General features: G+C 45.8%; 1 protein-coding gene across 1 annotated transcript; it reads left to right on the forward strand.

Annotated features, from left to right (window-relative positions):
* The first annotated feature begins 5,596 nt into the window (after positions 1-5,596).
* LOC116911285 (putative ATP-dependent RNA helicase Pl10) lies at positions 5,597-9,027 on the forward strand. The gene has a single exon (XM_032915192.1). The coding sequence runs from the start codon at positions 6,014-6,016 to the stop codon at positions 7,991-7,993; it is 1,980 nt and encodes a 659-aa protein (XP_032771083.1). The 5' UTR covers positions 5,597-6,013; the 3' UTR covers positions 7,994-9,027.
* The last annotated feature ends 63,062 nt before the right edge of the window (positions 9,028-72,089 follow it).

Below are 72,089 nucleotides of genomic sequence, written 5' to 3' on the forward strand. Positions count from 1 at the left end.
CAGCTCCATCCACAAGAAACAACCAGGCTCTGCCAATCAGCCTGAGCAGTTCTTTAGTGTGTTTCTATGACGTAATGACAGGCGATGACCAACGAAGAAGGCAAATCAGTGCCACAGCATCCTTAATGAAGACCAGCATCAGCAAAGCCCAGTGAAGATCAGCAAAGAGTGGCAAGGAGAATCAATGCTGGGGTGTCGAAAAACTGTCTGCTGGGCTGTACTCACGCCACTGTCTGCTGGGCTGTACTCACACCACTGTCTGCTGGGCTGTACTCACACCACTGTCTGCTGGGCTGTACTCACACCACTGTCTGCTGGGCTGTACTCACACCACTGTCTGCTGGGCTGTACTCACACCACTGTCTGCTGGGCTGTACTCACACCACTGTCTGCTGGGCTGTACTCACACCACTGTCTGCTGGGCTGTACTCACACCAGTGTCTGCTGGGATGTACTCATACCACTGTCTGCTGGGATGTACTCACACCACTGTCTGCTGGGCTGTATTCACATTACTGTCTGCTGGGCTATACTCACAGCACTGTCTGCTGGGCTATACTCACACTCTTTCCAAAGAGCCTGTGTCTTCTCAAGTGTCCGCTCCAGCAAAACATCATGTGTCCTTTTCCCAGGCAGCTTCCAGAAAAAAACACCATGTGTCTGTTCTCAGCAAAACATCCTCTCATAAGGCAGTTTCCATGTCTTACAGCACAACTGAGTCTCCAAAGAAACCAGAAATTTCCACTTCACATATTCCTACTAGAATTTTCCCACAAGTCTGATTTGGATGCGTATGTGATGTAATGTATGTAGTGTAATGTAGTGAGTAATGCAGACCCCACTAGCAGAGGGACTTTGCTGTTGGTTCATGGTAGGAAACAATGTGTATATGTGTCTGTCCCATTACTATGCTAAAGTTTTGAGCAGTTCCTGGCATGTGATCGTTTTTATCCTTAAACAAGTCACTCATGTGCCTTCTGTATGACAAATCACAGAGACTGGTATTTAATGTAAACTGACCTTGTGTTACTTTACATAAACCCCACTTAGCAAATGACCTATTACACTGCAGTGCCTAAGCAACCCAAACTTTATCAGAGATTTAAGAATATGTCATCATCATCATCAACAACAATAACAACAACAAACAAGCAAACAAACAACCAGAAAACCAGAGCTTGGCAAAGCCTGTGACTTCTTAGACCCCCAGCTACTTCCTTCTTGCACCAGACATCTATTTTCTAGATGAGAATTCCTACTCGGGTCCTTGTCACCGCATCTCATGCACTGGAGCACACTCTCCTTATGGGATTCTTCTGTTCAGTTCTTTAGGTATTTGTACAGCATAGGCAACAATCTTCAGGGAACCACATCTTAAATGTCCCTATGCACACACACACACACACACACACACACACACACACACCCACCAGTGTATATATAATCTATATATAATATAGAATGGTATGTAATCTTATTTATATATCATCCTTATATATGTATAACCTTATATATTGTCCTATTATATAATCTTACATGTAATCCTATATTGTATACCTGATTATCTCTATATTATATACTAAATCGTGGACATTCACAAAGGACATTCCATACATAAGGACTCCACTGTGTGTGTGTGCGTGTGCACAAGCCCACACAATATACACATCTAGACACCTTACATATAGTCTACAGGAGTTTGAACCATTAACATAAAAGGGGATGGTATGGGGTTACAGAATGAAAGACTTTGTTAGTTATGCAAACTACTGTCAATTGGCTCACCTGAGAATAATTTTTAGATCTTCATGTTTTTTTCTTTCTCTGCTTAGATATGAAGCTTAGATATGTATATGTAACTGTACATAGATGTGCCACATGTGCCACATGTGCTACCAGAGGACCTAGGAAACCCTATAACTGGAGTTACAGGAGGTTGTGAACCCCCATGTGGGTGCTAAGAATTGAACCCAGGTCCTGTGTAAGAACAGCTCTTAACCCTTGAGCTATCTCTCCAGCCCTTAGATCTAAATTTGTGACAAGTAAATTTTTTCTTAAAGAATTCTTTCACAAATTCCCTCAATTCTCTTCCTGTGTTTCATGGTTCTGAATTCAGTGAAAATTGTTTTCCCCACTTTGTGTGGAAACAAGGGAAGAAGAGTGGAATGGAGAGAACTGGATTACAAAGAGAGAGAACTGTTCTCAGCATCCTGCTGTGCCTTCCAAACTCTGGGTACTGTGAGAAACACACACACCCTATGCAGATGTAGTCCTCATGATAAATCACTTTTTAATCAGTCATAATTTTGCATTAAGTGCTGAATAAGTGCCCTTTGTTTCATACTTAAGCTGTCAGTGGTGAACATCAGGAGGGCAGACTAGTGCCTATCATTAAGCAGAGAAAAATCAATACCATTTTTAATTAAAGGAAGGCACAGCCGGGCTTGAAGACAAGCAAATCTCCTTGTCAGAGCACCTCCCCTTAAACTTCAGAAGTTCAGTTCAGAAGTTGAGAGCCAAATGTAGGGAGTGACTCCAATTCCTTAGGGGTGGGTGTGGGTAGGCGGTAGGGGTGGGGGCGGATCCAGACAGGGAAGCAAATGAAGCAGAGGAGAAAATCAGGCCAGGTGCATGCTTTATACTTTGTCCTAGAGAAGACCTTAAGGTAGATCCTGGCTTATACTATAGAGGTAAGGTTTTTTGTTTTTGTTTTTGTTTTTTTTTTTCATTTGTAGATTAAGAAAGAGTTGAAGCCAAACCCATTTTATTATCTTATCTCTCACATTTTATTATGGTTTAAAACCCAGAACATGGTATGTTTTTATGATTCCTTCCTTTCGGATTGTATTTTCCAGCTTGGGTTTTTCTTATTTGTAGTGCAAGAGTCCAGCAAGATGAACTCAGGTTGTTTTATAACCTAATGATGGAAATTCCACTCCATCTCTTATATATTCAAAGGGAGGGGCATAGCAAAACATGGAATTGCTGAAGAGAGAGAGAAAAGAGAAGAGAAGAGAGAGAGAGAAAGAGCTATTCTTGAAAGCTATCTACCTGAAATTCAACACCAGCATTTATTTGGAGGGAGACTTTAAAAATTAGAGTAGGATCAATATAAGGCAAAACATTTACCCAAATCCCTGACCATGACATAAATATGAGCCTAGGAGTATCAGAAAGACTAGAAAGGAAGCTCTTTAACTAGTGAAGGTTCCCAGCACTAATGTTAGTAGAGATTCAAGGACATTCAGAAATAAGTTACTCATCTCACCTAGTTACCTCAAAGACCCTCTTCTCTCCCTAAGTTCAAAGTTTTTTTAAGCAGTATACCCAGTTCCTAGTTGTTACTATTTCCTTCTTGTAACAGCTCTGCTCCAGCTGCCAGGAAAGGGTTCCCCAAAGCAAGTGTAACATTTCTGCTCTGGCAGAAGATTTCCCAGCCAAAGCAAGGCTGGAGCAGAAGTGTTACAGCTCTGCTCCAGAAGTATCCTGGCAATCAGGAATCAAAGAAGGAAGACTGCAGTCACACCACACAACAAACCTCACAGACTTATTGGGAGGAAAACCTCAGGAGGGTGGATGACTCTGCTTGGGAGAGCAGCGGCACGGAACTGAGCAGAAGGCAGTGGGGTCTCTTGGGCAAGGGGGCAGCTTTCAAGGATAGAGATTTCCAAGGTGAGGATTGGTTGGATTTCAATTCTTGACCTTAAGAGAGTTCAGGGATTGGCGGGCGGGGGTGGGGGTGGGGGTGGGGGTGGGGGTGGGACATCCTATCAGGGACTGTTGGGTTTTTGTGCTCAGGAGTAGGTGAGTTTCTGGAATAAGCTCGTGGATTTTGGTGGGATTCTGTTTCTGGGCCCTGGTCTCCCGGTTGAGGTTAAGTCAGGGTCAGGGTGTTTTACGTTTTGGCCCTTTATCCTACACTTCTTATGGTGAACAGTTTTGACTAAATCTGGTTTAGTAGCCCATGCTGGTGTCAGTTGAAGTCTCTGTGTTCTCAGTAACTTTAAACATACATTTTAAAATAGCATAAAGATACAAAGGACCTAACGGTTCATGTAATTCAGAGGTTCAAAGGTCAGACAGACTTGAGAGTTAATGAGATCAAGGAATCACTTTTTTGTCTAAGTTTTTGATCTCTGCTCTCCTGGGTATACTGGCTTCATTTTTTTTCAGCTGTCCATTGTGGTGTTAAAGATCTGAAAAGAAACCATGAAAACAAACATCCTTCGTCTACTCTTTTCTGTTCCCCATACATCATATTCAATATATAGTGTCATATTAGTTATTTTTGCCTAAATTCTAACTAGGGCAGAAGCAAGATGTACAAGTCTATTATGAAATAAACCAATAATGATCTTTTCTGTTGCAGTTATTAAACCGCTTTAAAAGTGTGTGTGTGTGTGTGTGTGTGTGTGTGTGTGTGTGTGTGTGTGTGTGTGTGTGTGTGCGCGCGCTTGCTTGCTTGCTTGCTTGCTTTTTTTGTATGTGCACTGCTTGGGTACAGGTGTCATAAGGGGGCATCACATTCCTCTGGAGCTAACATTATCAGCAGTTGTGAGCCACCTGATGTGGGTGCTGGGAAACTAAGTCTCCCTCTCCAAGAGCTGCAACTGCTCTTAAGCACTGAGCCATCTTTCCAAATCATAAAAACCTTGCACAAAACCGAGTAGCCCACATTTCAAACATACCATTCCTTAGACCTCCAAGGGAACCCATGGTCAAATCTACATCTTTTAAACAGTATTTGGCCCAAATCACCCATTTGGAGTTATTTCGCGATACACCAGCCCTCTCTCCTTGCCCCATACCAAGCAGGATGCCCAGGGTGTCTCGTTTATGCAGAGCAGGAGTCCCCCAGCAATCTGCACACCAGGGAGATGCAAAACTGGCATCAGGAGTAGGGCCCACTTCAAGTCGCTGATCTGGGGTGAATCCCACTCAGGTTGGATCTGAGGACTTAAGGGCTCTGAATACCCGGCCCTACAAGATGCAGGGCAGCTGGCTTCTGTGTGTCATTTACTCTGTGGAACCAGTGTTACCACTGGTACGTCAGCGCCCTTTCCATGGTTTCCAAGCGGGGTCTGGGCAATTCTGGGGAGCCCCCCTCCACCTGGTCAACAGGTTCGAGCTTTCTGTCCTTACTTGGTCTTAAGGAAAACACGTTCTTCACGCCCATTTGCCTCCCCCAACCCCACCCTGGCTTCCAACCGCCCCTTTCCCTTACCCCACCCCCCATTCAGAACACTGTATTCAAGCAACCGTTTCCTACTGCACAAAATGGCCACTCCACGGGACACCTGTGGCCACGTGACCCGCTGCCCTCTTGGTTTTGGGCCTCTTTCCGCCTAACTCCGATTTCAGAAAGGCTGCGCCCGAAGAAAGCAAGGGCTAACCAAACCGGAGAACTCCCACAGCCTGGAAACTACGGGAAAAGGTGGAGCGCAGGAGAGAGCGGAAGGACAAAACCCAAAACAGAACAAAAACACAAACGCCACAGTGAGCAGCCGGAGAGCCAAGGGGCCTACAACAACTTTCAAGGCCTCACTGCTAGAGGGCAGAGTTCTCGCGAGATCTTGAGAGCTTCCAAAGCACGGGTAATCGCGGAGAAGAGGGGAGGGTGAAGTTCAAGCGAAAACAGGACAGCGGTCGATCAGTGTTCTGGACTCCGGGCTGCCGTGCACATCCAACTCCATTATGAACTCAATCGATCGCTGTTCCACCACCGCTGTAAGTCTGAGAGGGCGGCGGGCCCTGTGACCGCATCGCGGGCGATGGCGCTCCGGGCCTGACCAGGAAGTCTCGCGAGATTAGAAATCGGCGCACAGGAGCGGGGGCAGAAGCCATAGCGTTAGCTGGAGAGAGGCCGTGAGAGGGACCAGAGGCCGGTGGCGCCAGCAGAGCGGACTTTGGGGAATCAGGTCGCCCACCAGAAGCACCGTTCTCCCCCAGAGGACCTCTGGTGAAACCATAGCTCAGCAGAGGTAAACCCCTGAGTTCTCCGTACTCTTCAGGGATGAGTCATGTGGCAGAGGAAGATGAGCTCGGGCTGGACCAGCAGTTGGCTGGCCTAGACCTGACGTCTCCAGACAGCCAGAGCGGGACAAGCACAGCCAGCAAAGGGCGCTACATCCCTCCTCACCTGCGGAACAGGGAGGCTACGAAAGCGTCCTACGACAAAGACAGCTCACGGTGGAGTAAAGACAAGGATGCCTACAGCAGCTTTGGTTCCCGCAGTGACACGAGAGCCAAATCGAGTTTCTTCAGCGACCGCGGAAGTGGCTCCAGGGGAAGGTTTGATGACCGCGGGCGGAGTGACTATGAGGGCGTTGGCAGCCGTGGAGGTAGAAGTGGCTTTGGCAAATTTGAGCGGGGCGGGAACAGTCGCTGGTGTGACAAAGCAGACGAGGATGACTGGTCTAAACCACTCCCACCAAGCGAACGCTTGGAACAGGAGCTCTTTTCTGGAGGTAATACTGGGATTAATTTTGAGAAATATGATGACATTCCAGTTGAAGCGACAGGGAATAACTGCCCTCCACATATTGAAAGTTTCAGCGACGTCGAGATGGGAGAAATTATTATGGGAAACATCGAGCTCACTCGTTATACACGCCCAACTCCGGTACAAAAGCATGCTATTCCTATTATCAAGGAGAAAAGAGACTTGATGGCTTGTGCTCAAACAGGGTCTGGAAAAACGGCAGCTTTTCTTCTACCTATCTTGAGTCAGATCTATACGGATGGTCCAGGTGAGGCTTTGAGGGCCATGAAGGAGAATGGAAAGTATGGGCGTCGCAAACAGTATCCGATCTCCTTGGTTTTGGCTCCGACCAGAGAATTGGCAGTGCAGATCTATGAGGAGGCCAGGAAATTCTCATACCGATCTCGAGTTCGACCTTGTGTGGTTTATGGTGGAGCTGATATTGGGCAGCAGATTCGAGACTTGGAACGTGGCTGTCACTTGTTAGTAGCTACTCCAGGACGGCTGGTGGACATGATGGAGAGAGGAAAGATCGGACTGGACTTCTGCAAATACTTGGTGTTAGACGAAGCGGATCGAATGTTGGACATGGGCTTTGAGCCTCAGATACGAAGAATAGTTGAACAAGACACCATGCCTCCAAAAGGTGTCCGTCACACTATGATGTTTAGCGCTACTTTTCCTAAGGAAATACAGATGCTGGCTCGGGATTTCTTGGATGAATATATCTTTCTGGCCGTAGGAAGAGTCGGATCTACTTCTGAGAACATCACACAGAAAGTTGTGTGGGTGGAAGAAGCAGACAAGCGGTCATTTCTGCTTGACCTCCTGAATGCGACAGGCAAGGATTCCCTGATATTGGTGTTCGTGGAAACCAAAAAGGGTGCAGATTCTCTGGAGGATTTCTTATACCATGAAGGATATGCTTGTACCAGTATTCATGGAGACCGATCTCAGCGAGATAGGGAAGAGGCCCTTCACCAATTCCGATCAGGAAAAAGTCCAATTCTCGTGGCTACAGCAGTAGCAGCAAGAGGACTGGATATTTCCAATGTGAAACATGTCATCAATTTCGACTTGCCTAGTGACATCGAAGAATATGTGCATCGAATTGGCCGTACAGGTCGTGTTGGAAACCTTGGCCTTGCCACCTCATTCTTCAACGAGAGGAACATAAATATTACCAAAGATTTATTGGATCTTCTTGTTGAAGCAAAACAAGAAGTGCCATCTTGGCTAGAAAACATGGCTTTTGAACATCATTACAAGGGTGGCAGTCGTGGACGGTCCAAGAGCAGATTTAGTGGAGGATTTGGTGCTAGAGACTATCGACAAAGTAGCGGTGCCAGCAGTTCCAGCTTCAGCAGTGGCCGTGCTAGCAACAGTCGCAGTGGTGGAGGCAGCCATGGCAGCAGCAGAGGGTTTGGTGGAGGTAGCTATGGAGGCTTTTACAATAGTGATGGATATGGAGGAAATTATAGCTCCCAGGGGGTTGACTGGTGGGGTAACTGAGCCAGCTTTGCCATAGGTCACTCTATCAAATACAGAAACCACCACATGCAACTTTGCCAGACTATACCTTGTATAGCTTCAAGAACTCACAGCACATTGCCGCCTGTGATTCCCCTCTGAATACGTTTTAAGGGAGCTTAAAGTGAGAAGAAGAAAGGGACAATCCAGAAGCCCCGTTCAGAAGGTGGTTTAAAGACTTGATTGTTGTAGTTTGGATTAACTCTCCTCTTACTCCCCCATCCTACTCTGCATTTATAACTTCATGAGTAAGGATCATTTGTTTGTTAATGTGCTGTACCTTACTTTAGACAACTTTTATTCTGATGTCCCGTTGGCTCAGTAATGCTTAAGATATCAAATTTTTTTAACAAAATAAATTTTCTGAACTTGGGCTAAGAAAACAAAGAAAGGGACAGGTATTTATTATGGGAATGGGACTGTCCTTAAGTATTCCTTAGGTACTCTGAGAAAGGCAGGGGTGAGGCCCAGGATGAAGGATGGCATTTCGGAAATGTATAACAGCCCAGGGGTTCAAGAGTAGTTATGGTTGAAATACCTGTTTAAGTGTACAGTTCTAGTTGCTAAACTTAGCACGACCAGGAAATGCAATGGCATTTTTATTTTCCTGTGTACTTTAATCCTTTGTTAGTAGTCATCCTCAGTGAAATGTAGTGGCAGCCTTTGGGAGTCACTAGTCAGTATTCATGCTTAGTACCGTGACATAGAGGATCTAAACAGCTCCAAATAAATGGTATCAAGAAACCATAGAAGAAATGGTCTATATTCTTTAATGCAAGCAGGTTTTGAAAAACCATGGATATTGAGTAGAGAATTACTTTTTCTTATGATGGGAGGTGTGAAGATAGCCAAGGATGTGATATTTGAAACTAAAGAATACAGAGAAATAGTTCCTCAACTTGAGTAGGCATTGATGGAATTTCCATGTATAATGACGGAACAGTAAACAAATGTGTACTTGTTCTCATTCGCTACCCATTTGTTGTAGAACGTCATCAATAAACCACTACATCTCACATGGGATCATGGTTTTTTGTTTTTGTTTTTGTTTTTTTGAGACAGGTTCTCATGTTACCCAAGGATAGTTTCTAACTAGTTATGTATCTGAAACTGGCCCTGAAATTCCTCCTGTCTCCCAAGTGCATATACCACCACACTTGGTGAGATGAATTTTTAAAATCACATTGTTTATATAGTCACCTTCTCCAATATTTTTCTCAGGTCTTGTATGTCCTAGTACATCCTATCAATTTACTGTCTCTGGAATACCTAGATAATAATTACTTGACTGCTATGGAATAGATACCTACCATCATTGGTCAATGAGTGGGTTACATCGTTTATATAAGCTCAGAAACATGTAGATTATATATACATATATATTGTATGCATGTATATATAGTTTAAATACAAATAGGTAGATATGCTATAGATTGACTCACAAAAATTTTTCCTGTAAGAAAAATAATTGTCACAGCCAATCCATTATTTTATCAGTGGTCCAACCCAAGAATTCTAAACAGATTGACTCTGACCCTCAAATTATAATTGCCCATAAAATTAACAAAAATTCTTGGTGGCCTCTGTCAATACTAGCTCTAGTCATCCACAAGCCCTCATGTCTCCTTTCGTTTACTCCTTTCCACTTATCTCTACTATAACTTCCTGAGTTCTACTTTGTGGCCCTATTCATACACCACTCTGATCAAAGTTCAGTTTTCTCCACGAAACTAGCTTTAAAAGTTGTAGTCCCAACAGTCAAGATAAAAAATGTGTTGTTTATGCCTGTTTTCTTGAAGTTGCAGTTCTCATTTTGTTTTTAAGGTTTTTTAAAAAAGTATTATTATTCTATATTCCCTTTCCAGTTGTCCTTTGCAACTGCACAGAGTTCATAGTCTCTGTGGATTAGATGGCATTCCACAATGTTAAACTTCAAGTACTAGTCATTTCAGACCATACCAGTAATGATTTCCTAGTATTTTAAATCTTTAAGCCCAGTTTGACTGTACTCTGGAAGCTTGAAAAGCACAGGAAAAGATATGAAGACCCCTGACTGCTTTCTCACCTGACAGGAAGCTCTTTGGGAGCAAGAGCCAGGTTATCCAGGACAATGACAAAACCTAAAAAGTCAGTGTCCCATATACCCAAGCATCCCTCTCCTTTCCCCATTATTAATATATTACCATGATTTGCTAAGTTCACGAATGAGTCACTGGTCATACTTTGCTATTGGCTAATGTCCACACTGGTTACTGTCCCATTGGCTTTATCCTAGTGTCTATTCCGGCCCAGTCTAGGACACTATTTATTCAGCAAGTCACCTGAGTTCCTCCCGACTGTGACAGTCTCTCAGACGTTTCTCATTTCTGCTGACCTTGACAGGGTCTTTTGGAGTGCTGGTTAGGTACTTTGTTCTACAATTTAAAGTAGCTGGATTTTTTCCCCTTATGATTAGACTAGGGCCGTAGGTCTTTAGGGCATGATCCCAGAGGTAAAGTGTCATTTTTATCATGCCAAGGACACACACCAAAATTCTGAAGTATCAGACTTGATAAGGACCTGGATGGACTGGCTGAGGTTGTAGGGCCTGGCAGGGTTACTCACTCCACTGTGTGTACTTGAATTTTTTTTCCCCTTAACTTTTTTTTTTTTTTGAGACACGGTCTTACCAGTCTGGCCTTGAACTTTCAGCCATCCCCACTCAGACTCAGAACTAGGAGTGCTGGTGTATTTCATCACATCTGCCTTCTTTTCATATTGCCCTTCTAGAAATCCATCACCCTGTGTAGCCCACCTTTAAGGCATGGAGAGTTTATGCTTCTTCCCTTTTCTTCCTTTGCCAGGTGATTTTATCTAAATATGGAACAATGGATGGGAAGGGATTTCATGTATGTTCTAAGTTACAGCGTTCTTGCTCAAAAGTTGTAAGAAATCCATGAAAGGATTTTTTTTAAATATGGAGATGGTTGTTTTTAAATGTAGAATTGTTAATAACTCTCCTGCAGCCGCCTGCATCTCTCTCCTCCTTTTCTTTCCCCATACACACAACCTCTTTTCTCCCATTTGTTTACCCCGATAATTGTAGTTGGTTCAGGAGCCTGCCTGGCCCAAGGCCCATCTGGAATTCCATGCAACCCATTCACTTACAAATCAATTCTTAGAAACTGACCGTTAACTTTGTGCAGTTGCTAAGGGCAGCTAGAAGAGAGAAACTTTAAAAGCTTAAAAATACTAAGGCAAAGCGCTGGTCCCTGGAACTATTTTAGCTGGCTTTTAATCCCTTTTGTTTATATCCACATCCTGTTGCTTCCTGGACTCAAATGAGTGAGTGCCTCTTTATTTTCCGGTGTGTGTTATTTCAACTTCAATTGTATTTTTTTTAGCTTTTTGATGCAGTGGCAGATACCCATGAGAAAGCATTTATAAAGAGGAAAAGTTTATTTTGGCTCATAGCTTAATTTTTATTTTGTGATTACTTGACCTTTTTGCTTCGGATCTGTGGCAATAAACCACATTATGTCAGGAGCCTGGCGGGGCCCTGGGGGGGGGGAGCTGTTCACCCCATGATGGCTGAGAAACAGCGAGGAAGCCTGGGTTCCCAATATTCCTTCTGTTCTAGTTTCGTTTCTGCTACTGTGATGAAATATCTTATCCAAAGCAACTTAGTAAAGAAAGGAGTTTCCTTCAGTTTACATCATCATAGGGAAGTGAAGGCAGGACTTGAGCCTGCCACAGCACATCCAGGGTTGAGCAGACATAAATGAAAGCTCACTTGCTTGTCCTCAAGTCCATTTCTCCGCTTAGACACAGTTCAGAGTTCCTGCCAGGGAATGGTGTCACAGTGGACTGGGTACTTTCATATCTGTTAACTTGAAGCGTTCCCAAAGCAGACGTGCCCTAGGACTAATTTAATGCAGACAACCCCTATTGACCATCTTCCCACGTCATTTAGGTTGGGTCAAGATGCCAATGCTAATCATCACACACTACTGGGCCCTATCACTTCCCAGTAGTGCAACAGCCTAAGTAGTGCAGCCAACACGTCAATACATTCAAGATCAAAATAACAGCAGCCAGTAACTCCCTCAGCTCTTGCCCAATGTGCGTTGAGTTCTATCACAGCGTGTTCTGCCATCATGCCTTTCTGTAGTCTAATTCTCAGAACACATCACTTGCAATTGTAGTTTCCTTTTCTTGTGTAAAAGAATTACTTAGATCACTTATTTGACGCTTACATTGTCCCTTCTAAATGTTTGTTACTCTCTATAGAAGGTATTGGCATGAGGTCCAGAAGTAGTGTGTGTGTGTGTGTGTGTGTGTGTGTGTGTGTGTGTGTGTTTTAAACAATTCTAAGGGATTCATGAGATTCAGACATAAGAAGCAAGGCTCTAAAAGTCAAGCGAGTCTCGACAGCATGCTAGTGTCATTTTCCTTCCTCCCAGTCCTGTGTGCATAGCTATCATAAAACAAGACATTGACCTGGGAACTGAAAAGCAAAAGGCCTAACATGAATGTGGATAGATGTCATAAATTTATGCCTTGGGTCAACACAATTTACTCCTGCCTCCTCCTCTGGGACTCCCTTGCCCCCTAGTCTGGCTTCAGACAATGAATTTCCAGGGAGTTTTTGCCTTTTGATCGCCCCAGTGATCTAATGCAGTTGACCACTGGCAGAAGCGCTGTGAGGTGCAGAATAAACTAATGAAGGTAATTTGATTTGCGCTCCTCACCCACCCTTAAGATCTGCATGTCTTTATTGTATTAGTTTTCTAATGAGATTCCACAGCCCGCTCTCCTTAGGGAGACTGGAGCACTGGGCTGTGGGAGGGGCTCATCTCAGGAGGGTCCTCCCCATTTACATCCCTTCTTTAATGGGAATGGACCTGCCTGCCCTTGACTCACAGGGTGATCATATTCCCTTCCCGGCTCTGATGGACAGGAAGTCGGGGAGTAGCTTCTGCAGCAGGGAAGTGGGCTTCTGTCACTTTCAGGGGAAGAAAGTAGGCTCAAAGGTCAGTGCTTGGCTGAAAGGTTCACAGCACACCAAGCCGACTCCCCACTCTAATCATCCTGAGATAATGGCAGCTTCCCGTGTGCCTCATTCTCAAGTACGAACTCACGTATGCTCACATTCACCAGAATGACTCGTAGCATCGAAACACCATCCACTGACGGGGCTGTCCAAAGCCCGCATACTCGTCTGTCGCACTGATGTGGTACTCTGAGTTTGAGAAGCCTGCCTGGCCAGGTGCCACCTGAGCAGGACATATTTGGGGGAAGCCTACCCGCCTCTTCTTACCCTATGTCCTTAACTCCCACCCCACCCCACACCCACTCCCCCATCTTAGCCCTTTAAGCCTTTTCCCAAAGGCCCAGTCTTCTGTGTCTTGTCCCTGTGTGTGTCTATAAGGATTGTTGCCACCCCACTGACTTTCTGTCTTACTATTTTCCACAGTGAAATATTTATGTCTCCCAAATGACATTGTACGCCTAGAGTGCAATGTGAAATTATTGTTTTCACCTCACAAGCTGCTTTTGCTTTCCAAGGTGTCTGTGGCAGCATACGCCTTTGAGCCAAACACTTGGGAGGTAGAGGCAGGCAGATGTCTGTGAGTTCAAAGCCCTCCAGTGAGTTCCAGGACAGCCAAGGAGGGTCTCTATAGAGAGACACTGTCTCAAATAAACAAACAAGCAGAAAGGTTGCTTTTAAGACTGGTCAAACATCGTTGCTAAATGCAGTGCATTTTTTCACTTACACAGTTTAATGAATTATCTTAAAATCCACGTTGATGGGGGCACAAGCACATGTAGTTCACAAGTTTACTCCCACAATTAAAAAGGGCTCGGGGACGCTTTTAGACAATGGAAGAAGCCTGCATGCTGTCCTCAGAACCAGCCAAGCCCGAGTCCCTGAAATCACGGAGGAAAGGGGAGGCCAGTGATTGGCATTCTGACGACTTTTCTAGGGGGAAAAAGGTAGTTTCTATCTAATCTAAGGTCTTTAAGAGGAATCTATCAGCTTTGGTTTGGCTCTCAGTGGACAGGTGTCTGTATCACGGAAGCACCATACATAATTCACCACCGGAGAGCCCCAGAACTTAGCAAGAAAACTAAATTACCTGTCACTTGTAGAAAAGGTGTTCCCCGCAGGTCAAGGTTGAAAGCTCTGGAGGACCCCAGCAAGGAAGAGCCCATCCATTCCTATTGAAATGTCAGGCCTGCTTCTCTGCGGCTGGCAGGCTTACTGTTTACGCCTTAAATTTGCCTACTTGTATTGCAGGGGCCAATTAACACTCTCCCATTCTGTCACCAGACTGGAAAGAGAGCAGGGTTGATTGAATAATCTGAGGCCATTTGGTGGATGATTCTTCAGTGGGGACTGGAAGAACCAGGCTGTCTTCCTGGAGGGGTAGACCAGGACTGGGAGTTCTGCGAGGAGGGTGAGCCACCATAGCTTACACAGAATACAAAAGCATTCGATCACAACAATTAGGGATAGAACCCCGAGTCCAGTCCCAGGCAGACCTGGATAGAGGAGCACAGTGCATGAGAGGCAGTGCCACCTGGCTGGCAGTGAGCTACTAGTTTGCCTTTCTACTTGAGGGGCTGATGGCGAATTGGCAATAGAATGTGAAGGTGGCTAGTGTGTGTGTGTGTGTGTGTGTGTGTGTGTGTGTGTGTGCGCGCGCGCATGTGTGAGAGAGGGGGGAGAGGAGGAGGAGGAAAAGAATTAGAATATTGCCTTTGAAAGTGATTTCTAAGGTTTTTTGTTTTTTTTTTTTAAAGTGGCTAGTTTGGTTTTGGTTTTCACTATTTTATAATGGCCTATATTTTGGAAGCAAATTTTTGTCAAGAATTGCATAGTATATATTTGCCATTTTAAAATATTTATTTATTTTATAATGAGTTCTCTGTCTGCATGTATACCTGCATGCCATAAGAGGTCATCAGATCCCATCGCAGACGGTTGTGAGCCACGTTGTGGTTGCTGGGAATTGAACTCAAGACCTGTGGAAGAGCAGCCAGTGCTCCATCTCCTCAGCCTTTACATTTGCCATTTTTAATAAAATGAAGCACCGCCTACTTCAGGTTTCTGAGTGTGGATAGAGAAGGATGCTTCACTCCGTGGGAAGCTCACCAACCTTAGCGCAGCCATCAACATGCTCAGATTAGCAAGGCTCGGTGCCGGGTTAGCATGGACGGGGAGCTGGGAGGAGCGAAAGCTCAGCTGCAGATGTTTCCAAAGACTCGAGGCAAACTCCAGGGCGACTGCGTCAGTCACCAGGTGCTGCTCGATAATTGATTCCCGGATGGAGAACTCTGCAGAGTTGGAAAACTCCTCAGTGTTTAAGTTCACATGGCCCGAGTGAGTTGGAATGTGACTGAAATATCAGCTACATGCTGATGACCCCCAAGTTTGTGTCACTGCCTGAGCGTTTTCCTGAATCCAGAACTCATATCAAACTGTCCGTGTGAGGATGGAGGGAAAGGATGGCTTGGTTAGTAAAGTGTTTACCTCACAAGCTAAGGAACTGAATAGATTCCTCAGGACTCATAAGGTGGGTAATCCTTGTAATCTCATTGGGGAATTCTGGAGCTTTCTGGCCAATAAGCCTAGTGTGCTTGGAGAATTCAAGACCAGTGAGAGGCTGTTCAAAAAAAAAAAAAAATGGCTGGCTGTGTTTGGATAATACCACTCACGCTTGCTCTCTCTCTCTCTCTCTCTCTCTCTCTCTCTCTCTCTCTCTCTCTCTCTCTGTGTGTGTGTGTGTGTGTGTGTGTGTCTGTGGCGCCACCACCTTGCTGTTCTCTGGTCACACAAGATAGTATGATTCTGGCAGAGATGGCAAGCGTGTACTGTCCCCTGCCATGAGTAGTTCTGGATGTGTCTATCCTCAGCAGACACCTGGTACTCACCCCTCTTGTCTTTCCCTCTTCTCTAGACCTGTTACCCCACTTTCAGTGTCCGGGAGACTTTTATTGGGTTGCTACAAGTGACCAATGTCACCCTCTGTCTCTTTGAATATTTTACTCAAATATTCTCTGACTCGTCCTCCCTCCACACCCCCTCACACACTCACACACACACACACACACACACACACACACACACACACACACACACACACACACACACACACAGCACCAGAATGCAAACTCCCTGCAAATGGCTGGACTGCCAGGACGACCAGGGCCTGGAACACATAATGCTCTGTAGCTGCGGACAGGAAAAACACTTATTCCCGAAACAATGTAAAACTGAGACTTGATGACTTCTTGAATTTATAGTCTTTTTAGAAATATACTTTACAAGACGTTAATCGTCCCTAAGATGTATTTTGTTTTTGGTGCGCAGTTGTGTGGATTTTGTAAATGCGATGGACCATGTAACTCCTCCCTCAATTGAGGTAGACAACGTCCCTCCCCCAGAAGGTCGTGTCACCCTTCACTGACCTCTGACCACTGGATGCCATCGGTTTGTTTCAGCCTTGCCTCGTCCAGGAGGAACCGCACGGCCACATTCATTGTGTTTCTGTGGCCTTTGTTAGTGAGTGGAGCAGATTTTAGGCGCAGCTCTGTTGTGTGTATTAAGATTCTGTCTTGCTCAGTGCTGGGTAGAGTCGCACTATGTGGCTGCTTGGTCTTTTAAAACATAAAGACCACAGACCTCTTTAATAGACAAACTTTATTTTAGAAAAGACAAAGAAGACGAAATTTGCAGAGGATGCGGCTTTAGGAACTGTGAAGTGTAGTTATTTACCTTTTAATTACCGTCACAGCGATCTATCTTAGACCACTCTACTCTGACGGGGGAATCCTGGATGTGCTGGGTTCAACGAAAAGCTTAGGTAACTCACTGGGAAAATAGATGCTAATCTTTAGACAATAATCGACAGGCTTTCTTTTTCAGCAACAACTTTTATCCTTGCAATCAAGACGGCTGCTGCTTTAAGGAACGAGAGCCTTCATACAGCTCATGAAGTAATAGATCATATATAAATAGGCTGTTTGCTCTCTGTGCAGATGCCGTCATTACTAACTACTTTCGGGCTCTTTGAGAGCTAAATAATTCTGTAATGCATCATTGAACATTTAGTTGCTTCATAGCAGATGGTTTCAGGGGCCCATCTGCTCACAGCCATGTTTTCAACAAGCCCCTTCACCTTCAGCAAAGAGGTTTGGAAGCAGCAGGATATTCTTTCTCCACTCCAGGTGCTTATTCTACGTCCCATGTTGAGGGAAAAAGCCTGCAGTCTCTCTCCCAGCCTGGGAAGGTAGATACTAGACTGTGGAGGAGAACTGACGTAAAAGCAAACTTAGGAAAAGAGCTCCTGAGTGTCAAGAAATTCTAAATATACCTGAAGGGTGTGTGCCTGTGTGTGTGTGTGTGTGTGTGTGTGTGTGTGTGTGTATGTTAATGTGTGTCTCTGTGTATATGTAAATGTGTGTGAAAGTCTTTGTGTTTGTCTGTTTCTGTGTGTACATGCAAATATCTGTGTGTGTGTGTGTGTGTGTCTGTGTGTCTGTGTGTCTATGTAAATGTGTGTGAAGGTCTCTGTGTCTGTGTGCGCATTTGAATATCTGTGTGTGTGAATGTTTTTGTGTGTGTTTGTGTGTATATGTAAATGTGTGTGAAAGTCTTTGTGTGTCTGTGTTTCTGTATGTGCATGTGAATCTCTGTGTGTGAATGTTTGTGTGTGTGTCTGTGTGTATATGTAAATGTGTGTGAAAGTCTCTGTATCTGTGTTTCTGTGTGCGCATGCTAATCTCTGTGTTTGTGTGTCTGTGTGAATGTCTGCGTGTGTGTGATTGACTGCTTTGCCTCTCTAGGCTGTGTTTAAATACTAAATATATTCTGCAGTCCACTCTATTAGTTATCCCTGCCCTGTTGTTTTCAGAAGCATAGCCAGTTTCTAGCTGGCTTTCTGGGATAAAGAATATATTCTCCTTGCCTTTGAGGACATGGGGGAGGGGAGTCCCCGAGGCAAGGTCAGGGTGAACATACGAAGTACACGAGGGCACTGCAGCTGGAACCGTGTGGGTAAGAGCAAACTGAATACCGTATCTGAATGCTGAGGGGATACTTGAGGTGTTTTGGGAACAGGGCTAGTTCTATCCCACAAATCCCAAATGCCCCATTACCTATGTGATCATGGAAATCTGCAGTCACTGCAGGGGGAGCAGAACGGGACTTGTGGTGAATAAGACATGCTTGGCGGCCGCCCTGGAAAATGGAGAATTTCCTCTTCCACACAGGAAGACAAGGAAGGCAAAGTTGGCGAAGAGGAAGCAGAGAACCGAGAAGAGGGCGTTTCCAAAGGATCACGAGACAATGGTAATTTATTTGGATCAAGCCAGTGGCCACCCTGAGCACAGATTCAGCACCTCACGGTGTAATTATCTTGCCAGTAAGCACTGCTCTTGAGGGAGCTGCTCACCTCACGAGCGGAGGGAAGAACGAGGAGGAGCCTGCTGGTCGGAGACCACAGCTGTTCTCCCTGAAGAGGCGCTCAGAGATGCACGCTCCCCCACTCACAGACTCTAGTTCACTTTTCTAAAAGGCACCCGTGGATTCAGACTAAGACACTGAAGGCAAATTGTAATACTGTCGTGTGTCAGAGAGTGGTGTCGAGGGGTTTTTATGTATGCATGTATGTATGTATGTATGTATGTATGTATGTATACATGTACGTTGGTGTGGGGGGGAGTGTTGAGGTCAAAGGTCAACAGAAAGAGCTTTTCTTAGTCTCCATGTTACTTTTTGAGGCAGGGTCCCTCTCTGAACCTTGAGATCACTGATTCTTCTGGGGGTGGGCCACCCAGTAGGCTCTGAGGATCTGTCTGTCTCTGCCCTCTCATTCAGCCTCACAGGGCATCCACTTCTCAAGTCATCATGCACGCACGCAAGCAGCACATGAAACTATCAATTGAGCCATGTCCCAGCTATCCCCCAAGTCCTCTTCAAGGACATTTAATTGTCCACTATGCTCTTTTTATAAGAATACAAAAACACCGTTCGGAGGCCATGGCTTACTCAAGTGTGCCGCTCACACTATGTGTTCAGCACCGGTGTTCGTAGCATCACATATGACCTCATTTCTTTGTAGCAGGCATTTAATAAGTTCCTACTGATTACCCAGAATTGGACCAGGCTGGTGATAGTTAACCACTCTTTAGGTTCTCCCTAGATGTTCTTTGTTAAATGAGTTATCTCCCACCAAGCCCCAATGTGAAGGAGCGGCCCGCCTCAGAAGGCCCAGAGCACACCTTGCTGCCGATGGCATCGGTGCCATCTTGGCGCTCCTGCCAGGAACAGCCACTGGCATTGACAGAACCATCACTTCTGCTGTCAAAACAGAAATGCTAATTCCACGTTTGCTGTGCTCCAGAGCACTTTAGAATCTGACTTTCTCTCCTGGGAATGAACCGCATAGTTAAGTCTAGTCCACACCACCCACTCTGTGAGGAACCCAAATTAAGTCCTGATCCTTGTCTCCAGGTAGTCTATTCTAATGAGGAAAGAGAGAATCGTGGGACACAAACAAGGACAATCGGGGAATGTGCCACTAAGGACGGAGAACATTCCGGTCCAGGACTCAGGAACAGAGAAGGGAATCAGTCAGAAAAGCAGTCATCTTCCTGTCAAGGACCCAACTCAAAGTTCTTTAAATTGGGGGGAAAATGGAGAGACAATGAGGCTTGAGGATTGGAGTGACTTTAAGGGATTTGAGATGATTTTTCTGTACTGGAATCACACTTGGGAACTCATTCACAGTAGCTGAGCCTTCTACCACCGAGGTACAACTTATATCACCAGCCAGTGACTAATGTCCTCTTGAAAGACCTTTATCTATCTATCTTTCCTTCCATCTATCCATCCATCCATCCATCCATCCATCCATCCATCCATCCATCCATCCATCCATTTATTTATTTGATGTCTGTGAATGTTGACCTGTGTTCCTCCACATAAGTGCATGTTATGTTCCCCCATGTAAGTGCAGGTACACATGGTGACCAGAAGGGGGCGACAGAGTCTCCTAGAGCTGAAGTTACAGGCAGTTGTGAGACTACATGGGTAGCTTAGATAGGGAGGGGTGTGTATGGAAGTCAGCAGGATCTATTCTGTCTTAGGCAGCTCAACAAAGCAGAACTGAGTGCAGCTGGAATTGGCAGAGAGCCAAGCTTCTTCACGGAGCAGTAGAGGCTCTAGTGTAAGGAGTGCTTGCTCCACTGTCTTACAGCTGAAAAAAAAATAACCAACCAGAACTCACACTTGATTTGGAAGCTACTGATATTGCTTCCAAACTGAAAGTACTTGGTGTTTTTTAAGCAAACATGGTAGCTCATGCCTATAATTTCAGCAGTCTTGGGGCTGAGGCAGGAGAATTGCTATTAGTCCAGCCTATGCTACAGAGTTAGAACGACAGAAGATTCTGGAGCAGGAGGCGCTTTGAGGTTTTTAAATGAGGTAATGGCAGAATAGTTTCAATCTTCCCAGAAGTTTTAGTTCAGAAAAACACATTTTGTTGGTTAGTCTTTGGTCACCTTGATACAAGCTAGAATCATCTGTGAAGAGAGTACCTCAGTTGAGAAAATGTCCCCATCATATTGGCCTGTGGGTTTTTTTCTTGGTTGATGATTAATGTGGGAGGGCCCAGCCCGCTGTGGGAGGTGTCACTCATGGGAAGGTGGTCTTGGGTGGTACAAGCAAGCAGCCTGAGCAGAGTCAGGAGGAGCAGGCTAGTGAGAGCAGCACCTTCCATGGTTCTGCTGGATCCTGAGTTCTTGCCCCGACTTCCCTTGGTGATGAACGCTACTTAAGAGATGTAAACCAAATAAACCCTTTCCTCTCCAAGTTGCTCTTGGTGTTTATCACAGTAATAGGAAGCAAACTAAGATTCATTCACATTTTAGTCAGAAGCAGCAGCAACTTCCAAATGTAGACTTAGAAACTCAAGACATTTACCTTGAGTTGTTTTGGGGGGCTGGGGATCGAACCAGGACCTTGCGCTTCCTAGGCAAGCGCTCTACCACTGAGCCAAATCCCCAACCCCTTACCTTGAGTTTTTTCAAGGATACTGGACAGTCGGGTAAATTACAGGAACAATGAACGACCTGACTTTGGACATTTTTTTCTCCTTATATTACTTGTTGGACTGCAGGGTAGTTAAGTTGGAAAGATCATGTTAAGAAACACCAAAGCAAGTGTATTTTCTCTTTTTAAAATTTTATGTCTCTGTAGTGGTGGGGGTGCCACCTGGCACGGGGCGGGGCATCAGGGGACAACCATAGACTTGTTCTTTACCCACTGAGCCATCTCCCCTGCCTCTGGATCAATATCTTTAAGCCAGTATGACTGGCTTCAAGTGGAGCCTTGGACAGGAAACTCCTACATGAAGCCTCCAAAGAGGAAGCGATGCTGTTGATTTGGGTGGCAGAGCCCAGCCTCCACGGATCCAATGCCATCTCCTTCCTCACAGCTGCCCAGCAACCTGGGCCTCACTCAGTCATTTGCCAGCTTCCTTTTTTCCCGTTTTCTTTTCCTTTTTTGTTTTGTTTTGTTTTTTCTTTTTTTCGGAGCTGGAGACCGAACCCAGGGCCTTGTGTTTGCTAGGCAAGCGCTCTACCACTGAGCTAAATCCCCAACCTTCTTTTCCTTTTTTTACCTTTAAGTTTGCATGTATGTTTATGTATGATGTGAGTCTGGGTACATGGACACGTGTCATGCACATGGAAGCCTGACAACAACCTTTTGGAATCCACTGATCCTTCCAAGACGTGAATTAAAGCCAGCATGGTAAACACTTCTTCTACCTGCCAAGCCATCTTGCTAGTCTCTCTTTATTTTGAATATCACATTAAAAAATCTGATCTATAAAATTAATTTATTTGTACAGTGTGTTTTAAATGTGTATGCAACACCCACTGTTTAAACCAAGCTAGTTATTATAATTACGTCATATACTTTAAACATTTCTCTTTTTTTGAGACAGGATTTCTCTGCAGAGCCCTGGCTATCCTAGAACTCACTCTGTAGACCAGGCTACCCTTGAACTCAGAGATCTTCCAGCCTCTGCCTCTTGAGAGCTGGGATCGAATATGTGCACCACCATCACGGAGCCAGCTTGCTTTAAACATTTTTAATATAATATTTTCTCTTTAATTTTCATACATATATCTTGTAGACTGAGCAAGCCCTCTCTCCCCTCCTGTATATCCTTTCTGTGTCCTGGACATTTCCTTCCTACTTCCATTTTATGTGTGCAACGGGAGCTTATTTAACTATGTCCAATCTAGGACACACAGGTAAGAGAAAATGTGTGTATACCACACCTCCTAATACACACATCTCTGTGTGCACACATGACTTCAAACATGACTTCACTCCTCTCTATGGCTCAAAATCTCATTTTGGCGTGTTTTGTGTGTGTTGTGTGTGTGTGTGTGTGTGTGTGTGTGTGAGAGAGAGAGAGGGAGAGAGAGAGAGAGAGAGAGAGAGAGAGAGAGAGAGAGAGAGAAACACTTAAAATCTACTCTGTTAGCAATTTTTAAGTGTCTAACATATTGTTAACTCCAGGCATCATGCTGGAGTCTAAGCTCTTTAAAACTTTTCCCTTTTTTGTTGGTTGCCTTTTGATTGTTATTTTGTTTGAGCAGGGCCTCTTTACACTGCTCGCCTGTCCTGGAACTCATTCTGTGGACCAGGCTGGCCTCAAACTCACAGAGGTGTCTGCCTCTGCCTCCTGAGCGCTGGGACTAAAGGCTCTTTCAAGCTTAGCCTTCCTGTTTGAGATCCTGTGTCCTTCACTGCTCTCTCACCAATAAGCCCCATTTCTGCTCTTTGCTTCACTGAAGTCGCCATGTAGAGCCGAGGTCATAGGTCATAAGGCCTTTGTCTCTGTGCCACGCTGTGTGTGTGGAACGAAATGGCATAGATGATGTCAAATTTTGGGAGCGACCACGTTCTGTTTTTCTATGTCAGCTTTTACATTTCCTTTGTGCATGTTAATAGAAGACTTCGTCTTGCAAGTATCCCCAACAGTCTCACAAGTTACCTCTTTCACGCGGTTGATTTGCATAACTTAGAAAATGTGTCAAAACCACTGTGAGCATGCTAAAACTGATCCACTTTCTATCAAGTTTGTGCAAAATGATACACATATTTGTATTTTCAGACTGTGGGTATCGAAAAGGAGGACAGGAAACATCCTTTTTCCTTATGACTAGAAAGAAGCTAGTTAATAAAAGGCCACAGTCCCTAAACCTTAGTGTAAAGGATACGTGTGTCCTGCGTTGCTTAGATAACAAAACAACAGAAACGCGTCGTGGTGTGGTGTGAGGCTGGCCGTTAAAGTCAAGTGTCTTCAGGTTGACCCCCCTGAGCACCAGGATGGAAGATTTGCCCCGAGCCCCTCTCCCTGCCTCTGATGAAGGGATGTCTCCCTTCCCTGAGCTCTTTTCCTTAGTTTTTAGACAGGCAGGCTCTCTCCCTGAACCTGGAGATCACCCTTTGGGATAGGTGGCCATCAAGATTTCTTAATCCTTAAATCTTAAATCTTGTGTTCCCAAAATCTATGAACTATGAAGAATGCTAATCCATGGGGAACTGTCTTAAGTGATTCAGGAGCAGGGCTGCTTTGCAAGGGAGATCCTACAATCTTACTGCCAGCACCATTGTAACTGCTCTCTGACCCCTGGGGTTTGACCACAACCTCCAGCCCAGGGGAGGAAAGGGTCATCCACTGTCTTTGCAAAGCTGAGGACTACCCAGGGAGAGTGGAGAGCTGTTCAAATATTCCATCCCCAAACCCTGGCTAAAGGACACAGGGGCTGGATCTGTTGCTGTCTGTGCCGAGAGAGGGCGCTGGTTTCACCTCGTCTGGAAGTCTCCACGCACCTGTGGCTGTATCTCCCTTACAGAGAGAGTCAAATAAGCCATTTTTTTCCTTTTAAATAACCAGGTAGTTAACCTGTTATAGATTTACTTGAAATGTTCAAATAATTCTCACCCCCTCCCCTGCTCCTTTAATTGGGTGAAGATAGATAATGTATTGCATGCTGTAAAGACACGAGGGACAAAGATAGCGGGACTTAAGGACAACCATTTTTCAAGGTCACTGCCCAGGATTTCTCTGTTAGAAATTGTGACTTTGTGGGGACCATCCTAAAAACACTTGTTTTCTAGAAAACCCAAGTTGGACTTGAAGCACCCACACTGGATAAATCACAACCACCTCTAACAACAGCCCTTGGCACATCTGGCTGCTTTTCTGCCTTCCGGGGTGCCTGAATACACTTAGCACGCACACATCCAGACATGCATAAATAAAATTAAATCTAAAACATCGAAACAAAGCGGCTACTTGGGCCAGTGAGATGGCTCGGCAGGTGAGGGCATTTGTAACTGAGTCTGGCGATTTGATCTGAAGAACCCACATGGGGTCAGAGGGGTAGAGAAAGAACCGAGTCCTGCAAGTTGTCCCGTGACCTACACACACACACACACACACACACACACACACACACACACACAGAGGGACATACACAGTTTATGAATAAATATATTTTGGGATACGGACACAGTTTATGAATAAATATATTTTGAAAAACAGCACCACCCCAGTCTCCAGTTATTAATGTGAAAACCCTTTACAGAGAGGTTTTCCAGTGATTTACAGAAAGAGATCTAATTATATTTATGCCTCATTGATAATTTTGTAACTTCCTTAGGACACATCGGCAACATAGTTGAAGGTTACTTGTGAGAAAATACACCCTTTGAACAAAAGCGGCACTATCGGCAAATGACTGACTACATTCATAAAATGACTAAATTATAGTGATTAAATCAGGAGCAATTGAAGCAGCTGCTTACAGTAGAGCACTGAGCTTTCTCTCGTGTGTGGTTGGTGATACTAGCTGCTCATTTTAGCACCGGGCTCAGCATTTGACTGTCTAAAAATTAACATCATGTTGCCGCCTTCCAATAAAACTCGTGAAAAACACACACAGCTGGGTTAAAACAACATGCTCCTCATTGAAAACAGAATTCGACTGTCACGTGCGTGTGAGCATCCCAGAGCAGGAAAAACCAGTTGCCCCTCAAGACAGCACTGCCAGATGGCCGTGGTGGCTGAGAGCTTGAATACCTTCCGGGGAGATGTGGAGACACTCGCTTTGGATAGTCCAGCTGTTGGCTCACCCTGTCTCTTTGTTCAGAGGCACAGTCTGAGGAACGTAACCTCAGAATGCTAACGGAGGATCTCTCCCCGCACCTCCTGCCTGGTCCCTGTAGCATTCCGTTTGTCCACACCGCAGAGCCAACAAGCTCTGACATCGCCGCTTTCCTTCCTAACGTAGCCAGTCTCTTGACATTAGCCAGAAGGACTCAGAGTCATTTTCAGTCTGCCGTGCCCCCGGTCCAGAGCAGCTGGAGAGGGTGACACGATCGAGGGGCCTGCTAATCCTAACGGCCCTCGGGTCCTTCTTCTAAGAGATACAGCAAGCAAACATGCCAAGTGCTATCTGTGGACAGGTAGTGTCATTGTTCTGAAAGAGCACTTACAGCGCTGTGTAATGAATTCTGAGCGCGCAAACAAGTCGAAAAAGCACCCGTGGCAAGAACAGTTGCCACTCCCGATCACTGTCCGGTTCTGAGCAACTTGCAGGGGAGGGCGGGTCCGGCTCCTGCTCTGCAAATGTGTGCGGACAGGGTGATGGAACAATACAAGACACATCATCTTAATTATTGCGGACCGAGAGACGTGAGACCGGCACAGGGCGGGAACAGAAGAGAGCCACTTTGCAGTTCTGTGGGGCCCAGGTCTCTTTCCAGATGCCCAGACAAGAACGGCTTTGCTGATGATAAATACAATTCTTAGGTGAGGTATACAGGAAGCTGCACCCCAGAGCGCACAATTAAATGTACCCGAAAGTCTCTGGATCCAGCTCATCCACTGAGGCAGCAATAAAAAATTCTATTTCAATGAAATTGTGCATTTTTCATTATTAAAAGTATGAGTTCTCTTCTTAAATGTTGATTACACAGCTATTGTCAGAACGGTTATATTTTTCAACACATGTCTCAAATAAAACGTGAGACAGATGAATTCTGACTTCTTGGCCAAATGCAGTGTGTGTGACTGACTCTCTAATTGCCACTTGAGGTATAATTTAACGTTCTGGCTGGTGTGGCCTCCGTTGGGTGAAAAAGTACAATTTTCTTCCTTTCTAGTTTATTTACAAAATATTGAAACACTTAAGATTAAAAAAGTGCTGATTTGTAAAGATCATAAATTAAATGTGAATTGGTAGGTAACATAAGCCCTAAAGAGCTAATATTATATTGATAAAAAATCTTGGTTTTAAATTTTTATGAAAATATATAATTATCACCAATTTTTTAAATAATTCAAAAATTGCAATATTCCTTTCTTAGAAAGTAGTTTTATCTTTACGGGGTGGGTAGTAGAAATTTTTATTCTTGTTTCATGGTTACTAAAGTACCTTTTTAACCATTGAATGTGATTGTAGGAGAGACTTACCGAGGTCATAAAGCATGTCCGTGTCGAGGTAACATTATTTTTATGGTACCAAGTTTGAAGCATACTTTATCATTTTTTCCTGTCCCTTGGTGCCCGCCCTCTTTGTACAGAATAGAATTTTTAAAGGGCCGCACTCTTACCCAACCCATTATTACAGTTTCTTAAACTAGCAACGGCATCTACTTGAAAGAACAAATGTCTGGGACTGTGTACGATTTTCAGACTTGAAAAGGAAGGAACATATTTTAAGTCTGGAGTCTTCTTAGAAGCAGGATTTTCCCCCTGTGGTCGTGAAGGCTGGAAACCAACGCGTGGGCGGCGGAGGGGAGTGGGAGGGCCCACGAGCGGTTTCCATTTATTTTTGTTACCTGTGAAAGGCTGCTCACCTCTGCTAACCATCGCTCTGGAGCTTAAATAGCTTGGCCCACAGCCCTGGAAACCCCATAACCTCAATTTTTAAACGGTATGCTTCCTGGATCTACTTGGGCTGTGACATTATTCCTTCTGCCTTCCAAGTTAAGAAAATTACTTTTAGCAGGTCATAGTCAAGGCGGGATTATTACATAATTGGAAGAAGCGTGTCCCATTTTTTCAGGAGGCAGACAGCATTACGGAGGTGTGTGGGGATGTTTTCTTTCTTCTCCCGGCGTTTACACCGGGGCCCTGTGTTCCTTTTGGATAAAGACAAGACTTCTCAGCACCTATTTCGCTTCCAATTTAATGAAGTTGTTAAAGTGACTAGACTGACAGGTTAATTATCCTTTATAAAAGGGGGACAAATTGAACTGTGTCTTTCCATCATTTTTTGATATATCCGGAAGCTCCAGAGGTGCCCAGACGTGGCTCTGGTGAATAGAACAGCTAATCCACTCTGCAATTCTTCCCTGACCCTGCTCTCCCCACCGGGGCCTCGCTATATTGCGGTTGGTTTTTGTTTCACATTCAACAGATCCCACTTTATTATAAATTCAGAAGGATTTTTTTTTTCTCCCTCCCTCTCTCCATATGTTGGCTGACAGCTCCGGTGAAATAACTGATGGCTAAATTTAAACTCTGATGAAAATTAACCCAAGTGTTAAATGCAAACAGGAACTGCCTGGAAGAGAAAAGAGTTATCATGGTAGACGCCAAACACTGGGAAATGTGTGTAAATTAATGGAGCCTCGCTGGTGACAAGCCGTCAGGCAGTTTGATGGCTCTTGCTAGCATTTTAGTCCCACTGAAGTTGGCCAGAGGGCAGAATGGACAAGTCCAGCTTTTCAAAAAGACCGCGGGAAGCTTGACAGTAACGCTAACTAGATCATCGAAAGTTCATGGTCAAATAAGAGGGTTTTTTTTTTTTTTTTTTTTTTTTTTTGCAAAGCTTTGCACTACACAGAGTTTGCAGACAGCCAGGCAGGAGAGCAACGGGTAAGGCATCAAATCACAAAAATGATCAAGGGAAGAGACGGAAATGATTTCCAAGACCAAACGGGCTGATTTTAAAGTTCATAACGAGAATTGGCTTTGTTAAGCATCATAAGTATTTGGCTGAGAACATTTCTCCTCAGAACATTCACAGAAATGGCACTCGTACTTCTCAACTTTTTCAGATTAAAATATGCAAAATATGCCCTTTTACCAAAGCTCATTGAAAAGAAACAGGAGTCTAATCCAATGTGACTTTCTTTACTGTTGTGACATATAAATATATCACACACACACATACATACATACATATATATGTGTGTGTGTGTGTGTGTGTGTGTGTGTGTGTGTGTGTGTCAGTGAGAATAATTTAAGGAAGAAGAATTCAATGTTCAATATTCCATCCTTTTCCTTTGAGGAAAGCACTATCTTGCTTGATGAAGACATATCATTTAATAATGTGTAATTATGATGCAACATTAGTTGTAACAGGCTGAGGAGGCAGGGGTCCTGCATTCAGTCTGGTCTCAGTCTGTCAACAGCACTGTGACCATGAACGAGTGAGCCAGGCTCAGTTTATCCATCTGTTAAATGGGAGGGATAGTAATGAGACCCAGAGGTACAAGAAACTCCTATGGTTTACCTTGAACATGTCGGAGATGGACCCTTAGCACAGAATGTGAGACCCAGAGTCCCAAGGGTTCCGTGTCCATCCTGTGATGCTGGCATGGGGCGGGAGCTTGGAGAAGGAGGGAAGAATCAGCCGGCTCCTTCCCAGGTGACTGAAAAGTCAGAAAGATAGTGAGTAGTTGATGAGCTCTTTACAAGCTGTGATATCCTACGCGGCTATTAATCTATCCTGTGGTTTATCCCCACATTACCCGCCATCCAGCTTCCTCCATTTGGTGTGTCTTCCTTCTGCAGCCTTCAGTAGGCTGTGATTAGAGGCAGAGACTTGAGAAGATCGGGGTTTCGAAGGGTCAGCATGTCAGAAAAACAGCCAAATGTGCTAAGTCCCTAAAGCTGGGAATGACATGGCATGGGGTTTATTCCGTGAATGGGTGACAGGTATCTAGAGCCTCCCTGTTCCTTTTGCTTGGCAGAGTGCTGAACAAGATGGCTACACCTGCTCATTAGACAGGCTGCCTCCAGATTCAGCAGAAGTCCTGGGTCTCTGGGGCCTCCCCTCTCCTGCTCCGGCGGGTGCAGGAAGGTATTCAGGGTGTCAAGAGAGGCCTTCGGGTTCTTTGGCCAGTAGTGGAGGTCTTCATATCAAGGTTATTTACACTGACATCCAACCTCTTCCTGTTTCCAGTGTCACCTCCAAGTGACTTCTGCTGAGCAATGACAGAGAATTCTGACACCCAAGCCACTTCTTTTTATAAAGATTTGTTTTTATGCATATGTGTGCATCCTGTGTGTACTCAGGTCACGGCAAAGGCCAGAAGAGGGCGCCAAGACCTCTGGAACTGGAGTTACAGGAGGTCGTGAGCCACAACACTTGGGTGATGAGGACTGAACTTGGGTCCTCTGGAAGAACATCGGGTGCTCTTAATGGCGGAGCTGACTCTCCAGCCCCTGGGCTACTGTTTTTGTTTGTGGCTTCTTCTCTCTCTGGTTGCATGAATCCCTGTGGGCCTATCAGCTGCTCAGAGAAAGCTTGCTGCTCCCCTGGGGTCTGGCAAGGGTAACGGGAAGGTCACATGCTCTTCCAGAACAGAAAGATAGTGCACCCAAACTCCGCAAGGAAAGAATAAAGCCATAGCTAGCCACTGTATTTACTTGGTAATCCGCCTGTCGGGATGAATTGAAGAGAGACTCAGTATGAAAAAGGGCTCTGCCAAACTATATCTTTTATGTATTTATCAGGGTGAAACGTTTGCTACTTCTCTGTTCTACCCTACAAACAGTTCTGCATGATGTCACCTCATGTCCACTTCAGCATCGCTCTAAGGCAATCGATCTCCTTCCGGATATGTAAAGAATTGATGTCTGGGCACGTCTCCCAGAACGTGTGTGTGTGTGTGTGTGTGTGTGTGTGTGTGTGTGTGTGTGTGTGTGTGTGTGTGTGTGTGTGTGTGTGTGTGTTTCCTTTATTCAGATGCTCTCATAACATGCAGCTCCCGGCTGTGTCCAGGGAGCACAGTCTTCTGTGTCTTCTTTCCACAAAGTGGCTGGAAAAACTTCTTTGGTGTTTATATTTTATTTAGTTTTAAAACCTTTTTATTCAATGTGAATTTTGTGCATTTTTATTGGTTATTTTAGTTATTTACATTTCAAATGTTATCCCCTTCCCAATTTCCGTTCTGGAAAGCCCCTATCCCATTCACTTCCCCCCTGGTTTTATGAGAGTGCTCCCCAACAACCCACTCCTGCCTCACTGCCCTAACATTCCCTTACACTGGGGCATTGAGCCTTCACAGGACCAAGGGCCTCAGCTCCCATTGATGCCAGATAAGGCCATCCTTTGCTACATACCCAGCTGGAGCTATGGGTTTCCCTTGTGTACTCTTTGGTTGGTGGTTTAGTCCCTGGGAGCTTTCGTGGGTCTGGTTGGTTGACATTGTTGTTCTTCCTATGAGGCTGCAAATCCCTTCAGCTCCTACAGTCCTTGCCCTAACTTTCCCATTGGGGTCCCCACGCTCAGTCCAATGTTTGGCTGTGAACATCCGTATCTGTATTTGTCAGGCTCTGGCAGAGCCTCTCAGGGGACAGCTCTACCAGGCTCCTGTCAGTAAGCACTTTTTGGCATCAGCAATAGTGACTGGGTTTGGTGACAGCAGGTGGGATGGATCCCCAGGTGGGGCAGGCTCTGCATGGCCTTTCCTTCAGTCTCTGCTCCACTCTTTGTCCCTGCATTTCCTTTAGACAGGAGCAATTCTGGGTTAATATTTTTGAGGTGGGCAGGTAGCCCCATCCCTCCCCTGGGGGCTGTGCTATCCACTGGATATGGTCTCTACAGGTCCTCTCTCCCCTTTGTTGGGTATTTTGGCTAAAGTCCTCCCTTTTGGGTCCTGGGAACCTCTTGGGTCCCTGGCATCAGGGACTTTCTAGTGACTATCCTCAGCCCCCCCCCCACTGCTACACACCTACTTTCAAACTCCTGACCCTCTGTACTTCTCCCCCATTTCCTCCCACATCTAAACTGCCTCCCCCTTCCCTGCCCCTCCTTTCTCCATCCCAGATCCCTTTACTTCCCAGAGATTTTTCTCTTCCCTCTACTGAGTACTACTGTAGCATCCACAATTTGGTGTGATCTCCTTTCTTCTCGAGTTTCATATACAATTCACAGACCATATTTTATTTCTTATAAGGTCTCACTGTAGCCCAGGACAGCCTCTAAGTCACCCCACGACCAAGACTGATTTTTGAACCCCTCCATCGTCCTGCCTCAATTTCTCCCAATGCAGCTAACCGAACCCCGTGCTTTCGGTTTACTTTCTTCAGAGTTTCCCTTACGTCCTGCTCTACTTGGAGAGCTTTGCACGCCATTGTCCCACACCCAGGAAGGGATGAGGACCTTTGTAGTCAAGCAGAGACAGGACCAGGTGCAGGGAAACCCTGGTGAGATGGCTCAGGAGTGACTGAAAGCTGTTGACACCTGACAGCCCTTCAGTGGCCTCTGCCAGCAGAGGAGGATGGGGGTTTCATCCTCAGCGGAGATCCCTACATAGCAGCTTGCATTAATTGGTCTTCTTGATGGCTCTCACGGCAGGGGAGGCTGGAGATTGGCAAGGCTACCTTGCTGCCTGCCTGGCTGGAGTGGAGGTCCCAGGGTTGCTGGGGTACAGAAGGGTCCTGAGCTTTGTGGAGCTAGCTGCTGACTCAGCGTTCACTGGCAGGGTGACATCAGGGCCTGGGACCTTCTGTGAGCCAAAACCCAGCACCAGCAAAGAGGTCTTGTTAAAATCACAGCGGTGATTCATTGGCAAGTAGGGGAGGGCAACAACCAAGAAAGAAAATAACATTGTATGACTTACATTGTTTGTCTTGAAGATTTTTTTCCTTCTTGGTTGTTCTTTAAAAGCATATTTTGCTTGTGACAAACTTCAGAGCTGGCATTATTCCTATTCCCAACTTTCAGCCAGAATCATTAGTTCAAATCCTCCCTCTTTACTTGGACACATTATGTAGAATATTTAATGGATGAACTGTGTCCATTTCTCTGTACCTCTCAAAAGGTCCTTATCTGCTGATTGTCTGCAATATAAATACCCAGTCTACATGCACGCAAGCTCCTGTGGTCTCTATACACAGGTGTGATAAATTTAGTGTCCTTCTATAGACCTCTGCTGCCTGAGGGACTCCCAGACATCCAGCACTAACCACAAGTCATGGGCTTTAAAAGTACACAGGTCCAGTATTGTTGTGTGGTCAAGGGATTGGAAGGCTGCCTGCCTAAGGGCTGTGACTGCTGACCATTCAGTCTCCGGTGAAGGGATTTGCTGGTAGCCTAGCATCATATAAATGTGTGTTTATCTCTTCGTAGGCTTAAATGAATACATCTGCACGTACACACCACCCTAGACCACAGCTTGGAAGAGGTGTAGACTCGCTTCTAACCAATCAGGATTGCTTTTTACTCCAAACAATAAGTAGTTAAATAAATAAATATGAAGCCACTTAGTGTAAAAGGTTACAGACTTCGGTTTTTCAGGGCTTCCTTACTCCATATGACTAATCGCCCACAGAAGTGTGCATCACTCTCCGTATGATCTGTGCATCTGAAGGGCAATTCGTGCAGGCATATATCTGTGTTTTGGAAGAGAAAACTGAAAGGCAGAGCCCTGAGCAAGCCCTGCAGTGTCTTAGGCCGTGTCCCCTTTCCTCAGGATCAGGAAAACACATATTCCACCTTGGCCTTGACAGAGGATTCAGACAAGATGGGGTTTTAGAATAGACCTAAGACGGGCTGTTTAGAAACAACTTGGCATATTTTGGATGGATATTAAGAGAAGAAGCCCAGTCCCCACTGGGACTGTTGGGTCGGCAGTATGTCCATCTGAGGCCTGTGGTAGCCACCATGTCCCTTGTGACAACCCCGCTGGTGAGGGATTCCAAAGCAGAGGTGGCTTAACTGGCTTTGATTATATCCCACCTTGCTGGGAGCAAAATAATCCAACTCTTGATTTGAGTCACAGGGGCTCAAATATTCTCTTTTTAATCCAGCTAGGAAAAACTTACTGAAGGAACTATCCATTACTCTATACTACCTCATACCAAATCTTTTTCACTTAGCAGAGTACCACATTTAAAACCAACACAAGCATGTTTCCACAAGCCACTAGAAAGATGTCTAAAATATCTACTTGTGGCTTACAAGACTCTGAACAGTTAGTGAATCCATTCATGTCTCACAGCGACCCCTGGGGTAAATATTGCTCACAGTTTGAAGAAATCAGAGGTTCAGAGAAATAAATACGTCAGCCCAAATCACAATAAGTAACGGTGATGAGGCATGAACGTGGGTTCTAAAGCCTATAGTTACTTCTTGAAGACAGTCTTGGTTTAATTGAAGAGGGGTAAGCAAAAATAATCTTACGAGAAAGCAAGCATTTGTTTTTATGTGGTGGTTCTAGAGGCATGCATATCTATTTTTTCCTATGTTGTGAATGTATAGATGTGATTGCATGTATACATGTTTTCCCTCAACTCTATGTGTGCTCTCAGAAAGTGGCTACCAAGCCCAGCTCACTAAGGCTCTGCAAACACTCCTTTTCCAGGGCCGGGGAGTTTGCTGAGTGGGTAGGAACACTTGCTACCCAAGCATAAGGATGGGGCTAGGATTCCAAGCGCCCACACACACCTGTAACCCATTGTCGGGAGCTGGGGTCAGATGCTGGTGGCATTGTTGAGGCTCACAGGCCATCCAGCCCAGCCAGGCAAATATTTACCATGCTCCATGGATCAATAAGGCCAAGAGTGATAGAGCAGGATATTCCATCACCTCCTCCATCACCTCCTCCTCCATCTCCTCCATCACCTCCTCCATCACCTCCTCCATCACCTCCTCCATCTCCTCCTCCATCTTCTCCTCCATCATCCCCTCCATCACCTCCTCCATCACCTCCTCCATCTCCTCCTCCATCTCCTCCTCCATCATCACCTCCTCCATCTCCTCCTCCATCATCCTCTCCATTATCTCTTCCATCACCTCCTCCATCATCTCCTTTGGCCTTTGCTTGGTAGCACATGTTGGCAACATTTGTGCACAGGTATACATGTATTACACATGTATCCTTACACACACACACACACACTCAAGCACTAGAGTTGAATGTGAAAATGAAAGGTCTAAACCAGACTACTAAGAGGGCCATGCATTCTTCCTGAGGCAGTAGGCAGTTGTTTAACCTTCGGGACACTCTCTTCAACCTCCCATCTTAGGTGTCCCTTCCATATACCCCATATACTATTACCTAATGGCCTCTGGCAGTCCTGGAATTGCTCTCTTCTCAATCTTGACTTTGTGTGTGTGTGTGTTCGTCCAAGATTCTAAGTTCAACTCTACCACGCTTTTACTCTCTGCCAACTGGGCCTAGCACAGTTCCTCATACATGAATGCTGGCACGATGATTGCTCACGCCTGTGCTGGTCTGGCCACCTCAGAGAAGAATTTGCTGAGTGCAGAGTTGTATCCCAGAGCCTGCCATGGAGTAGCAGGTTCTCAATTGACATGTATTTAAAATGCTGTTTCAGGGATTGGGGCTTTAGCTCAGTGGTAGAGCGCTTGCCTAGCAAGCACAAGGCCCTGGGTTCTGTCCTCAGCTCCGAAAAAAGAGAAAGACAAAATAAAATGCTGTTTAGATGAAATCTTTTAAGTTATCTGTGAACATGATGGGAACCATGGCACAAGCTCCTGGCCTGGTATCTGGATGAGGAAGCTGCTGGTCACATGTTCATCCACACACAGGAAGCAGAAAGGAGGGACAGGAAGTGGGAGGGGACTAAGACCTCAAAGCCCACGCCCAGGGATGTGCTTCCTTCAGGAAGGTTCCACAGTCCAAGGGGTCCATAAGTTTCCGTGAACGAGCAGCATCTCCAACTGGAGACCAAATGTTCAAATACTAGAACTTGTGGAGGACTTTTCTCATTCAAACCATGATAGTTTTATGTTCTCCGTTGCTAAAAGGGTTTTGAAGGAAAGCTTGGTTTCTGTGAATTGAATCTGTTTGGTGGACTTTGCAGTGCCTAGTTCTGGGTCCTGCTTCATCAGCAGCAGAATGCGCACTGAGCTCAGAACGGATCACCTTCGGGAAGCCAGGTCTTGGCTGGTCACACTCAGAAGGTGTTCCCTGTACTGCATGTGATATGTCCAACTTGCTCTGTCATGTGTGTACATCCCGCGGCAGCTGGTCAACTCTATTGCTACCTTTGTTTCCGACGGGGAAGGACCAAGAGCCTTCAGCCAAAGCCCACGAGAATGCCTGCAGACTACCTCCCAGAGGACTTGGGGGCCACTGCTCCCCATTGGGTCTGACCTTGCTCTGTCACTTTTCTGTGAACATTGTCTGTGTGAGGCATAGCTCCCTCCTCCCTGCAATTATGCAGTAGACGGCAGTTTAGCATGGTTGCTCCTGATGGTAAGCATTGTTGCACTGAGGACCATAATAGTCATATGTCTATATCATTACTGAAATTGCCAGACACAAGTGCACGTTATCCTGAACTGAAGAAAAAGATGCGGGTGTTCCAGGATGGTGTCCATGTGGTGTTCTCTCAGATCCTCACTGTCATGGTGTTTATTTTTAATTGTTGGTTTGGACCTAAAAATCATGTCTCCGTGAGGGATTGTTTGTTTGGGACTGTTCTGTGGAGATGTCTGTAGGGGACTGTCTTAGTTAATAGACGTGTGAATAACCCGCACACTGTGAGGGCCTTATGGATGACACTTTTACCTAGGTGTGTGTGGGGACCGGGGGTGTCCTCAATTATATTAAAGTGGAGAACCCTGGCTGAGCAGGAGCAAGGGCGTGAGCCTGCAGGCATTCACTGGTCTCGGCTCCCGATGGCAGGTGTGACTTGAGCATTGGCTTCAAGATCTTGCCGCTATGGCCTTCCTATGATGGACTGGCACCCGGCACTGTGAGCTGTGAACAATGACTTTATTTGTTAATCTCAGCAATAAAATTAAAGCCAGAGCAGCAACTCTGTACTGGCTGAGCAAACGCAAGTTGGCTAAAACCCTCCTCTCGGACCCTTCTGCCTTTCGTTCCACAGAGGGAGGCTGGAATTTCCTCTTTCAGGAGTTCAGAGCACTGAGCACAGGCGAGAGGCAGGAGGCCTCCCCTCTGTATCCATCACTAGATCCCGGATGGAAGGGCACAGCGCCAGCTGTTCAGGGCTCTCTGGATCCTGTGAGTCCGGAGAACAGGGAAATGTGGTCTGGCCACCATATCCCAAGGCTGCAAAAACCTACAAATGCAAGCGAACTGAACCATGCTGGCCCCAGCTCTGAATCCAGAAAACCGAGGTCACTGGGCCATGCTTCCTCCAAAGCAGCGTTTCTCAACCTTCCCGATTTTGCCACCCGTTAATACGGTTGCTCGTGTTGTGATGACTTCCAGCCATAAAACTACTTTTGTTCTCACTTCACAAGTGTAACTTTGCTCCTGCTATGAATCATAGTGTGAACAGCGGATGTGCAGTGTACCTGATAGGCGACCCCAATGAAAAGGTCATTTAACCTCCCAAGGGGTCGCGGCCCACAGGTTGAGAACCCTTGCTTTAAAGGCTCTGGAAGACCCAGCATCATGGAAGTTTCTTGGCTGAAAAAAACTTAAGAGCGGTTTTTCTCTTGGCGCCTACTGTCCATTTCCCCATCTTCAGATTTCCCTTTATTATAAAGACAATATTAGAAGTATTGGAGTTGGGCTATACCCCGTTCTTGTATGACCACATTTTAATCAAGTCTGCCGTGGCCCCATTAGCAAATATGGGCACGCTCTTAAGAACTAGGAATTAGGATTTCCAGGATGGGCTTGGAACCTCTGCCAGTCTTCCCATAATAAGACCAGCTCAGAGCCAGCAGCTCATCCCCTGCCTCCAGCTCTGCATGGATGCAGCCACAATGGCGGCGAAAGGATCCCCTTGGTAACTAGGCCCGAGTAAAGACATCTTTTACTTTAGTAGCTTGAACGTGCAAATTTGACTGCTCCTTAAACCAGCCACTACGCTCCCTGGGCTAGCTGCGGGAGAGGAAGCGTAGCAATAACTAAACTTCAAAACCTACCCAGGGAGGCAGCAGGGGAGAAGCAAAGAAATAAATGGCCCAGCTGCCCTGTTATTCACTGAACGCGGCTGTCCTCCCAGGCTTCACAGGAACTTCGGCGTGGGAAAGTGAATTAAATGAAAACCGGAGCCCGCTAACATGCTGTTAGCTCACTGTTACAATGCACAGTGACATTTGCTTTAAAATCATGTAGAAGTGGTTCACAAATTCTATTACAGCAATTACCGTAGAACTTCGCCGCCGCAGATGCTCTTCCCTGAAAGGGAGGCAGGAAGCCATTGAGTGGAGAAACGGGCTACTGGCTGCAGGGCCCAGAACACCCGGCAATGTGGGTCTACAGGATGGGAACTTCCGGGGTATCGGTGCCAGTACCTGGGAAAACGGGATAAAGACCATACCCCATCACAGGCCACGCGTCCCGTGAAAGGCACGAGAGAAAGAAGAAATTACTTGAAAGAAACACAGATGCTAATTGAATTTAGAAGCCCTGTCTTTTTTTCCCCCATGAGTGTTTATAACTGAGCTGAAGAATCCGTTTACCCCCATTTCTTCCTCCCTTTGAATTTTATGAAGACCAGAGGTATCAGAGCCTTTGGTATTTTGAAAGGAGACATGTTTTTGAAGAAATACTTGTAGAGATATTGGGTAGGGGTGGGGCCAGGGAGGTGGGTCGGGCCATAAAGTGCTTTGTCTTGAGAACATGAGGACCTGAGTTCAATCCTGCAGAACCCAGGAAGAAAGGTAAGGGACAGAGCCATGTGCTTGTGACCCAGTAACCCAGTTTTAGGAGGCAGAGGCAGGCTGACCCCTTGGTGTTCACTGGTCATCCAGTGTAGCTCACTTGGAGAACTCCAGACCAATTGATAATCTCTGAAAACAAGGTGGATAGCCACAGAGGAGTGACAGCTGAGACTGTCCTCTGACCTTCACATATATCTGCATACACAGGTACACACACGTACACTCACATGCAGATGCACACGGGCACACACATAACACTCTGCACATGCACGTAAGCACACACATAGAAATATCTGGTGATCATCTAATCTCTGCACATGCTCCAGAGTAATTAAATACATTGGTTGTTTCTGTATCATTCATATAAAAAGGCAGAACAGTGCTGACATTCAGGGCCAGGGCTGTCTCTCAAAAGGCAGAAACCAGTCTGTTCTAGGTGACTTTGTACTGCTGTGACAAAGCACTCTGACAGATCACAGCTCAGTGGAGGAAAGGGTTTGTTTTATTTTTACCTGCAGGTTACAGTCCATCATGGATCTCAAGCGGAAACTGTAGACAAACTGTGCTTGCTGGCTCCGTCTCAGGTTCATGTCTAGCAGGCTTTCTTATTCTGCCCAAGACTCCTGTCTAGTGAAAGGTGCTGCCCACAGTGGGCACCTTCACATCAATTAACAATCATGATAATCTTCCACAGAAGCACCAACAGGTGCTACAACCTGATCTAGGCAACCCCTCAATTGAAACCCTTCTCAGGTGACTCTAGGCTGTGTCAAGTTAACAGTTACAGCTAACTGGGACACAATGGAAGCACACCAAGAACTGAGGCCAATTCATAACTTACAATGTTACAGCCATAACTGGGTCCCTCAGCTCAGGAACAAGAAAGGACTTGCTTTTCTGGAGGGCGTCGTTGCAAGGTGGGAGAGGATCCTGTCCAAATGGTTAGGTACAGACTTAGACAACACTGCTTACTGAGCCTCATGGGATGACTGGAGGGGAGGAAGGCAGAAGCAAAGCTTGCAGGAAATTAAGTGACCCTGGCTGAGCCACTGATGACGCTGCCCTGACTTTCCATCCCTGCCTCCTTCCTCAAGTTTCAAATGATGTTATTTCACAGAGATGTTGCGAGTACAAAGAAACACAAGTTGCGAGTACAAAGAAACACAATCAGAGCTAGATTGTTACAAACGTGAAAGGTCCCCTGCAATCTCCAGGCCTGATTACCTGTATCTGGCAGCCTCTCCAGGATCTCTGTAATCAGTGGGATGAGCTGACCCCACCGTGATTAACCTGAGCATCAAGTACCTTATTCCACCTCTGTCCCTCCCTTCTCAACCCTGACAACCATGTTGTCCCTGCGGCTTGGGCAGCACCGGATGTTTGTGGGATTGCCAGTGCCCATCCAGAACAAGTCAGATCACAGGAGACCAGAGTGAAGCAACCCCCCGCCCCCATCCTGTGGGAAACACTGCACAGTGACTCTGAGAAAGGGCACAGTACTAGCAACTGTTGCCACACTCTATGAGGAAGATGCAGGTCCCAGGTCCACACAGTTAGCCATTCACTGGGGTCTCCGCTCTCTGTGACCATCTTCTCCTCAGAGTCACGTGACTTTTAGACATTTTGAAATAATAACCTGGTTCTGTGTGTTGGCTTTGCTTGCTTTTCTGCTTGTTTTAGTGAGATCCTCAGAGGAAAGTGAGGTAAACACTTGCCTCAAAGTAGACGAAAGCCCCATGGTGACGTGGAGGCATAGTGACCTGTGTGTGGTGTCTGGGTGGCAGAGAGGCACAGAGAGGAAATGACTGTGACTCTGAGATGAAAAGGTGAGTCCACCTGACACAGCAGCGGACTCTGCACTGAGCTGTGGGTACCAAGGAAATGGAAGGAGAAGAAATAAAGATTCTGCAGAAGCCGTCCATACAGACGAATGACCAAGCGATGAGGGTGAGATGGGTGTCCAGTACAAAGCAATGTGGAGTGATGGCACGGAGCTTCATGCCTTCCCTTGAACTTTCCAAGCCTCCTAGTATTTGTAGGATTCCAGCAGAAAGAGCATCAGAATAATTCCCATAACTCCAGTTAGGTATTTGTTCCGGTTAGGGTTACTGCTGTGACCATGACCAAAGCAACTCCGGGAGGAAAGGGTTTATCTGGGCTATGCTTCCAGATCACTGGTCATCGCTGAAGGAAGTCAGGGCAGGAACTCAACACAAAAGAAGCCTGGAGGCAGAAGCTGATGCAGAGGCCATGGTGGGGGGCTGCTCACTGGTTCCCATTGTCCTAGGAAATCCAAGTTTTTTCCAGTGGTTCTGGTATCTTGTTAATAACAGCTGATTCTTCAGTCCCTGACAACCAGAATGACACATCCTTATCTCAAATTAGCAATGTCCCTGAGAGTCAGTAAGTGACTCTCAAACTTTCCTCTGAAACCTCTCAAGCCAGGCCGCCAAACTCCCACAGAACAGCTCACCAGAGTTTGAACATCCAATGGTTTTTCTAGCTCAAAGTTCTAAAGCCCTTCCATGATTCTTCTAAAAAACACAGTGTATACCATGCACTCCTGGTACCAAGCCTGTCCTAGTCATGCCACTGCTGGGGTCAAACTACATGACCAAGAGGAGTTTAGGCAGGGGAGAGTTTATTTAGTTTATGCTCCAAAGAGGAAGAGACTTAGGGAGACCATTGCTTCACATACAAGCCCACTTCCTTGAAGCAGCTACAGACGACCAAAGAGTGAGGTTAGCCGGCATCTGAGGAGATGGGTAAAATGGATCAGGAATTCTGGGTGGATGTTTGGATTTAGGGACCATACCAAATAGCAAAGTTCAGAGAAACAGACACAACTGTCCACGGCAGACAGAAAAGGTCACCCGGGTCCAGAGGCGGCACCGACACTAAATCGAACCAAGCTTGCACAGAAGCCAGTGGTGCTGGTGCACACCTTTACCCCTTTACTCAGGAGGAGGGGCAGGCGTGTCTGTGAGTTCCAGGCCAGCCCGTCCCGCCTGCTCAGAGAGACTCTGTCTCAGCAAACCAACAGCCATACAGCAAAACAAAACAAAAACACACACCCAGAAAATAGAGCCAAAACCTCTTAGAAGAGGGAAACAGAAGAGTAGAGTGAGATCTAGGATCTAGAAATTAAAGAACACAATGCAGGCAGTGTCTCCATGCTTCAGAAGTCAAGATGAAAGCAAAATGCTACACAGTCAGAGGCCCAGCCTTCCAGCAAGCTGCCCTTCCACAGTACAGAGCCACAGCAGCGTCTGTCTTCCAGCTTCTTTTCTGTTTTCCTTCCTTTTTGTTTTCTGTTTTTCTGAGGAAGGGTTGTCAAGCTCTGGCTGTCCTGGACCCATTTTGTAGAGCATGCAAGCCTCGAACTCTCCACCCGCCTCTCCTGAGTGTGCCTGGTGCTTATTGAGAGTTTCTATCGCTGTGATGAACCAGCATGATCAGAAAGCAAGTAGGAGAGATAGGGTTTATTCAGCTTACACTTCCACATCGCTGTTCATCACCGAAGGAGGTCAGGACTGGAACTCAAACAGGGCAGAAACCTCAGGCAGGAGCTGAGGCAGAGGCCATGGAGGGGTGCTGCTTACTGGCCTGTTCCCCATAGCTTGCTCAGCCTGCTTTCTTATAGAACCAGGACCACCAGCCCAGGGATGGCAGCACCCACAATGGGCTGGACCCTGCCCCATCAATTACTAATTAAAAAAATGCCCTACAACCGGATCTTATGAAGACATTTTCCGGATTGAAGTTCCTTCTTCATGACTTTAGCATGTGTTGAGTTGACTTAAAGCTCTCCAGCACAGTATTTAATAAAATTAAACTAAGTTCAGTTGTAGTAGAATAAAGTCAGATGTCTTGTGTACCTTGTGTTAGCAGACTGAAATTCATTTGGCGCACAAGCAAAGAGCTCTCCCTTCCCGTTGGCTTGTGTGCGAGCATGTGCACACATGCATAAACGCCCAGTGTGGTTAGGCCAAAGGACAACCCCATGCACCATTCTTAAGAAACCTTGAACAGGGTCTCTCCTTTGCCGGGAGCTCACCAATGAGGCTAGACTGGCTGGCCAGCTCACAGGGGGATCCCCTTGACTCTTTCCTCACCATTAGGATTACAATGACGTATTACCGTACTTAGTATTTTTTATTTGGATTCTGGGAATTGAACCCAGGCCCTCCTGTTTGCAAAGTAAGGGCTATCCTGAACAATCCCCCAGCGCCTCCCCATAATTATCTCTATTGAGCGCGTCCAAGTTTGCGCAAAATGAAAGTATTCAGTCCGTAGCGATGGAGGTGAGAAGTATGGGCTGCTGCTGGCAGACTGTGCCAGGAAGCTGCGTACAGGGCCCCACCGCTCTGAAGGCGACAGTGCTGTCGAAAGCTACCACATGTCCGTCCTGTCCCGTGCACCGCGTCTGACTGCCCAGCAGCTGACACTCCACCTTTCCTCAGCCTCTCCAGCAAGCCGGGCTCCTCCATCTTTCCCCTCCTAGCCATCTGTTCCTGCTGCTCCTGCAGCCTCGTACTTCCCGCCCTCCATGGCCTGTCTGAGCAGGCGGGTGTGCAGGCCTCTGATGAGGTGGGCCTCGGCCCCTCCATCACTCTCAGCCTCGAGGAGAGCACCAGCTGTCTGGCTTGATTTGCATTTTTCTCTTGAAAATAATGAAATTAGCTGTGAGTTTCCTGAGGTGATGCAAATTTGGGCTCGAGGTGTCAGTGTGTGATGGAGAGGGAGGGGAGGTCAGGGAAGCACGAGGAGAGCCAGCATGCTGCTCTAACACAGAAGGGAAACACTACCAATGTCACTAGAGATGCGTGCTGGCTCAGGAGAAAGTTAGATGAGGTTTGTGAAAGGTAATTCTCTTCCAGTCTGGGGGTGGGGGAAGGCACAAATGTTTTAGGGACACAGAGGAAACACTGTCCACTGAGGTGAAGCGGTTCTCAGTCACTGAGCTTCTGTAGCCAGTCAGAGTTGTCCTGGAATGCTGACGTGCACAGACCGTGGACTCTGACGTCAATGCTTAGTCGCAGGTGCTGACTGACTTCTTTCTTGACTATTATCGGGACTCCTCAGGTTACAAGTACAGTAGTTATCTTCTCAAGGTTTGTTGTAAGGGCTTGGTTACCACTTCTGTGAGTGGGTCTCAAGTGGGCTCTCCCCTTTTCACAGTTTTTAAACTACTTCATTAGTTGTTGTACCTGAGGGAAACACAAGAGACTTGGTTCTCTTCTGAGGCACATGTGCACGTGAAGATTTGTAAGCACGCTGAGGGTATCAGTCCATTCATAGACTTCTTCAAATGGCCATCTTCTCAAGCAGAGAAAAGAGAGAGACAGAGAGAGGGAGAGAGAGAGAGGGAGGAGAGAGAGAGAGAGAGAGAGAGAGAGAGAGAGGCACTCCAGGAGAGGCATCTGTGTGGACTCTGGCATACACTGCAACCCAACAACTGAGTCCTGGTTGTCAGGCTACGCCATCTCAACCCAGGCCTGGACATCCGAATGCAAAGCCACAGCTTTTGACATGGGAAGAAAGAGCTTCTTTTAAAGGAAGCGACCTTCAAGATGTTAGTTGGATTCGCATACGCAGTAAATGATATCACAAAAATAGTACACAGCCGGTCATGGAGGTTGTGATCAAATGCTAAATGGAAACGGTGCAGCTGACCTGGAGTAGCCCTGCAACTCCACTTACCTACTGGGGATGTGAAGCTGGTTCCCCCGGTGTCAGCTCACACTAAGCTGGCTTGAGCTGGGTTGAACCAAGATCCTTGCGCAAAATAAAAAGTGCAAGCACATGGGACGTATGCTGACAAGCTGGAGGCCCTAGGTTCAATCCCTAATCCAACAAAATAAATAGCAAGTCAATTAAACTAATCAGGAGCACCAGAGATTGATATACTGGGATCCTGCTACCGCTCCAGCGCGCACCTCTATTCAGGATGACAAACTCAGGCTGTGGAAGTGACTCCGTGTGTAAAGCACTCGCCAAACAGCTGTGAGGGCTTGCCGTGGGAGTCCCGGTGCCCATTTAAATGCAGGATGGGCATAAGGGTCTTGCTGAAATCCTTCCTCAGGAGGAAGAGACAGAGGGTTCCTCGAGCAATCTTCCTGGCTCGAGCAGCTAAATCAACAAGCCCTGGCATCAAGGGAGAGAATCAGTCTCAACACACCCAAGAAGACCAGCCCAAGAAGTCACCCAACCAGGAAGGCACATCAACCTTTGGCTTTCAAATAAATGTTCACACACCAGCTCCTAATATCTGTGAACATGCATACACACAAGCACAGACACACACATGAAAAAAAAAAAAAAAAGAGGCGGTTGCTGGGCATGGTGGTACATGCCTTAATTAAGTCCCAGTCCTTGGGTGAAGACAGAAGCAGGAGGAGCTCTGTGAACTGAAGTCTGGTTTGGTCTACATATTAAGTTCCAGGCCAGTTAGGGCTTCCCAGGATACAGTGAGACCCAGTCTCAAAACAACAACATCAACACTCAAATTGCAACCTTTCTATATAACATGGGCCAATTCTGCCTTACGTTTAGCATTTTTCTGTAGTCGCTTTGGAATAGTATTAAACTGGTATCAGGAACAGTGCATTGATTAAGGCAAGTGGTAGCTTTTCCCGAGTCCCATTGCTGGACTTCTAGACTTCACGGTCCTGCTCTGTCTTTCATCCAGCCCAGGTATGGACCATTATTATGAAAGATGCTGCTGCCTGGGGTGGGTCTGAGGGGGCAGTAATGTGCTCACCAGGGACTGAGAGCCTTCCTTCCGTGTGTTTCCCTTCCCTCTTTCTTCTTTTGCCTTGACTCACTGTCATCACCACGAAAGAAGATTACTTCCTGACAGCTCTTCGTGTCAGTCAAGAGTCTAGGTCAGACACTTATCAATTGACCCACTGTTAAAGGTAGACACTCATTTCAGCATCTGTCAATGGTCGCTTTTGATCCATTTAGGCCAGAGCCCACATCCCCGCAGTGATTTACTTGCAATCGTGTGCAGACTTTTAAAGGCAGGCAAACATGTCCAGAACTCTGAAAGTCAGCCGCCTGTGTGTGCTTGTCACTGCTGCAGCTGCCCAGCAAAGGACTTCAGAGATACGGCTGTGCCTGGGGATGGTCCCCTCAACCCTCAGGGCAGAGTCTGACCCTGAAACTCTGTGTTCGCCCATCCACAGAAGGACCAAGCTGACTCTGTGCATCTTCCTTGTGCAGCCCGTGCTCTCTCTCTCTCTCTCTCTCTCTCTCTCTCTCTCTCTCTCTCTCTCTCTCTCTCTCTCAGACTGTAGAGCATGTTTCCAGTGGCTGCAGGCCACAGCTCACCTGCACACATCCTGGCCAAGCGTGGGATGATGGCTGGTGGGGCCATTGTGTGACATCCCTTTGGACCCACGCAAGCCGCAAGCCTCCTTTCTTCTCCAATCTGGTCGAGCATCAGGGGAGACTTCTCCACTCCGGGGCAGGTGTCTTTCTCCTCCAGCAGGGATACGGCACATTTGTCTTTTCCAGGTGTTTGTCATAATGCTGTCAGAACCTCCAAACCAGGAAGACAGGAAAAGAAATGTGAACATGTAAGAAATTCAGGGGAGCTGAGGAAATTTTCCTGACGTGCTCCTGCTGTGACACCGCGGCAGTTGAAGAAGGCCTGTCATTGGGCTGTCAACCTTTAACCTCCCACAGACGTATTTTGAAATGATGTGTAAAGAATTGCTGTGCCATACCACTGGCTCCTTTCAGCTCGGCGTGTCTGTCCTTGATGTCAGTCAAAAGTAGTTAACTGGCACCCATGGAGCCTTAAAAAACCCCTCAACCAAGTATGGGTAATGACTTTAGTTAAGAAGACTTGCTCTTGTCAAGTAATGACTTTTTGACATAAGGTATTGTTTACCTAGGCAACGTTCTCTTACTTGCATTTTAATGAGCCTAATTAATAATAAGTTAGGAGTCCTCAGCTATTTCTTCACAGCTGGACCATATGCACTAATTACACTAAATGGGAAAACCTAAAATAATCTACTTAGTGGGGAGAAGTACTTTAAGAACGGAGAAAACCCCCCATCATTTCCCACGTTTCTTCTCTGACTCCACCACGGTATCTACTGTGATGCTGGGGCAGTTTGCAGATCGTTATGGTGGGCATCGCTTTCGAAATGGTAGCTTGCTTCGTGGATTGTCAAGTTTTCACTTGCAAAAGTTTCAGGAATTTTCCAGAGAAAATGACACAGAGAGGTGTTTGATGCATCCTGTGGGTAAAGAACCAGAATGGTTCTTGGTTGAAGAATGAACACAAAGGGTCGTGAGACGTAGTCTCATAATGGAACTACATCACTTACAACAAATAAATACCCTCCAAAGGGCCATTTGGGAGCGTATGGAAGCCTTGTGTGTGTCTTAGAGAGTGTGGTTTTATTGGTCCCCCTCACGATTACAGTCTTATGAGCATTCGGGTGTCCTCAGAGTTCTTTAGAAATCCAGGTAAGTATTTGGAACCCGGGCAAAAGAACTTCAAAGGAAACAGACTATCCACGGTTGGGCGGAATTTGACACCAAGAGAACTTTTGCCCCTCACACCCAAGCATGCCAAAGCACAGGGAAAGGGCAAGGAGCCTGATGCCCTAGACTGTTGGTGTGATCGGCAGCATGGCACGGAGCTCCTGAACTTTCCTCTGATTAGGAGACTCTGGGAACGCAGGTATGGGAACTGTCACAGAGATAGGATAAGCTCAAGTGCAGCTGTTAAAGGAAAGATAATCTTCATAGAATGCAACATTGATCTCTTGAGCAGGGAGCTATTTAATTCATTCTTTCCCCCCTAAATGAATCGCATGGTTTAGGGTTTAGGTTGTGGGCAGATCCCTGAGAAAAATGCTTTGAGGAAAGTGGCAATGAGTCCAGTCCCCAGACTCTGGTCCAGGATTCTTCCGGAACCCATGCTGAAAACTTAAGCCCCAAGATTGCTAACTATTAAATGCAAGACGGAGGCGAGGCCAGCCTCGGGGGGATCTGAAGCTTGCCTCTTAAGAGTGACTTTTAGACTTTACCAGGTCCCCATCCGCCCATGTTCTAACAAGACACAGTTCAAAGCAGTCAGAGATGATTTCAGCTAATTGGTTGATTCAGCAAGAAACCTGGGAAAAGGTGGTGCTGAGGTTGGCGGCATCAGGTTGGCAGGGTTAGCAGATGCTCTCCAGAAAGGGCCTCGGAGTAGAGGTGCACCCTGCCAGGCACCATATGTGTGATGGACATGACAGAGAGCACAGGATGTCTGAGCGGAGGTGACAGCTCAGCCCTCTTTCGCAGAGAAACTTCCCTCGGAGTGGACACCGACATGATGTCCACAAAGTGGGCACATTTGGGAGCTTCTGGCACCTGACCGAATTCCCCGTTGCGGCTCTCTACTGCCTTGTGAGTGGACAGTGGGGGAGGGGGTAGCACAATTTTCTACGATAGCCTGACTGACCTAATTGTTCTCCGTGCATCTCCAGGAGAGCAAAGGAAGAATTACGGACCAGAAAGACAGGTCCCCAAGCCCACATTAGCTCACTGAGTGTGTGTTCATGGACACTGTCCCCTTATCTACACTTTGTCATGGTCGAGGTTGACAAACACATTTTCAACAAAAGAGGAGGAACTCACATGCATCTTTCTGGCTCCATTGTGAGGGCTGGTTCTATCTCCCTCCTTTAGTGTAAGCAGAAAAAGTCAGGAAAATGTCATCTAATGGGACAGGTGTCACCATCAGCGCGTACACGTTCACAGCCCCATCCTTCTTACCAAGTCTCTGCACTGAAAGCTGACAGTTTGACTCTATCTCCCATGTAACAGGGAAGAATCCTGAAAGAGTTCCCTAGTATTGCGCAGAAATATGTTGTTTAAACGCAGGCAGGTAAGTGGAGGTCAGACTCACGCTTTTGAAGACTGAATTGTGTGTGTGTCTACATGCACACATTCTCACACATGTGTGCACATGTGCCATCGTGTGGTATGCGGAGGTCAGAAGATAATATTTAAAGTCTGTTTTCTCCTTCCACTCTATTGGTCCAGGGATCAGGTTGTCAGGCTTGAGGGCAGGTGCCTCTAGCTGAGCCATCTAGCTCTCTCCAATGCACTTCTAAGATAGGAAAACTAGTAATTATGGACAGATGGGGTGACTACTTCTTGTTGGGATGAGAAGTTGGCAGTCAGTTCTCTGGCCTCCCCTCCCCTTGCCTTCACACTCTCCTGCCTGTCCTACAGCTTCCCAGGTACTTTCCCACTGCCTGTGGGGGACCTTAGAGAGTCCTGGGGTAAATGTTAACTTTGGTCATTCCTAAGATCTGCACATGCAGGAAAAAGTTAGCTTTAGAGTGAGGTTGCTTTGGAATTTATCTTCTTTAATGTTAGTTCAAGGTCTCAGAATACAGAGAATTTTTATCCCGACTTCTCACTCTCGGGCCAAACTACACTAGAATAATTCTTATTCCCTGCCTTTGAATGGACCTCTGAGACTTGCTGGGTGCATTCTTTGAAACTGTTGTAAACATCGGGCAAGAAGAACCCTCTGACCTTAAAGGAAGTGCAGGGTTAGTTGCCAAGAGCTTCTGGTCATAACACGATCATCAAACGATTAATACATAATCATTTCTATTGGTGGTTTCTGTTTTAAAAGCACTGCATGTATAATGTATGTTATATAATGTACACACACACACACACACACACACACACACACACACTTTGCTTCATTGAAGGGGAAATCATAACGGACAGCACTATACCAAATGTCTGAACAAAGTCGATCTTACTCATTGATTTGTCTATAGGACACACGTCCATCCTCTCGAGCTTAGCAGTAGATGTAGTGTTTCAACATCACAACTTCAGTGGTGCTACTAACAAAACCATACAAATGTCAAAAGATCCCCGCGGAAAAGATTGTACGGAGAGCATGGTTGGGTGTGCATGAGGATAGCAGAAGAAAGTGAGGCACACTTCATCTGAGCTCATCAAGGAGTGTGCAAGCCAATGCTGTGGTTTGCCCATCCTGTGTGTGTCCTCAAGTGGCCGGGAAAGCACAGGAATGATCTGAAGCTTAAGTAATTTCTGGTGAGCAGGCAGACTCACAAGTATGGAATCCACAAATGATGATAATAGACTATCCCTTATTTAAAAGGTTATGCCTGAAAAATCAATTAAAACTAGTAACCTCAAGAAATGATTGATGAGTCTCAATTAGCTTGGCATGGTGCTGGACGGCTGTAATTCCAACAGGCAGGAGGCTGAGAATAGAGCATTATAGAGTAAGAAGCCAACCTGGGCTACAGTGTGGAACCCCGTCTCAGTAAATAAATAAGCAGATCAATAAATGACAAAAGTATCATTTGTGCTGTGCTGGTCCTACAGCAACTGTAGGACCCTTTGTTCAGCAGCATCCATTTGCGCCTCAGCAGGTCATTGGTCGCCTGTGTGTCTATTTCTCTTGGGCTCCTTCACCATAGCTCCTCAATCACGCATGCGCTGCCCCCATTATTCTGGCTTTTCTGAAAGCCACTCGAAGGTCTTGAGTGGGATCCAATCTGCCCTTGCCCTGGAAGCCAGAGTTTCCCTGTGAGGGAGCTTTTTGACTATCCCTTTCTGGGTAACTTTCTCTGTTTCCTGCAAAGGGCGCCCGGCTGCTAGAGAGTGTGAGCTTATGGTGGGACAGCCTGCTCATGTGATGCTCGGCTCCTTTCCTTGTGGGGAGGAAATGAAGACAATGGCGCCACTGCTGCCCTCACTGGGCTAGATCAGGCACAGCCAGATGAAGAGCTCACTAACTGTAAATAAAACTATGTTTATTTCAACATAGGGAGCCCTTTGCTTTGTCTTTCTTCTCATCTCTCTATCTTAAGAATTTCACCAATATGAAAATAGTAAAACATACTAGTAACCCTGTAAAATTATTGGGGAATGTTCTAGCAAAACTGAAGTAAACACGCAGACACTTTCTGGTTTCTGGAGCACACTTTCTCTCTCCTTGTGCCCATAAGTGATAGATAATCTCTAGGTCTTGATTTATTTTTTTTCTTTATCACAAACCAAGCTTTCAGGTATTGCAAGTTTAAGGTGTTTCTCTTTTGACAGCCATATTTCATAAAAGGATAATTCAAACCAACATTGTCAGCAGTGATCAACCACTGAGCACTTGCAGCGTCTCACTGCAGCAGATGGGAGGGCAGGGCTACCGTCCACATCCTTGCAGAGGCCGCCAGCACAGCACGCCTTGAAGTTACACACGCTTCCTTGTTCTGTTCTCAGCAAAGTATTTGTTGCTTCACAATCCCTTGGTAACCTTTTATTTTTTATTTTCATTTTTGGCAACACTGGACCCAAAGGGTAAACCTAACCTCTGTGATGTTTTCTTTGGATAGCCTGGAGCTGTGTAAGAGGCAGGAAGGAAATCGGGCACACTTGAACTTGAATCTACAGTACCAAACTTAAGTGTTTAAGATCAGCAGGGCAACCTCTTGGAGGTTTAGCTTCCTCCTGTCAAATGGAGGGAACTGCTTCTCCTGGGCTTTTGTGAGGACTGAATTCAGTCCTATATGGGATAGTGTCAATCCTAGGTCCATCAGATACATGGTCGATGAGAGTCGCAATGATGGTCCCTCCTTCTCTGAGTTCCCAGTGAATTCACTCCGAAACATTTGTGTGGCTGGTTTTAATTTGGGGGTTTTGTTTGTAACACAGTATTTTCTACCTTCTGATTCTCATTTACTGCACACAAATTCTTCCCAAATAGTAAAGCCATTATTGGTTAACACTCAACAAGGATTTCATTAGTTAATACAATTAAGAAATTTCTGTAAGTTAAGGTACAATTTGTAATGATATATTTTTCATAATATTTTATTATTTGGGAATGTCATATCATGAACCCCAAGCACTGTAAATTTCCAGTCCTCCTAAGTCCCTACCTCACCCTTGGAACTCCCTCCCCCACAAGGGGAATAAAAGAAAAACACAAAACTAGCCAAACAAAAAACAAACTAAAAACCAAGTCCAAGTTGTGTTGCCCATATACTCACTGGAGCATGGTCAGTCTGGGCAGCCAGACTCTTAAAGGAAAGTGAGTGAGCCCTTTCCCATACCCCACTCCCCTTTTAACAATTGGTTTTGTCACCCTGACACAACTAGAGTCACCTGGGAAGAGGGACCCTCAGTTGATGACTGCCTCCATCAGATTGGCCTGTGGCACTGTCTGACAGACCGTCTTGCTGGATGACTGAGGTAAGAGGGTCTGAACCACCGTGGGTAGCACCATGCCTAGATCGGATTGACCTGGGCTGTTTATACAAGCTAGCTGAACACACCGGTGAGGCAGGCAGGAAGCAGCCCTCTGCACACTTCCAAGTTCCGGCTTTACTTTCTGGCTTTACTTCCTCAGTGACAGACTGGGGAATTGTAAACTGATGCCAGCCCTTTCTCCACCATTGGTCTTGGTGTTTACACCGCAGCAACAAATAGTGACCGGGAAGACCTTTTCAGGCGTGGATCTTTACTGAATAAGGGCAAAGGTAAAGTGATAGAGATGGTCTTGATTACCTTTCTCACTGCTGTGATCAAATAGATGATTAAGGCAACTTGGGGGATATGGGGGGCTGATTTTGGCTCCATGACGATGTTGAGGTACGAGCAGCAGGACACCGAGACACTCGGGCTCAGTTTGCTTTCTCTTTTTATTCAGTTCAGGAGCCTGACCATGGACTCACTCTCATTTAGGGTATGTCTTCTTATCTCAGTTATATCAGTCAAGAAGTTCTCTCACAGACACCCAAAGATTCGTTTCTGTTGTGATTAAAAAGTCTCATCAAGTAGACAATCAAAACTAGTCACCATTGCACATCTTTTCTACCCTAAGGGAGCTTCTGGCCTTGCAGATTTCACCAAAGAGGAGGCCACTGACATTGCAAATGGAGTGCAGTTTTATTCACCAAGGAGTCTTCACAAAGCCAACTCCAGAGCACCTCATTTCAACCCTTTCTGCAGACATTGCGCTGGGACACCTGAAGCTATGTGGTGTGTTTGTTTTCCAACAGAGATTTTCTTTTTCCTTCTGAAAAATCTGAGTTCTGCCAGAAGAAACTCATGACATGTTGTAAGTTTAATTATGTTCAATTCATTAACACAATTAGAGCTGCAAACACATTTATTGACACAGCCAGAATCACTTAGTAACAGGCATTAAGTCACAGATTAAAAAACTCACTCCTGCAGGGCCTCCGAACTCTGGAAAGGAGAGCTGGGAACCGGGTCCTCAGCTCGTAGCACAGCTGTGAGGGAGCTGACTAGAGGTTGCCCCTCACTGCTCACTGGATGTTGTGTTCATGTTTCAGGAATGATTGCTTTGTCCTTTGGAGGACAAACCGAATCTCCCCGAAATACCACTTTTCATTTTAGCATGGAGATTTGATGCATATGGATTTGATTTTAGCTTAGCCAAGCCGGACAATCTCACATAGAGCAGATAGAGGCTCTTGATTTCCTCGCAAAGACAAATGGGCCATGGCAGATGGAGAGCCTAGGGCCAGCTGCCCTTCCCTTTGAATTCTTCCTTCCAGAATGAAGTTCTCTTCTGCCTGGGGAGTTGTTTTGCCTCAATGAAGAGTAAGAAAAGCTGGGGTCTATGTATGAGTAAGCCGCTCTCAAGGTAGACTTGCAGGGTCTGAAATAGTTTTATTTTTCATAAAAGTGAATCTTCAGGTGTGATGGTACTCCCTTGCAATCCCAGCTCTTGGGAGGTGAAGGCAGGAAGAGCAGGAGTTTGAAGCCAACCTCTGGCTTCACAGTAAACTGGGCCCATGAGATCCTCCCTCCAAAAAATAAAAGGCAAACACAAAAGCCAGTGGAATATTTCTCTAGGCACGGAATTTTAATATATGTTTGTATATTTGTTTTTATGTATGCATGTGTGCTCACATCTGTGTTGGTGTATGTGTACATGGACATACACACTCACACATACTCCTGAAAGCTAGAGTACGTCACGTATCCTCTGTCACTCTCTACATACTTCCTTGTGCCAGGCAGGGTCTCTCCCTGAACCCTGGGCTCAGGTGCTCCCAGATAACCCAGCAAGCCCAAGCTAGGGTCATAGGATGTGCATGGGTGCTTTTATCCAAACCTCCTTCCTCTTCATAACTGTACGGCAACTTCCCTCAACTGCTGAGCCATCTCTCCAGCGCAGATTTTAAAAAGAGGCTTCAATATGGTTTCAAGTTATTATTTTTTGTTAGCAAGTTAATGAAAAATTACTTAACATCACATAGTTGGCTGATTCTCCCCCCACCGCACCCCCAGGATTTCGCACTTCTCTGAAGTTGGTTGACATGATGCTGTGGAAAACCTGACTCATAAAAAGTCCCATACATGTGTTCCTGATGCCCTCATCTACCTGAACGCACTCTTACTTCCCAAACGGGGGATTCTTTATGACACTGAGAAGTGCCTTAGTACAAAGCCTCTTAGGCGACGTACCTGGGGTTACACCCTGCACTCCGACCTCTCAGTTTACTGACTGTTCTGACCAAGACGCACTTTCAGTGTTTCTGTGCCGTTGGTGTAGCTCCTAGTCTCAGACTGAAACACTCTCTTTAGCAGGGAGGTGGAAGCTCATAAAAGAAATGATATCCACGAGTCCCACCCGAGGTTAAGGAAGAAGAAAACATTGCTGGGAGACTTCAGCTCTTTGCAAGTTGGACAGATGGAGTCTGAGCCTTGGTAAACCATCGCCCCAACGGGATGGGCATTCCAGCTGCAGCAGGCATCAGCGCTCCTGGAAGTGACCCCAGTAGACTTAGGGGTCCACTGAATGAGACTTGGATAGGATCTTCAATTTGATCTGCCACATTCCCTGTCCAAGACGAATGGATATTTGTCCATGGCTGCCCAGGGAAAGTCATAGGCTCACTTCCTGTATCTACAAAAATGGCCGATGTAGGGTTGGGTCACAGGTCAGGGGTAGTGCACCTGCCTAGTGTGCATGAGGATCTAGGTCCAATTCTTGTTACGCAAAATAGTATGTAAATAAATACCCAAATAATCGTGTCTCTCATGGATACTTAAGTTTAAAGAAAAACAAAAACAAAACAACGACAACAACAACAACGACAACAGTAAAAACTTTTGGACCATCAGCTGGTACTCACAAAAATGGAACAGTCACCATAGACACAGCCTATCACCAACCTCTTTCCCCTGCAGAATAATTTGTGTTTTCCACTCGCCTACTGAGAATCCTGCTTTTCCTGTTACTTTCTGAATGGTCTCTGTTTTAGTCACACAACTTATCTGCACGGGCAACAAGCTTGCCACCTTTACAAAGCAGGAGATTCGTTCTGGAGAACACAATTTGCACATCATTTCTCTCTCGGCACACTCTTATGATGCTCATCTGACATACAGCAGGCTCAGTGAGGAGCAGAGAAGCAGGATGCCTGGTGGAAAGTAGATATGCAGCCTTGGAAATTTATAGACATGGCAGGAAAGTGGACCTCTTCACTTAATAATGTTGATGTCTTGTCTATAATGGGATCTGATACAGAATCAGCACAAGATGCCCAAATGGTTAAGGTGCAAGCTGTTGGGTAGGGCCTCACAAATTGTGGAGAACTGCTGTTTTGTTTTGTTTTGTTTTGTTTTGTTTTGTTTTGTTTTGTTTTGTTTTGAGGCAAACAGCTGGCATGCTCTGTGCTGAGTATTTGTGGAGCCCGGTTGAACCTGAGTGGAGACGGTGACAGTAAGTGAGGCAGACAGCACCTGTACTTCAGGAGCAGACAGGTGCCATCATCCTAGAGAAAATTCAAGCGAGATCAATAAAAATGATTAAGGGACTCACAGAATTGATTTCTGAGGAAAGATTAAGAAAAATAAATGTGCAGCTTGACACATAGCCCGGGAGGAATATGATAACTGGGTGGTCCATTGATGTATAAGAGGCTGACAGAAAGCTATTCTCCAGGCATACGAAGACCAATTCCCTAACAAGGCATCTAGGGACACAGTTTCCCTGAGAAGTGGCGGGAAGCCCTGTCCCAGAAGCAGCAGGGACACAGGTGCACAGATGTTTTCTGAACTTTGCTGGCAGCACAGAAAAATGAACAAGACCACCACATATTTTTAATGTGATTTTCTTAATTCCTAGGAGCACGGGAATGAATAGTAGCAGAATTACAACTTCAACCAAGGTCCTGTTTTGAGACTGGTGACATCATTAAAACCAAGGGATGAGGAAGAGCCATTGGATCCAAGTAGACGTATCTATGCCCTAAGAATAAATGGATAAATTATACATATATGTGCATATTGTAAATGACTATGTGCATAACAGACTTCCACATGGCAAAAACACTCATTTATTTAAAAAATGTCAGTTACTCCAAACCGGACACTGCTGCTGTGGTTGAGGCACTTGCTGACAGGAAGCTAGTGTGGTGGGTCCTGAGGAGGTCCAGCCAGCAACTGACCAATGTAGATGTGGTCGCTTGGAGCCAACCATCAGACAGAACTCAGGGAACCAGGCAGAAGGACTGCAGGAGCGGAGGGGGACTGCAACCCCACTGGAAGAATAATATAGGCTGGCCTGACCGCCCAGTTCTCCTGGAGTCTAGACCACCAACTAAGGAGTGTACCTGGAGGGATCCATGGCTGCAGATACATGTAGCAGAGGATGGCCTTGCCTGACAGCAATGGGAGGGGGAGCCCTTGGTCCCGGGGAGGCTTGATGCCCCATTGTAGGGGGATGCTGGAGCAGTGGGGCAGGAGAGTGTGGGTGGGTGATCACCCTCATATAAGAAAAGGGGTGAGGGAGGAGGAGGGGGAGGGGATTGGTGGAGGGGTAACCAGGAAGTGGGATATCATTTGACATGGAATGGAATGATTAATATAAAAACAGTCAGTTAATGTGTTTGTATTTAGTGAGATGCCCGTTTCCAAAGTGGCTTTCCAGGTGACAGTTGTGTGGTGCGTTACCTCTCCCCTTTGTTCTGCAGTTTTCAGAGGCAGCTCCCAAGCCAAGTGTGAGTCATCTTTTGCTGGCACTGCAAAAGCCATTTCAGCTAAGCCACATTTCAGGGTCATTACTCTTCGGGCTTCGTTATGAGGCTTTGGAGGGAATGACATAATCCACCTCAGTTCACGAGGAGTGGCAAGTGGAGGAGGCTTACGGGCACATCGCGCCATGTGTCTATTCTTTAAAAGTCACAAAACTTTGCAGTGCAGTCCCTCAGGAAGGAAATCTCCCTATGACAAATGGGGGCAAATGGCTGGAATTACGCCCTTCTGGTCTGAAACGCCTTTCACATATTTACTGCAATAATGAATGTGTAGAGAACGCTATACATTTATTACCATACCACACATTTATTTATATTACAAAAATGATGAATGCTTAGTGACCATTTTTCATACTTTCCTTATGGTGCAGGGGACCTTTTCATAGACACCATAATAATAAAATGTGGGACGGAGAAAATGACTGTGGAAAAGTGCCAGGTGGCATTGACCTAGGCATTTTCCACAGCAGAACCTCATATCCATTGGGTGGGGTGGCTTAGATTTACTTTCTACCTTATTGAAAGGACGCAGGGGGTTAATGTGCCACCGTTTTGCTGCTTGAGGACTGAAGAGAAGCCGGATTTTCCTCTCAAGTGAACTGTGGATTGGCTACTTGTCTTCCCAGCAGCCTGCATCCTGCTGCTTCCCCCATGAGGAGGGCTGAGCTCCACTCCACATGAAGTCTGGCTAAGTTGCTTTAAATGTCTGGTGCCAAGTTAGCACTGGACGCAGATGACTTTTTTGAGGATTTTTTTCCTTTCTTTTTTGCATGTAATGTATGACTCTTTCCTCTGCCCTGAAAATACTCAGATTTGTTGCTCTTGTATTTTGTGGATGACAGTGGGACAGGTACAATGTAAAGGAGGCAGGATTTATTTGGGCTCCTGGTAGGAAGGGTGCAGCTGCCACGCCCAGGAAAGCCTGGCAGAGGCACCGCTGTGGCATCAGGAGCAGGCAGCCTGACCTCTTACACCTTAGCAAGGACACCGCCCAGTCTAGCAAAACTTCTCCAAAGTTACATGGTTTGACTTTTTCCTCTTCCTTCCTTTAGCCATACACTTTTGACACTGTTAAATATAGTCTTCATGACATCAACATCTTGACTTTAAAAGTCAAGAAATGTCCCCTCCTTTTTATAATGTACCTTTGTGGGTGTTGATAACTCCATGGTATGTCCTTCAAAACAGTACCACTCAGAAGAGGGCCCTGTTTCAATCTGTCTCCTAAGCTACCTCATCCACTGGCAACCGCTAATCATTTTTTTTAACCTTAAAGTTTTCCCCTTCTTGCGATATAAGATGGCGTCGGTAATACACTCCAATACCTTTACATTCTTCCCTCCTTTGCTTAGACAAATGAAGCTGAGATTTATGTTATTTCCTGAATCAATTATCTCTTCCTTCTTGTAAATATTATTCCATTATGCCAATGTAGCGTCCATTAACTTTAAGATGACATTTTAGTTATGTTAACTTTAAATTGGTAACAGGGAAATGTTCATTTCATTTGGGTGGGTTTCTAGGAGTGGAGGGTTTCTGGGTTAATTTTGTAAGACACTGTGGAGCTGTCTGTCAGCATAGCCATACTGTGCCAGCATCTCTGCCGACAGGAAGGAGGGTTCTTGTTGCTGGCACTGGGCCTTGCCAGTCTTTATGATTTTAATGATGCTGGGGTCATGTAGCATCCTCGAGGTGTGAATGTGAGTGTATTTGATGATATTTGCCTTTTTGGTGAATGTGTTGTCAGCTGTCTGTTTGCCGTCCATCATGACATCATAGGGAAAAAAGTCCTCTGTGAACATGTGTGTGTGTGTGTGTCTATGTGTGTGTCTATGTGTGTGTATGTATGTGTATGTATGTGTGTATGTATGTGTGTATGTATGTGTGTCTGTGTGTGTGTGTGTGTGTGTGTCTGTGTGTGTGTGTTTGTGTGTGTATGTGTGTGTGTGTGTGTGTGTGTGTGTATGTGTGTGTATGTGTGTGTGTGTGTATGTGTGTGTGTATGTGTATGTGTGTGTGTATGTGTGTGTCTGTGTGTGTTGACATTCTTACATCTTATCATTTTTCTTACAAAATTAATTTCAATTTTTCCTGCTCAGCAGCTTTTTGTGATTCCATTATAAATGTTTGCACATCCACTCACAGTTGGGAGAGATAGGACAGCTTATTCTCCTTTATAGTAGTTAAGATCTAAGAAAAGCTTGCTCCCTCGTTTCTACCAATCAAAAGAACTGATGTAATTTCCTTCCCCACTTGTGATTTTTGCAGCTCAAATTCACATGAGTGAACACTGTGAGTGATAGACCACTGATTAGGTTGCAGATAGATTTTAGTGAGCACTGAGTTTGTGAATCTTGATGATGAACCCTGTTTTGAGGGCTTGGGAATACAATTCAAGAAACAGCTATGAACTAGCTCTGAGAGCCTTATCTCAAATTAGGAGGTTAAGGGTGTGTGTACTTGAAGTTCTAGCTAGAGCAATTATACAACAAAAGAAGATCAAGGAGATACAAATTAGAAAGTAAGAAATAAAGTGTTACTATTTGTAGATGATATGATAGTATACACAGGCGACCTCAAAGATTCCGCCAGAGAACTCCTACATCTATCTGACAAGCAACTTCAGCAAAGTGGCAAGATATAAAATTTATTCAAACAAATCAGTAGCCTTTCTTTATACAAATGATAAATAGGTTCAGAAAGAAATTAGGGAAATAATACCCTGTACAATAGCCATAAATAGTACAAAATATCTTGCTATAACTCTTACCAAGCAAGAGAAAGAGCTGTATGACAAGAACTTCAAGTCTCTCAAGAAAGAAATTGAAGACCTCAGAAAATGGAGAGATCTCCCATGCTCACGGATCGGTAGGATTAACATAGTGAAAATGGCCATCTTAACAAAAGCAATCTACAGATTCAATGCAATCCCCATCAAAATTCCAACAAAATTCTTCACAGACATGGAAAGAGCAATTCTCAGGAAAAAAAAATGAGAAACCCAGGTTAGCTAGAACAATTCTTTTTTTTTTTTTTAAATTAACTTGAGTATTTCTTATATACATTTCGAGTGTTATTCCCTTTCCCGGTTTCCGGGCAAACATCCCCCACCTCCCCCCTCCCCTTCTTTATAGGTGTTCCTCTCCCCATCCTCCCCCCCTTGCCGCCCTCCCCTCAACAATCTAGTTCACTGGGGGTTCAGTCTTAGCAGGACCCAGGGCTTCCCCTTCCACTGGTGCTCTTACTAGGATATTCATTGCTACCTTTGAGGTCAGAGTCCAGGATCAGTCCATGTATAGTCTTTAGGTAGTGGCTTAGTCCCTGGAAGCTCTGGTTGCTTGGCATTGTTGTACATATGAGGTCTCAAGCCCCTTCAAGCTCTTCCAGAGCCAGAACAATTCTTAACAATAAAGAGCTTCTGGGTGAATCACCACCCCTGACTGCACTACAGAGCAATAGTGATAAAACCGCACACTATGCAGAGCCTGACAGCCGACCAATGCAATAGAGTTGAAGGCCCAGAGGTAAGCCCACACACCTGTGGACACTTATCTCTGACAAAGACGCCAAGAACATACAGTGGGAAAGAAGGAAGCATCACCAGTAACTGGTGCTGATCTAACTCTCGGTCTGCATGCAGAAGAATGGAAATAATCCATATTTACCACAAAGCTCAAGTCCAAGTGGATCAAGGACCTCTTTCCTTTCTTTTAAGCAGTTCCCTTCTACTTTCATGCAGTGTGTGTGTGTGTGTGTGTGTGTGTGTGTGTGTGTGTGTGTGTATTTGTGTGTGTGTGGTATTTGTGTGTGTGTGGTGTTTGTGTGTGTGTGTGTGTGTGTATTTGTGTGTGTGTGTTTATGTGTGTGGGGTGCTGTGAGGGAGTGGGACTGGGGGTTGGAGTGGGGAAGTAGGGAAGGGAACGTGGTAAGTGGGGAAGTGGGGGAAGTGGCATGGGGGTGGGGTGTGCCAGCACATGTGGGCTTCACGCTCTTTCTTCCTATAGGCCATCCAGGTTCCAGTGTACAGGATGCTACTGCTCATTTTCATGGTGGGTCTTCCTCTATCTATATGACAGGATAGGCACCTTATTATATAAATCATATTCTGTAATTCACTATAATAAACTATAATTCATAATGTGTAACTGTAAGACCAGACATAATCTCGTCGACAGCCCTAGTGTCTTTCCCAGTGATATACCTAGAGTTTGGCTCCCTCATTCCGTAGCCATGTTTCCATCCAGTGAGGCTGTCAATCACATCCATCCATGTGTCTCCCCATTGCCCCGCGGCAGGCTCCAGGCGTCTACATCTTCCTGTTCCTTTTCCAACTCCCCGTGTCCAATTCCAGCCCTTCCCTAGTTCCTGCCTACCTGTGTATTCACGCTGACTTGATACTTTTTATCTAATCTCTGGGCACACTTTGTTTAGCTTTATTAGAATTTCTTAAAGGCCAAATATCAGGATTTCATTTTTATTTGGTTATTTTAAATATTTAGAACTGTAAGTCTGATTTAGATGTCAGCAGCAGCAAGAATGGCCACTGTGTTCTGGTTTATAGTCCTGCCTCTCTGGACATGGCCTCTTCTATAAAGCTCTCTACTGACCCACAGACAAAGGAATACATGAAAACCAAAGTCCATCTTTTTTTTTTCCAGCCTGCAGATGAGGTTACCATCTGGCTGTCCAAGACTTTCAGTGTCCAGATCACTTGTGAGCCTTAGTTAATGTCAACAGTGTTCGGAACAAACTTGTTTTTAATGTAACAATCAATGCATATTCATAAATGCTGATGGAGGGTGAACGACACGGCTTCCAGGCAGGACACATGACTGGAAAACAGACAGTTGAGAGTGCGCTGTCTCTCCATCAGAGAGAGAAGCCCTGGTGTGCCATGTGTTCTTTGTGAAGGCCACATTTCTAACAGGAACTTGCAGTGACATTTTGAGCCTTTGAGTTTTGTTGGATGATGATTTTTATAATTTAAGCATACACACACACACAGTAAATCTGTAAAGGGTAATGTGTTACAGGCCAGGAACATAGCCACACATGATATTGCCCAATCAGACAAGAATCCCATACTGAACTTTATTTGAGGTCCATAAAAATGACTGGAGTGTGTTTAAAGAGCATCTGTACAATGCCTTGGAGGAGGTAGTTACCTGGGCATGGAAATTAACTTTAATTCAGGAAAACTGAAGAGAACACTGGGAGAGCAATATGAACGGATTGCTGTAGCCGGAGAGATAAGCTATACATGGCATCGTGTGCACCTCCCCCGGTAGGGAACTACAGAGAAAAAGCTGTGCTACATTCCAAACTTTTGGCCTCAAATCTAGAAATCAAGATGTCCAAAAGAAGTTATTTTACATAGCACATAATATGAAAACGTTCAACTCACCCTGTCCAAATGTGAGAACTCTGTTGGACTCAATGTCAGCTCAATGTCAGGTCTGGACAGCAGCATCCCATTGCCCTGTAGACTGGATACCCAAGGCAAGAGGTCAGGGCAGATCTGTCCAGGACAGGAACCCACAAAGCCACACTCTACTAATGCTTACTATATAGTTGGGAGTCTGGGCTCGTCCACAGACCCCTGAACAGGTTAAATGGTTTATAAATGTTAATGAAGAGGTAAAAGAAACCCTAACACACCCTCACACAGAGAACACTCTAGGGTGAAGCTGGGGTAACAGGTGGCTGGCATCACCACTGGTCAGGGGCATGGATGGGAGACGAATGGGGCCCGAGTTCCTCAAAGGGATCAAGCCTGTGCTGGGACAATGGACAGGGGCACTAGGACACTGTGCATTTATAAGACCAGCTATGGCAGGAGAGTCTGCCCATGCATATATGTCAAGCTCTTCATTCTGGAATGAGGAGTAGGGGTCCTTACGTAGTATTCTGTGGCTGGTGGTCCTGGAAGTGGGAGGCTTTGTAGAGAGGACACGGATGATGATGAGACCATGGAGACGGAACGCTGTATGAAGAGGAGGATCCGAGCTTGCTCATGGACAGCCCGAGCTGCTGGGCAGCACCACACAGTGCCAGTGACAAAGCGGGACACTAGGCTTCTCGACATCACCCACAGGAAAACCTTTGGGAGAGAAGAGTGTGACCGTGGGCAGCTTTCCCACATCCAGGCACATCTGGAAGGACTGGTACATTCATCTTCAGAGAGTGATGCTGTCACCCAGGGAGTTAGGTGGTGATGAGGACTGTCACCACAAGTTAGTGATGCTGGCCAAATCCACTGAGATGATGGCCTTTGGGAGCAGTTCTGGCTGCATGGCCTGCATGGCAGCAATGCTGGTGCCTCTGTGGCTGTGCTGTGTCCTGGGCAGCACCCAGGGTGTGAAGATCACAACAAGAGATGTTTACAATGGTGAAAAGTGAAACGTGATCTTGGGCTGGGTCATGTCTGCCAAGAGGATGTGGTCAAGGATGGTGTGATGGCCTGCGGGCTAGGGGGCGTGGTCAAGGATGGTGAACAAGGGGCGTGGCCAAGGGTGGCGTGGGCAAGAGCAGAGAGAGGTGCTGATAGGTCCAAGGCTCAGTCTCTTTCTTACCATTTATCTGAAATCTACTATTTTAATGGAGAGGAAAGGCAGAGTTCTCTACACCCTTGAGACCCTCTTAAGGGTGAGACCAGCAATTATTGAAAGGCTCATCTCAGAGGACACTCTTGTCAGGGTGGGAGGGCGAACAGTGGAGAGCACTATACAGAGAGTGCTCTTGATGGGTGAAAGCGGGCAATGGCCAGAGAGACGGCTGTGCCAACCTGTATGTTGAGGCAGGCTTTGCATGCACATCACACACGATGGATTTTCATTATATTCATGTATTCATTACATGAGCAGTGCTTCTCAACCTTCCTAGTGCTTCCGAGGAGACCCTTTAGCTCAGGTTCTCATGCGGTAGGGACCCCCGAGCATAGAATTATTTTGTTCCTACCTCACAACTGTAATTTTTCAACTCTTATGAACCATAATGTAAATATCTGATATGCAGAATATCTGACATGAGGCCTCTGCTCGAGGGCTGATTGAGCCCCACGGGGGTCGAGACACAAAGGTTGAGAACCACTGTTCTAGAGTCTCTAGAACAGACAGCCTTCTCTAGAGGGAGTTTATTATCCAGGTCATTGTTAAACCCAGTCCTAAGGGTAAATTAAGTCCTAAGGAAGGAGACGAAATGGCATCTTTGTTGTTTACCAGAAATCCATGTCACCACCCAGGGCCAGGGATTCAACTAAGAGCCAAGTCACTGGACCAATGTCATGCAACAGAAAAGCAAACAAATTAATAATAAATAGTGAATTTATAAGTAAATCCATAAGATAGCCATGCGTTACAAAGAGGACAGGGCCTTTCCTTAATGGACCTCAACAAAGCCCTGCACGCTGTCGCCTTCCACCATGTAAAATCTTAGCAGGGTTGTGTATGTGGGTGGTTGGGGGAAGGGATCATTTCTCCTCTGTGCCATTTGGTGTTTTAAGTTCTGAAAGGCATTGCGACAGTTCTCCCCTCCATTATCCAGGACTGATTTCTCCTTGTAAATGGGTGGTTCCTGAGTGTGAAACCCAAGGTAAATAATGTGTGTGACTCCCCTCTGATGTCAGGAGCAGGTCGATAAAGATCCTGTCCTGCAGAGGGATTCTGCCTTCAAAGGGGGGATCCCTGAGTGTGAACTTCTGCGTGCTCTCCTTAAGGCTCTCTGTAACAGACAGAATATCTTTCTTTCAGTAGGCACCTGGGCAATGGCTGTCCAGTCAGTGGCCATACATCTAACATCTAATTTAAATTGCCTCCTAACACTTTATAATGGTAAGTTTCTTTTAAGAGCTGGGGATTAAATTTGTTGTAATTATGAAGGATACTGAGAAGTGAATTAATAGTAATGAGAGAGTGGACCTTCTGGAAGAGGAAGCAGAGACATCAAGGAATGATGGGAACCTCCTCATTTTGCTTGGTCATCTGGGAATTAGGAGTAGCTTGCCCTACCCAATTCCAGAATTACATTGTCCCATAAGAACCAAGTTTCCAGGCCAGCAGGGACCTTGAACTTTGACCCTCCAGTTTCTGCTTCCCCAAAACTGTAATTATAGGCGTGTGCCATTATGTCTGGCTTCTGTGCATCTTTAATGGCCTGCTTCTATGTTCTGAACTTTGTTACTTAGTAAAACTCATGCGACTTTTGCTTACACTAAAAACATTTCTTCCTGAGCAGGATTCTGTCATTGTTCTGCTTGGCCATAAATGAGCCCCTCGATTAAATCAATGAGCCTTTTTTAGCAGTGCCCAGACTGTGAATGGACATCATGACTTACTTGGCATGGTTGTTTATAATAAGACGTCACCCTGTTCATGCGAGCGATGATTTCATCTTGCTAGCTTTTTATACCGTTCCCATCCATGCAGTGAACCAAACCCAGTAGAGGAGGCATGTGGACAAAAGAGCAGCGGCCGAGCTCTGAAAACCAACCTCGAGGTCCAGCTCTTTGCTGCACTGAGTATTTGAAAGAAAGGGGCTCCAGGAGAGGGTCCCTGGCCTTCTTCACCCCCTAAGAATGGCCATAAAGATTACAGGTCCTTTCTGCAGAAGCCACACTGCTTAGCAGTACAAGGAAACATCCCCCTGCTCTTTCTGCCTAAGAGCTGACAGGAAGGAAGTTTGTTGTAAGACCAGGGATGTGTCTTGGTAAAGCGCTTGTTCAGCATACACAAGGCCCTCAGTTGATTCCAGGCATCTAAATAAAAGGCGCATGTTTGGGGAGCTGGGGAAGTGAGGTGGACAGAGCGACAGAGGCAGAGAGGAAATGAGAGACAGGTAGGTAGACAGAGACTCAAGGAAATTTGTCAGTGTCAGAGAGGCCAAGAAAAATCTGAGCCAATGTTCTTGTTGGGTCCCTTCCAGGTCTGTCTGTCAGTCGCACCTTCTGTTCCTTAAGGCTGGTCATTTGTTGAGTCTTGGGACAGCTTTGGCTGGGTCTCTGAGGTCTCGTTTCTAAGTTTCTGAAGGCTCTGAGCACACACGCAACTCGAATGAAGTAAAGCTGACCTTCTCTCTGGCTAAATGTCTTGTCAAAAGCTGACCCACCCCATGACACGTGGGGAAACATGTCTCCTCTTAGCTGGGGCTTCCTCTGGCTTCTGGCTCTCAGGGTAGACGGCTGGCTTTTCTGAGCCGAGCACCTCTTCCCCCGGAGGCCTGTGACTTTTAGATTCATTCTCTGTAGCAGATGCTTTCTTCTACAGAGTGTTGGGACTCGTAATTCAACACTTAAGTCTGTCTCTGTACTCCCACAACTCGTCTCGGATACCAGCACCCTACTCCAAAAATAACCCCAACTTTGCTGAAGCCTAACCTGGACTACAGTAACACCCCATCTTCTTGGGTGTCGGAGTCTGCTCTAGAGCTGCTGAGTTTATTGTGGATCTTGACTGGCGTCTGAGGTAGAGATAAAAAGAGAAACAGGGCCTCGGCGCCCAGACCGAGGGATGGCTTCGCCGCATCTTTTCATTTCTTTCCTCTTTTTAAGACAAAAGGGAGTTCATGGCTCTCGGTAGCTGTTTCAGGCTTTCAAGTTCTTAGTTAGCAAACTGTCCTCAAGTTGAACCTGGGTTCCCCTTGATGCAATCTAAGCTCATCCTCCCCACAGCCCCTTCTTCCCGCTCCACAGCTGCTAAACTGTACTTATCCGGCAGCAATTAGCCTGGACTCATTTGCACAATCTCTCCAGAGGCACCCATTTTCCTTAGATTTGGGTGGGTTTCTAAGCAGGATAGAAGGGACAGAAGCTCAAAAAACACCATTTGTCCCTTCAAGCTGAATACAAAGATAAAAAGAACTATTACCTGATAGAAGAAATATACAAAAATGTGTCCTTTCTTTAGATTCTGCTGTTTCCTAATCTATTGTTGAATTGGAATTGTCTTTACAGCCTACTCAACGTCTGTGTTGCTTAATTAAAAATTGCAATCGCTACAGCGTGACTTTAAAACTTGGCATTATCTGTCTGTCATGACTTCACTGTTGCTTATACGTGGAGGCAGCCAGGCAGCATTAAAATGTGGCGTGTGGTGAGGACCTTAGACCTTGCCAGACAGACATAGAGTGTGCGCTGAAAATGCCATTATAACAAATCACCTTGATCTCTAGTGGAGCTGAAAACTGCCGTCAGGGTCCTGGGTTGTCACCAATCTACTTACCTGATTGTAGTGGTGACACCTGGGAACCACAACATGACCAGCACGGCACAGTGTCCATAAGGTGCAGTCGCAGCACTTGGATCTTGGCGGTAACCAACGGCTGTCTAATTGGACCTATGAGCACCTTACCTCAAGGGAAGCCACGCCTCCCTGGCACTGTAAGCCCCACCCTACTACGAAAGGTTAGGTGTGAGATCATGGATCTTGGAGGAGGAGCTACTACCCCAGACCAGCACAATTCCTAACTGCCTTCTCCATGCTCATTCTTATACCCACAAACAAAGGTAGCAAACAAACAAACAAACAAACAAACAAAAAACAAAAACAAAACCTTCTCTTTGCAGCATGAAAACCATCCCTGAAAACCACACTGGCCAAGCTGTAGGGAACCCCTGCCTGTGGGGTGTAAGACCCAACAATGAATCTGCAACACAACTCCTGAACCAAAGGCTCAGGGAACATTGTGAAGGGGGGCAGAAAGATTGTAAGAGACAACAGGCATGTGCACACGAACATGGGGGGCTCTCAAGGGGCTGGTCCAGTTATGTGGCAGTGGTAGATTCTCTGTCATTCTATGTGGTTGATCTCAATATGCATCTTTCAGCTGAACCCCCTTGGAGGGAACTAGAGGAAGGATTGAAAGAGGTGAAGGAGCTTACAACCACATAAGAACAACAATGCCAACCAACCAGAGCTTCCAGGTCCTAAACCACTACCCAAAGACTATACCTGGACTGACCCAGGGCTCCAGCTGCATGTGTAGCAGAGAATAGCCTTGTTGGGGCACCAGTGGAAGGGGAAGCCCTTGGTCCTGCCAAGGTTGGACCCCCAGTACAGGGGAATAGGGGGGTAATAAGGGGGATGTATGGGAGGAATACCTGTATGGGGGAGGGGGAAGGGGAGGAGGAAGGGGAGGGGAAGGAAGGGAATGGGGGACTTATGGACAGGAAATCAGGAAGGGGAATAACGTTTGAAATGTAAGTAAAGAAATATATCTAATACACATTTTTAAAAAAAGAAAAGAAAAACAAATATCACAGCTTTGCTGAGTTTTGTCAACACTTCTAACAAAGTGCTAACCACGTAGGTGGTCTTAGGGACTCACAGACGCAAGTGACGTTCCTGGGTTCATGACCACTCAGTGGGAGATTCGTTACTACTCCACATAGATAAGCAGTTATGTGCTGAGTGGTTTGGGCATATAGGCCTGTTTTCCAAAGTTGCTGGGGACTAAATAAGAGAGATGGATCATTGAAAGAATAGAATGAAGAACTCTAGAACTTTAATAGCAGATAGAACACACTTCTCTAAATGCAAAGCATTTGCATTGATGAAACAGATTTTTATACACCTAACTTTCCCAAATATAATGTGCTATTTTTGAAATCACAATCTCTATCTTTCAGAGTGAAGATCTCTCAACTATTTTCTACATCACAGAATCTTTGAGAAACATGGCTACCCTTGGGCAAAGAAAACAAAGGCGATCTTACATATACTTCTGAGACTCGGTACCTCTCCAGGAAGTCAGCTGGGGAAAGCACAGTGGTACCCACGTGTCCACTTTCTTCTAACTCCACAGTGTCTGGCGTTATCTGCAAGGAGAAGGAAGCTGGAAATGACATAGATTCAGTCTCATTCAGAGACTGGAGGGTGTGAGAACTTGACTGAGATGAGATGGGTAGATTCACCAGCATGTCATGAATGCAGAAAGTATGTTAACCATCAAAATATAAATATTTCCAAGAACTGGAAGTCAAGTGTACATGCCTGAGAGAATTTCAGAGAATTACATATGACTGAGTTACAGTAACTGCCTTTCTCATTACTGTGAACAGATACCCCAGAACAAAGCAACTTGAAGGAGAAGGGGTTTATTTAGGCTCATGCTACAATGCACAGTGGCAGGATCAGGAGCCTGACGGGGCTGGTCCCACGGCTACCACATTCAGGATGAAAGCTCAGCAGCACAGCACCACAGCTCACGGGTGGGGATTACCTACATTCAGGGTGGATTGTAACTCAGTTTAACCTGTCTGGAATCACCTTCAAGGACACATCCCAAGTTAGGTCTCCCAGGTGGCTCCAAATCCAGTGAGGATGAAGGTTAACTACCACACTACTGTACAGCTGCATGAAAATGTTCTTCAATTCACCAGTCTATCCTTGAACTCCACCTTCCCTTCAAGACCTATTTCCCCCAGGGTCAAAGCTTTAATTAAGTTCCTTTCAGCATTTGTCCCATTGTCAGCGGACTTGGGATTAATTCTTGTCAGTAGAGGGCAGTAGAGAGACACTGCAGAGAGGAAGGGCGGTTCCTGGTCCCAAGCCTGTGCACACCACAGTCAGTTTTCTCTATGTTTCCTTGAAGCAGCGTGTCTGTGGTGGGACTCCATCCATGAACAGCTTCTCCCAGGACTCTGAAACATGCACTATAGCAGGTTCTGACAGTGCATCACATCACCCAGTGAGCAGGGCTTGCTCCCTGGTTCTCCTGTGGGTTGGGAAGTCTTCCTCAGACCCATCCGGGTTCTGCTCCTTCTGCCTGCTGCTCTGGTGTTCTACTCCTCTAGACTTACTGGCCAGTCTCTCGGTGCACCAATTTATAGTTAGTTACAGTACTCAATTCCTTAAACTTCCTGTATTTGAATTGATGCGTGGTGTGTCTGGCTTGCGATCTGGCATCTGTGAGCCCTTACAAAGTAATTTACCAGTGAATTAGAACTGCACGTGTCACCTTTGTTCTCTCTTATGAAGTAAAGCTGCATGTGACCTATAATTTTCTTTTTCCCTACCCAAGTCTTGGTAGGAGTTAGGAAAATTCCCTTTCTATTTTCTGAAGGTTTGCTGAAATGAACCTACAGCAGGCACAGTGACAAAGAAAAGAGAGAAGTCAGTGTGCACAGGACACCACCTCAACACATCCAGACCTGGAGGACTCAGAATTCTACATGCCTTTCTGATAGTGGCTCAGATGGGGGACGCAGATGATTTTCAGGACTTCCCAGGGTAGGAGATGGGCACAAAGACTAATGGTTTCTGATTCTCTCTGGAAGTCAAATGAACCAAAGGACAGAAGACAAAGTCTGTCTAGGTGGGGCTATCCTTTAGTTCCCCTTGATGAGATAGGTTTGGTCTGTCTCATCAGTGGAACCTCAGGATGGGATCAAAGTGAACTGTTCTGTGGGTCGTTTTCAGGTAGATGAGAGGTTTCAGAGGAAAGTCCCTTCCTGTCTCAGAAGGAGGAATGCGAGCAGGCCCGGAGGCTTTGATTCCAAGGCCTTTCAGCTTCCCATGCCTCAAAGAACTGGGCATGTCAAAGCTGAGTCTTGACACCCACTGTGGAAAATGACAGGGCAGGTTCATTGGAAGCTTTACTACAGCGCTTTATTCAAAAGCTCCTCAGATTCATGGCTTTCCAGAGCAAAAAACACCAAAGCCAAATGACTTCAGTGGGCAAGTGTGGAGAGCGCTAGGGGAGAAGGCACAGAACAGCTCTGGGAAGTGAGCTCCGCCCTCCTTTCCCATCGGGCCATTCTCATCTCACCACGAGATGGGGCCTCCAGAAGGACTTCCCACTGTCCTCTTCCAGACAGAAAGGTGTCCAGCTGTTTCGAGCAACTCAGATAAGATGCCGGAGTTTAAATTCAACATCTCAGAGTCCAGTCATAACAGGGAGACTAGGGATGTGGAAGCCACCTTCCTTAGCATTAGCAATGACAGTCCAAAACCAGAATGAGCATGTAAGTCTCACCGCAGTTCCCCCAACTGGGAGCGGCAGGGCTAGTCTCAGACCACGATCTTCCTGCCTCTACTTCCCAAGTGCTGAGATTACAGACACGTGCATCCACACCTACCCTGGGACATTCCCTTCTAGGGTGAGCAGGAGAGAATCTCCAGAATTTCTTCCAGTTCTAGCAGCACGAACACTGTCTCCAGACCTCTTTAGTAAAGTAAAAGTAGATGACAAAGTATGAGTCAAGTGCACATCGAGGACAAGACATCAAAGAAGAAGTAAGAAAAGTTGAATAGTAGCTCAGAATTCTGTCTCAAAGTAAACAGTGTTTCTGGACTATTTCACAGTTTTGGAGATCTGATACGCTGTATCCTTCTTATAATGTTTTTAATTTTATGTAAGTCCCAGTGGTATCACATTTGAAAATGCACAATTATGAGTGCCCATGGAGGCCAGAGGTGTCGGATTCCCTGGTTCTAGACTTAGAGGTCACTGTGAGCTGCCCAGTGTGGGTCCTTTGCCAGAGAAGTGTGAGCTCTTAAGTCATCTCTCCAGCCCCATCATCCACTTAAAAATTATTATAAACCTGTAGTCGGATTTAGATTTCTAGTGGACTGCTGCAAATTGGGAGCAGGCAATGGTTATTTGGTCATTTACTTTAAAATAGTTCTTGTTTGAGCTCCTGCCCCGCCCCCTGCCCCCAGGAATTCAGAACAGAAACATGTAGGTAATGCTCAGAGCTGTTCCACTGTCAGCCTTCCACAATGTTGCCTCTGCTTACACCCTCTGATCAATCATCCCAGTGGTTGCTCAAGTTTCAAAAGTCCACATTAATAAAATGTCTGCTTGGGGTTGGGGATTTAGCTCAGCGGTAGAGCGCTAGAGCGCAAGGCCCTGGGTTCGGTCCCCAGCTCCGAAAATAAATAAATAAATAAATAAAATAAAATGTCTGCTTACTTACTGGATTTTATAAACATTTAGATTTAGGATGCTAATCCATCTGGTCATGTCAGTGCAGGCCTAGACAGACAGGCAGGTCGGTGGTAACCGGAAGATGATTGTTTCTTGACCACCATATAGTGAGGAAGAAGTCCACCCACCCCAGCACTCCTGACGGGTCAAGTCAGTGCAGTAAGATGGCCTGCACAGAAGTGAGGGTGTACCGGGTAGACTTCCATTCATAAGGCCGATCAGCAGCCTTTGGATTCTCAGCTGGTAAACTAAATTACTTCCTGCATTTGCAGACCCCTCTCCACTTTTGTAGCAACAAGTTATTAAAAAGAAATGGATTGAAGGAATAACTGGCAAAACACATGCCTCCTGGCCCACCTCTCCCTTCATAAGTGCTGCAAGGCATTTGGCTGTAACTGGCATACATCCACTTCCGGCAAATCATCTTCCTTCTAGCTCCAGGAAGGCGAAGACTTACCCTGAACCTGTGCTCGGTCACCCAACAGTGCCGGGTCTGAGGTGCTCACCATTTCCTCCAAAACTTTCTTGTATTCAGCAAGAGTCTTCCTACAGTTTTTTTTGTAAAGCGGTGTTGAAACCAAAGAGAATCACTGAAATGTTTTCTCATTTTTAGGAAAATTAATCTTTGTATGTCTGAATGTGTTTGTATGTGTGCGCCTGTCTCTGTGTGTGTGAGTTTGTGTGTGCAGGCACCAGTAGTGTAAATCAACCAGACTTCTGGCTTTGAATCAAGTGCAAGGGCAGTATATGCTCCTAACTTCTCGGGTGTCTCTTTAGACAAAGTCATCCAGCTCCCTAAGCCATCTTGTAGGACTTTTCTACTTTTTTTTCAAATAAAAGGATTTAACCCAACTTTTAGGGTTCTTAACTAGAGAAGCTGCTACTGTAATAAATTCCAGCTGCAAGAGGGATCTTGTCCACGTCACTATACAGGCACAGTCCTTGTCACTATATATAAAATGCATAGGCCAAATGGGGGTATGGAGGCATGTAGGTGCTATAATTGTTTGAAAACAGCTTTATGATTTAAAAATATCTACTAGACTTTATACTTACTTGAATTATAGTATTTTCACAGAAAGTTACCCCCAAAGAAAGAGCCACGAAGTTGCCTGAGTGGTGATTCATCTCTACATTAGGTTTGC

The sequence above is a fragment of the Rattus rattus genome, chromosome 10 (genome assembly GCF_011064425.1).
Source record: "Rattus rattus isolate New Zealand chromosome 10, Rrattus_CSIRO_v1, whole genome shotgun sequence".
NCBI classification, from domain to species: domain Eukaryota; kingdom Metazoa; phylum Chordata; class Mammalia; order Rodentia; family Muridae; genus Rattus; species Rattus rattus.

Excerpts from the sequence above, each read along its gene's own strand:
- LOC116911285 (XM_032915192.1), top strand. The coding sequence starts at position 6,014 with ATGAGTCATGTGGCAGAGGAAGATGAGCTCGGGCTGGACCAGCAGTTG.